The 60,948-nt window shown below is 49.7% G+C and overlaps 1 protein-coding gene across 1 annotated transcript; it reads right to left on the bottom strand.

Moving 5' to 3' along the window:
- Positions 1-504: 504 nt before the first annotated feature.
- On the bottom strand, positions 505-56,642 carry C18H14orf132 (chromosome 18 C14orf132 homolog). Its single transcript, XM_042234990.2, has 3 exons — positions 56,575-56,642; positions 53,515-53,755; positions 505-8,596 (listed from the first exon to the last, which is right to left on the bottom strand). Exons 1-3 carry the CDS (start codon positions 56,640-56,642, stop codon positions 8,372-8,374), a joined length of 534 nt encoding a protein of 177 aa, XP_042090924.1. The 3' UTR covers positions 505-8,371.
- Between the last annotated feature and the right edge of the window lie 4,306 nt (positions 56,643-60,948).

Raw genomic sequence — 60,948 nt, 5'->3', positions numbered from 1 at the left:
TCCTCTGTCGTCCCCTTCTCCTGCCCTCAATCTTTCCCAACATGGCACAGTGGAAATGAGCAAAAAGGCAGTGGCCTGGGCCAAAATCTTGAGTCATATGGTTTCAGCGTAATGTCACCTTTTACTTACACTTTTGATTTTAGTTTCTGCAGAGAAGCCTGTCGTAGGAATCATTACCTTACTGGCCTCCTGGGCAGGAGGTGGGTCTCAGCCCACCATCGTTTTACTGTTCTGGGGGGCATGCCTCCTGCTTCTGTTGCATGGTGTTGTGGTTAAGCAAACCTGCTTTCTTGAGCGATCATTAGTTTACGGGGGTCTCCCATACTTTTTCCTTTACCTATGATCCCTTAGTGGGGTTGACTATGTAATCACCTACTTTGTCCCTTCACTCTGTCCCTATTAGAAGGAGCACCAGAAGGGAGACGATGCTGGTGGCGAACCTCTCAAAGATGAGTTGACAGCATCCTTCAGACAAAGCACAGGTTGGATTCAGACACAGAGGAGTGAGCTGTTTTCTTTTTTTAATTACCATAATAGAAAATGACAATGGTCAAAGGGACACAATTCCACATGGCCACATTTTTTACATCCATTAAGGTTATAGGTTTTGAATCAAAAGAGCACATTGAAACCCTACATTAAGAAAGAGCCTTTTCACTGTAGTAAAAGTTAGTGATCCCATTGTGAAGCCTGGGGGCTTCAGTAGCAAAGGACTAAAAGAATAGTTAAAATACCTTTTTATTAAGTAAACTACTTACATGTACAAGTTGAATACGAAAACATTAGTAAGACACAGAAATATTTCCGATTTTCTCGGCATGAAGAATTGGCATCTGGACGGTGGCTAGTTCCAAGAATAAGGTCTAAAACTTTAAATAGTAGAAACTTTAAACAGTAGAAAGAGTGTTGGTATGGTTTCAACTGGGGGGAAAAGGGTGAGAAAGGATCAGAAACAAGTGAGGATGTAGATTTGTCCAAGCCTGTTGGCCAGCTCCCCCATCTGCACCCCTTCTAAGATTTTCCCCAAGAAGCATCTCTCGGATAGACTGACGAGGGGTCGCGTGCCTCAGGGTCTGGAGGCTCACAGTTACTGGCTAAGGGGGGACACGGGACAAGTTCAGCCCCACTGTCACATCACTCTGCAGAGTGCTCCATCCAGGGTGCCTCCCCATGAAAGCCCAAGACGATGGAAAGTGAGACGACGTGGATTTTCAAACAACTCGCTAGATTCCAATTCGCTGCCTTCCAACTGGATTTTTTTTTTTTTTAAATTTGACGCAGCAACCCTGATCACTTCTGTAGCTCAGAAGACCTTTGATTTATTCAGTGACTCAAATTCGGGGAAAGAGGCGCTTTGGAAGATCCCCACAGCTGGGAACTAGAGACGGCATGGTCCAGTGCTGGGCTTCCCAACCTCAGCATGATTGGCACTTGGGGGTTGGACACTTCCTTGTCCCAGGGGCTGGTCAGCGGCATCCCTGGCTTCCACCCACTAGGTGCTATCAGAGCACACCACCCCCCGCCCCCGCCCCACCCATGTCATGAAAATCAAACTGTCTCCAGACATTGCCAACGGTCCTTTGGGAGATGAAACTGCTCCCAGATGTGAAACACAATCCTAGTGGTTGAGAAACTTCATAGATAGAAGACTTGGGCTCCAGACCCCACTCTCCTGCTCACCAGGGTGGCCTGGGAATGCTCCCAAACCTCTGGGAGACTCTGTTTCCTCAAGAAAATGTGAAAGTTTAGAAGCTCCCTTCCTGCCAGCTTCCAGAGCCCGGGTCAGAACCATCTGGATTGCTAGGACAATACTTTAAACTATATTGATGTTGTTCAGTTGCTCAGTCGTGTCTTGACTCTTTGAGACACCACAGACAGTGGCATGCCAGGCTCCCCTGTCCTTCACTATCTCCTGGAGTTTACTCAAGTTCCTTTGCATTGATTCAGTGATGCTATCTAACCATCCTATCCTCTGCCGCTCTTTAAACTATACACATGGGGATTCTCTGGTTCATAATGACATTGGGCGAAACAGGGCTGATGAAACTGACACTGAGGCCACTGCTGGCCACTCACCACGTGGAGGGGGCTCAGTGGCGGGGAGGGCTCTTGATCTCCCCAGTAGTCACAAATTCCCTGTGAATGTGCCTCATACATCTGTCAAGACTTCTTCCCAAGGCGGCAGGGGTCTCAAACCTCCTCCTGGGAAGGAGGGAAGTCAGCATGCAAAAGGGCCCAGGAGTAGATGAAAGCCTTCATCAGACAGCTGGCTGGAGAGGTCTGGGCAGGCATGAGTGTGCACAGTGGCCAAAAACCAGGTGCCCGCACATCCTGGGAACTGGGCAGCCCGACCGACCTCTCCAAGGGCTTTCTCTGCCTTTATTCTCTATCTTGACAAAAAATATACGAGTTTTACCATGACTCAGAACAAGCCATGTGGACTTATATTCCGGAATTTACATAGTCAGTTTTAGGTACTCTAAACCATTCATTCCATTGTAGTCCCAGTAGCTGCTGTCTTCTCACTCTGGGAGGAACATTCCTCCCTGTAGTCACTATGGTCCGCACTGTTTTGCCCCTGCCCACCTCCATCCTCCCATTCAAAAAAAGGGCAAGAAAATGCTCAAGGTTTGATCTCCAGAAGCGACTTGCTGGGGACACCCAGCCACCGCTGAATTCTGATTTCCTGGGTTTCTTGGAGGGGATTCTTTTTCCACTTGAAGATTTCTGACTCTAGCCCCATGCGCTCCCAGTGCTCCGTCCCCTGGCTTTCTTCCACCCTCTCACTGCTGACCAAGACCAGGGCCCCATGGAGCAGGCGGGCAGGACGGGCACACACGGGACAGTCAGGCTCCCGCTGCTTTCTTGGGCCAGGGGCGCAGCTCCCAGGGCGTCTCCATCAGGACAGCCCAGCACATCCAGGACTCGCTCTGTGTGGTGTGTGAGTGTGTGTTAGCGACTCTTCAACCCCATGGACTATGCACACCAAGCTCCTCTGTCTGTGGGATCTTCCATATTTATTTTTTGGGGCAGACCCAGATACAGAATTTCCCAGTCGATGGGTACAGCTGTTTCAGAGCTTCTAGTGCTCAGGGACAGAATTCTCAGAAGGGTGACTAATTCCCCAGCCCTGCTTTACTGCCCAGGAAGATGCCACATGTTTGCACTCCAGGGATCAGAGCTTTTCCTTCCATTTGTAAAGGCTTTTGCTCCTGAGACTCGGGATGGGGGGAGGAGGGGAGTGGGGAGGTGCTGGGGTGGTGGGTTGCTCCAAGGTAGGGCCTGGCCCTGAATACGGTCCAGAAGATCAATGTCCAGGCCATCCAGATCCTTCCAGACATGTTTACAGGCTGATATGCTTTAAGTGCCAGAGCTGGCTTTGGCAGCTATTGCTATTGTTTAGACTGTAGCCCACTAGGCTCCTCTGTCCATGGGATTTCTCAGGCAAGACCACTGGAGTGGGGTGCCACTTCCTTCTCCAGGGGATCTTCCTGACCCAGGGATCAAACCCGGGTCTCTCGCATTGCAGGCAGACTCTTTATCATCTGAGCCATGATGGAAGCCCCAGAGGACAGTCAAAGGGGCAGAGGGGGCCAGATGACAGCTGGCTGAGAACACGATGGATGCCCATCCCAAGGCTGGGGGCAGGCAATCTGGGTTCCCTCAGTGATCCTGGGCGAATGCATGAGACCCCCAGCCTGGCATCCATCCAGGGGCCTGTCAGCTCTCCATTAACTTACAGCCTGGCCCCAGCTGACCTCCCAAAAGTCCTGATTAAACACTCTCTAAGGCCTCTAGCTCCTGCGAGGTTCTGAGACTGACAAATACCTGTGCACGGCTCTCTGCCCCTTTCTAGGACTTCCACTGAAATCCATGCTCTAGGACCAGCAGAGCCCAGCCTCAGAGGCCCATCTGAGGCTGCTCCATGCCAGAGGGCTCATCACAGAGGGTGCGGATCAGGGGAGACGTGAGGTAACCAGCAAGCCTACAGTCTGATCACAGCTCCTCAGCCACACAGCCTGGCCTCAGCTTCCTCTACAAAAAAAATGACAATGATCCCCGTGCACCTCTCTGCACCCTAACCCCTGCCGAGGGATGACTGGAGAAGTAAATGAGATATGGCTCACAGCACAAGGAAGGTGCTCACAGCAGGAAGAATAATCACGGTTAATGGTATCACTATTAATAAGGAGAGAAGGTCAGTTTCCTGCAGGAGGAGAGGACCATTTGTCTGGGAGGAGTCAGGCTGCAGTGCAGACAGCGGCCAAGTCTCCCCAGTCTCCAAGGACAGCTTCCAAGGGATGCTAGTGGGCTGGCGGGCGGCCAGGCCTTCCATTTAGAACAAGCTGGAAAGTGGCCTGTTGTCTTTCGAGCCCAGCAGTACCTACTAGCCAGTTCTCCCCTTAGACCCCGGGGGACTCCCTAAAGGAGAAGCGAGCTTCTTTCTCTGGGGGGTAGATGGGTAGATGAGGCCAAGGGAGCCTCATCTGCCTCTTGACCTTGGACCCATGGAAAGGGCAGTGATGACAGAGCGGGAGCCCGCAGAGTGATCGTCTCCCCCGGGGCCTACGAATCCCCTGGGGACATGCCCGGCTCCAGTGTCCTCTGGCCTGGCCGCTCCTCCAAAGCTCCAGGGACCTCAACTCCTGTCCTCCTAAAGCAAGCGTTGCTGTGCGTGGTGAGACGCAAGCACACACAGGTGGGGGATATGGGATGCTCACAGCTTGCCGAGGGGAAATGCAGGGGCACGGCGAGAGGCAAGTATAGAGAACATTCCAGAAAAGGTAGGACTCCTCCTCCGAGGAGCAACCCCTAAAGAGGCAAGCCCCTCCTTCCTCAGCATGGGCCTGTCAAGCCAGGGTGGGCTCAGGAGCCAGCCTTACCCAGGAGAAGCCAGAACGGAAGCCCCAGAATGGGGTCCAAGGGAGAAGGATCCATCCCCCTTGCTCAGGAGGGTCTTGGCGCTCAGCAGAAGGCCTGAGCCCGCTGTTGGGGCCCAACCTGCAGCGCTGACCGTCCCAGGATTGTCCTTATTGATTCTGGCTGTGTGAGCCCCTCCTCGTGTGGGCCTCCCTGTTGGGCTCTGAGTCAGGGCCCTTCTGCGTGGGTCCTGAGAACGCTGGTCTCTGGGCGCTTCTCTGGCCAAGGAAAGAGACTTGAGTTTAACTTAAAGAGGCGGGCAGGCAACAGGGACCGCCTTCCCAAGGAGGCTGAGCATGTCCCAGCCCAGGACGGTCAGACACTTCCACCTGCAGAGGTCAGAGCCGGCCGGGCCATACCACAATGTGGGGCCTCGGGAAATGGCCTCTAGAGACTCAGGGCCTGGTTTAAAGGTGCCTGGAGATGCCACGCAGCCACTAAAGGCATAATGGCGTTCCAGAAAGAGCCTGGCTTTGGGACCAGATAGTTCAGGTTCATCTTGATCGTCACTTTGCTGCTGTGACCTCAGGCAAGTTATCCCACTCCCCTGAGCTTCTGGTCCCTTATCTGTGTATCGGAACAATGATGTCTAGGGTAATGCCTACATGCTCAGTCACTCCAGTTGTGTCTGACTCTTTGCAACCCAGGGACTGTAGCCCGCCAGGCTCCTCTGTCCATGGGATTCTCCAGGCAAGAATACTGGAGTGGGTTGCCATGCCGTCTTGCAGGAGGTCTTCCTGACCCAGGAGTTGAACCCGCATCTCTTAGGTCTCCTGCATTGGCAGGCAGGTTCTTTACCACTAGCGCCACCGAAGGTAATGGTGAAGATTAGATTCAATCTGTGCCTGTTAACAGGGCACAAGGCTTGGACAGATTCAAGCAATACGGCCTTTACTTAACATCAAAGACGGATCCCCCTCTGTGGCCAGAGGGAGAAGACAGCGCACTCTGGCTGGAAATTAACTGGCATGTCAATCCCCGATGTTATCTGAGTGAAGTTGGAAAAAAATAAACAAAATCATAGGAGATGGAGCGGGCTGACCCTGGGTGAGACACTGCGATCTGTATGGATGTCAAGTATGGACAAGAAGGTCCCTGAAACTCCTGATCATCTCTGGCCCTGACATTAAGAAGAGAGAAAGACTTGAAAGTTGTATTTAACTAACATTCTCGTCTAGGGAAAGAAAACCTTCATAGGGGAGACTCCCGTGCCCAGAAACACCCAGTGAACATGGGGCCCCCCAGGGCTGCCCTGGAAGGTTGGGGGCCTCCTTAGAGCTAAAAGTCAACCCTTCCTCTCTTCCCCTCTCCTCCCCGTGTTACCAAACATAGAACCTTCTCTCCCAGGGTCATCCCCACAGGCCATTTGAGTACAGGGAGCCACTACCTGCCTCAGACAGGGCTTCAGGCTTCCAGGGGACTTGGGTTCAGAAGGCAAAGAATGGGGGTGTTTGGATGGGAGTGAGCCCCATGAAGACAGCTTGTCTCCCCAACCCTGGCTCTGGACTTCACTCCTTGGGTTTGCTCATGAAGACACGTGTCTATCTAAGGAAGACCTTGCTCATGGGGCAGGCAGGGCCCAGGCCTTGACAGAGAGAAGGTTACTGGAGAAGCAGCTGAGATGCTGTACTCGAAACTGCCACCACTGAGCCCTGCCTCCAAGCTGGTCCTGCCTACAGATGGCGAGGCCCGCTCCCCTCAGCGGTTCCAGAAAGAGTCCAGGGAGGCGGTGCCACATCCCTTCTCCCAATGCCCAAAGGCCACGCTAATGCTCAGCGATCATGACTGCCACTTGAGCTGAAGGTCAACTGAAGGTCAAAGACATCTGGAGGTCAGGCTGGTAACCCCATTCATGCAGCAGCTCGGGGCCAGCCTCCCAGAGACAAGCGGCCGCCTTCAGACATTTAAGATGTCCCTTCGCCTGTCATCAAGAATATTCCTTTTCTCCTGACACCGCAACAACAAATTCAGCCTTCTCTTTTTATTTTTACAATTGTCCCCAAATACACATGAGGGCTTCCTTACCAGTCTTTGAAGTTTCTCAGCCACTGAGAGGGAGTTTATGCCATCTATTTCCTTTTGTACAACTGTAGGGAGGAAGCAAGGAAAAAGCCACTCTGGCCTTGCGGGCAAGCCAGCCTGTGTCCTAGCTCCCCCTACTCTTGGGGGGACAGGGAGGGCTCTCTTGGGGAGGGGGACGCTTTGCCATGAACTTTCGTAAGGATGGAAGAAAAGCGAGTCCTTTGCTGTGTGAATCTCTCCCGGCACGTGGGTGCACTCAAAGGCCAACAAGCCTGTGGTCTTAATGAGAGGGCTCCCAGACTAGTCAGGATTCCCCAGCCACTGATTTTTAAGCATATCAAGAAACTGACTCAGGCAGATCACAATTACACCTGCAAGAGTGCACAGCAGCCTAGCGGAGTTTAAAGTGTGGGTGTCTTAACGCCCCTCCCACCCTGCACACAGCTTCAGAACCATCTGGATAGTCCCTCCCCACCCAGGGCAGCTGAGAAGGCAGGAATGTACTCAAGGAAGGGCTGAGGTGGGGCAGAGACAGCCTTGAAATCACAGTCAGGAAATGTCTCTCCCGCTCTGACCCCTGCTGTTCTGTACTCTGGGACCACAGGCAAGTCACGCCCCTCTCTCTCCCACCCACCAATTCACGAGATGCACAGACCTCATCTCTAGAGTCCCGTGACTTCTCAGAGAAGAAGGAGCCTCTTGGGCGGGTAGCCAGAAGAGTTATCCACCTGGCAGGTCTAACTTTTAAAGGCGCCTTCTCTGCTCTTTACAAAGACGAGAAAGTCCATCCGGCAGGTAAAAATCACCACCACTTCCACCCCTGAGAGCCACGCCACCAGGAAGTCCCCCATCCTTGGGTTTCAAAGGGGTCAGGCGACGGGCATCAAAGTCGCCATTTCCAAGTCAAAGGAGAAATGTTCTATGACATTTCCAGGGACCACCACCGATATCCCGAGGGGCCTAGTGAGAAATCAGATTGGGCTGGAAACACCTGGGTCTTGAAGGCTGCCCTTGCCCCAGCACCCCACACCCCAGGTGTGATATTAATACGTTTGATGATTTAGTGCCAGCAAGGGATCATCCAATCATGTCTGTATTTTAAACCAAACTTGGCTGCTCCCTCCGATCTCATGTTCGTGGAATGCGGTTTCAAGAATTTTCCAACCTGTTCCTCGAAGGTTTTGCCTCGTCGTGCCTCCAGGCGCCGGATGTCCAGGCTTCCACATTTTCTGGATCAGCAGAACCACAGCAGGGGTTTTTTGAAATCGGGGCTGCTTGGGGGAAATTCCGGATGCATGGTGGCTCTGCTTGAGAGGCTGTGCCCCCGGTCAGAACTCGTGGTTCTAGAACATGGGTGCGGTCAGAGGCCAGCAGGCACAGCGCCCCCGGCGAGCGCAGCATAGACAAGCTGGCCCGGAGCCCCCAGGGCTCAGAAGGTGAAGGCGTACACCACCCCCACCACCACGATGTTCCCCAGTGTCGCTATGATGGCGATCCAGAGCAGCACCGCGTCGTTGGAGGACCTGGGCGGCTCCTCCGGCAGCCCTTGGCCGTTGGAGGCCGCGTGGACGTTGGTGGAGGAGTTAAAGAGGGAGTACTCGGTGCTGAAGTCCTCGTTGGGCGAGTCCATGAAGGCGCCTCCCATCATGGGGAGCTGGGAAGAAGGAGAGAGAGAGAATTAACCAGGGCCGGGGGCTGGAGGGCCGCCCGCTGAAGGGAGGGTGGCTGGCCGGGCAGCCCCGCGTGAAGATACAGCACTAAACCGGGCTTGTCTGGCCTTTTAAATAAATGACAGCGCGTCTTTTCAGCTAGAAAAACGAGCGCTCACAGCAACCTTTTGAGGCAGACATTCATGGTAACCTTGCAGGTGACAATCCCATGGCTAGTTGGCAATTCACTGGGACGTATAGACCCTCCCTCTCTAAACACCAGCCCCCCCTCCCCAGGACAGCACACATCCGCACATGTCTTTCTTCATCTCCTAACTGTAAAAATAATATGGGCTCAGCACAGAACATTAAGAAGATACAAACGGAGAGGAAAAAAGAGAATCACAATTTCACCACTTCGGGATAATCACTTAATATTGTGAAATTTTCCTTTCCAATTTTGTGTGTGTGTGTGTGTGTATGAGAGAGAAAACCTTTAAACATGTCATTTTATACTCCTGTATTAAAAAGCCTATCAAAATGCGATTTTACAGTTGTATAATATTCTATCCTAAATACAAGCCATAATTTAATCATTTCCCCAGAACTGGAGATTCAGGAATTTGGATGTTTTCCTATTATAAATATGGCAAACCTAGACAGTGTGTTAAAAAGCAAAGATACTGCTTTACCGACAAAGGTCAGGATAGTCAAGACCATGATCTTTCCAGTAGTCATGTAAGGATGTGAAAGTTGGACAATAAGGAAGGCAGAGCGCCGAGGAATTGATGCTTTTGAACTGTGGTGTTGGAGAAGACTCTCGAGTCCCTTGGATAGCAAGGAGATCTAACCAGTCAATCTTAAAGGAAATAAACCCTGAATACTCTTTGGAAGGACTGTTGAAGCTGAAGCTCTAATACTTTGGCCACCTGATCCAAACCTGATTCCTTCTCCAGGGGATATTCCTGACCCAGGGATCGAACCTGAGTCAGCCACATTGCTTACTGGAAAAGACCCTGATGCTGGGAAAGACTGAAGGCAGGAGGAGAAGGGGGTGACAGAGGGCAAGGTGGTGGGACGGCATCACTGATTCAATGGACATGAACTTGGGCAAACTCTGGGAAATGGTAAACGACAGGGAGGCCTGGTGTGCTGCAGTCCATGGGGTCACGAAGAGCTGGACATGACTTGGTGACTGAACAGCAACAACACCCTTGTTCACACACTCGGGCATCCGCACACACTTGCACGTGCATATTTAATTTTTGGAGCAGGCCCACATACAGAATTCCCCAGTCAATGGCTACGACTGCAGAGCTTCTAGTGCTCAGGGACAGAATTCTCAGAAGGGTGACTAATTCCCCAGCCCTGCTTTACTGCTCAGGAAGATGCCACACCTTTGCACTCTAGGGATCAGAGCTTCTCCTTCCGTATGCAAAGGCTTTTGCTCCTGAGACTCGGTGACGGGGTGGCGGGGGAAGGGGGGTGTTGGGGAGGTGGGTTGCTCAAGGGGAGGGCTTGGCCCTGGATATGGTCCAGAAGAGCAAAGTCCAGGCCGTCCAGACCCTTCCAGACACATTCACAGGCTGATACGCCTTAAGTCCCAGAGTTGGCTTTGGCAGCTACTGTCATCATTTAGACTGCAATCCACCAGACTCCTCTGTCCATAGGATTTCTCAGGCAAGAATACTGGAGTGGGATTCCATGGGGTTTCTTCTCCAGGGGTATTCTCGACCCAGGGATCGAACCTGAGTCAGCCACGTTGGGTGGGTTCTATACCACTGAGCCACCAGGGGAAACCCCTTGGCAACTTTCAGGCCCATAATAAACTTTTTTTAGTGGCATATGAATGAATGAGCCCTGGACAGTGAAGCCTTCCTTGGACAACATTTACCGAGCTACTTCTACTACTGCCCGTACAGAGACCCAGCTATGGTCAGGGAATGTGCTGGACATCTTAAAACACTCTCATTTAATCATTCGGTTCTCCAGCTGCAGGGTACCATGGTACCCCTATTTCACAGATAGGTAAGTAAAGGTCAAGACCACTGCACTCATCTGTGCTGGGGTCAAGTCTGAGACCAGGGTGTCTGACTGTGGGGCCAGGATGCTTCCTGTTAAGTCCACAGCCTTCCCCATTCCTGGATCAGGCTCAGTACTGGGTCCTGGCACAGTCACTGCCCCTTGGGACCACGCTCCAGCGGGGATGTATGTACTGCCCAGGGGGATGATGGGAGCAGAGCAGGGACCGCCTCACTCAGCCGCTCGTCTGACTTGTACTAGGGACTATTAATTAGGGGCCGCAGTTCTGGACTTTGCAGTGGTGAGCCAGATGGGGGAGGCCCCTGCTTCTGGGGGTCCCCACTCCAGCTGGGGATGAGAGCAGGAAAGGAGAAGGAGCAAAAAAGGGGGGCAGGAGGAAGGGATGGAATAAAAGAGAGTATCTGAAGGGAACCCGAACCACTCGAGAGTTCACACAGAGAGGCTACTTGCAGGCAGTTCCATGTGCAGCCTGCTCTGAATCTCAGTGGCCTCTTTTTAAAGGATGCCCTGTGACTGGGGCAATGGATGTTTTTGAGCATCTGTGTGGGCTGCAAAGAGCAGCCTTTGACTGGCTCATGCTCAGAGGAGCTTGGCATTTCATCCACAGCACAGCTCGGTCCTTTACTTAGGTGGGGACCAGACAGGTGTCAAACTGGGAGCTGTCGTGACAAACAGAAGCCACCAGGGGGCAACCAGGAGAGGCTGCCTGCTGATCCTTGGGGGCGGGGGGGGGCGGGGGCGGCTGTGTTGGTGGGGGGTGCTGCAAATCACAGGGATGAGTTCACTTTGTGAGAATTTATCTGGGGCGGCATTTATATACGGGTCTTCCTTTCTTAGACCTTGCAGTTCTATTTCTAGAACTTTATCCTAGGGAAACAATTATACCAGAGATACACAAAAGACGTCTAAATATTGCACAAAAAAGTTCAGTGGAGGGAATTAAATAAATTCTGGTGTATCTATCCAGCAGATTACACAGTCTTAATGATACAGACCTATACATAAGTCAAGTAAATACAGATACCACAATAACATTATAAATGGTATTAACAGCAGGATATTTTTGTAAAAATATTTATACACATATGTGTCTGTGTGTTAGTTGCTCAGTCATGTCCGACTTTTTGCAGCACCATAGACTGTAGCCCACCAGGCTCCTCTGTCCATGGGGATTCTCTAGGCAAGAACACTGGAGTGGGTTGCCATTCCCTTCTCCAGGGGATGTTCCCGACCCAGGGATTGAACCCAGGTCTCCCACATTGCAGGCAGATTCTCTACCATATGAGACACCAGGGACATTTGCATCAAGAAAAACCTGGAAAGACACTAGATGTGAACCGGTTAACTCAACAGTGGGATTAACTGATATGATCTTTTAACTTATATGTATATTTCTTTCTGGGCTTCCCTGGTGACTTGGGGGTGTAGAACCCGCCTGCCAATGCAGGCGTTCAATCCCTGGGTTGGGAAGATCCCCTGGAGAAGGAAATGGCAATCCACTCCAGTATTCTTGTCTGGGAAATTCCATGGACAGAGAAGCCTGGTGGGCTACAGTCCATGGGGTTGCAAAGAGCCAGACACGACATAGTAATTAAACAATAACCTCCTTACATGTGTCTATTATAACAGTGCATTAAATTATTAAATTAGTGTATGTTATACTTGGTATATTTTAATAGATAGGATGACAAACACAAATGAGAATAATAATTAACATATCTTCTATTAAAAATACAATCAAAAGTTTAAATAAAAGAGCTGTGACCTTGTTTTGCCCCTCAGCTGGTAATATAGATGAGACAGGTTACAGATGAATCGGGCGCATTCATTCTAGGGGGTCAGCAGAGGCAGTGATTGACTGTCCTGCAGGGAGGGGCCCAGACTTTCCCATGAAACCTACTCACCCTTTGGATCTTAGCTAATGGTCCTGTCCACTATAGCCTTCCATCCTGTGTACCCCCAAGACCACAACCTCTCCTTGGGGGCTCCTGTCTCAAGATGCAGTTCTTATTTCGACGCCCCCCCCCCCCCCCCCCCCCCCCCCCCGCCCCCTGCCGAGGTCTGGAAGCTCTTAGCAAGGAGCAGACAAGTTACTTCTCATTGTGGAATTTCTAAAGCCTTGCCTAGATCATCAGCACAGTGGTGCCTGATAAATCCTGCTGATTGACAGATGAGTGACAACCACCCTCAACCTAGACCAATAGCACTGTTGACCGATTCTACCCCTCCAGCATCTCCCCACTGATCCCACCCTGACCTGGGGGAGTACCCTCTCCTCCAGCAGCCCTGACATGGCACCACCCTTCTCCAGGGTCTTCATCTGACTCGCCCACCCTTACATCAGGTGAAGCCGAAGACACTATTAGCTGGTGGCCTCTTAGAAGGTGGGGCTCAGGCCAGGCCGGAAGCTGAATTTCTCCCTCCCGAGCAAGCCTGGACTTTGAGGTTGGTTCAGCCCCATTCCCTGACACCTCTGCTGCACGCCCCTCCCTGGAATTAATCACACACCCATTGTCCTCTGCCCAGCGACCATCTCACCCTCTCCTTCCCCCTACCCCCCAAGGCCCTGGGTTCTTAGACAGACCACTCCCTGCCCCCTGACTCCACTTCTGTTGAGATCTCTGAATGTTAGCTTGATGCCCCTCTCCTCTCTTCAGCGCATACGGAGGTACAGTGGGTATTTTCATCCAAATCACTGGGGGAAAAGGCGGGGCACTGGCCAGAGCCTTTGGTGGGGGGAGGAGAGAGCAGCACCCCCGGCTGACACAGCCTTGCCACCTACTTGCAAAGGGGCTGCTAACTTCTCCCCCAGAGGCCTCACCTGTGCCCCTGTCCAGTTCTGTGGGTAGTTAATGTCATTTCAATTTCCTATTGCCACAAACTCAGTGGCTTAAAGCGACACGCATTTGACTTTCCTGGTGCTCTAGTGGGGCATGGGTTCAATCCCTGCTCTCCCTTCCCCTCCTAGTCAGGGAAGTTCCACGGGGCACTCAGTGTGGCAAAAATAAAAAGTTAAAATCACACACATGTATTATCTTACAGTTCTGGAGGTCAGAAGTCTGACTGCAGTCGTTACACTGGGCTCCCTCGGGCCATCTCCCATCTCAAGAGCCTTAGCCTTCCTCACGACCGCAAGGACTCTGCCACGTAAGGTGCCCACCACAGGCCTGGCTAACTAGAGGTGGATCTCCCACCACACGGGGAACTCTTGAAGGCAAGGCCACGGCCCACTCATCTCAGCCCCCTCACCCCCATCCATACCGCAGAGAAGGCAACAAGGACGACCGTGTGGAATTGCTGAACTTGAAATCAGCAGATGGCCGATTTCCTACCCCTGATCCAGAGCTCCCGGGCGATGGGACAGCTCGTGCTTCATGGCGAGCCCCTCTCTGCCCTAAACCTCAGGGTCTCAGCCAGTGCCTGATTCTGCCACCTCGGGGTGTGTGTGGGGGGGCTCTGGTGTTAGAAAGACTGGGGGGTAAACCCTGCTTTGTTACAGAGAGTATAGCCGAGCGAATCATTTACCCAACTCGCCCCCGTTTCCCTCCCTGTAAGTGACGGAGATAATACGGTGGAACCGCTGGATTCTCCCAAGGAGGGAATCAGGTCATCCAGGATAAATAAACTGTGGCACCGGCCACTCAGTCATTCCGAATATTCTTCTCTTCTCCTGTTGTGTAGTAATTCAAAACCGAGAGTATTCTCGGTTATTCAGCTGCTTCAGCTAAAGAGAGGGAGTTGAGAACCCGGCCTTTCCGGGTGTGAGTTTTCCTGCGATCAGTTAATCAGATGCTTCTTTGTGACTGTACAGACCACCCTCCACACCCTCACAGGTTTTGTCGAGACTGCCTGCCAAGAGAGGCTCGGAGTCCAGTCGGCACTGTCGCTCAAGCCATCTCCTCAGGTTTGTTGGTTTTGATGGTTTTTTTTCCCTTTGTGAAACAGAGTCTACTTCAAAGTGCCGGGTAAGACATGAAAATAACTATAGACAGCAAAATCCCATGAATAGAAAACCAGAAAAGGTTGGCCTCAATTCCACCATCTGGGAGTTGGGAAGATCTGACTAGAAACTGACTCCTGGTAAGAACGGGGGAAATGGCTAAAGTCACTTCAGAGTCAGGTGACCCCAGAAGCCTCTGGAAGGTCTTTCTGAAAGCCCCTCCAGCCAGCCAGGTCTAATTTTAAGCTGCTTTCAGAACTGACCTCTGGATGTCACACCCTTATGGAGATGAGTAACTGTGCCTTCTCATACCCATACGTCACTGGATCCCTGAGGAGGGGATGAGTGGTCTGGGTGAGTTCAGGGCTCAGATCTGGGGGTGATGATTCCTAACTTCAAACACCAGGAGGTCCATCATGCAGAAATGAGCATGGCTTGAGGAGAAAGAACAAGAGAAGAAGTCTTCTCTTGCTCATTTAGTTGCTAAGTCATGTTCAGCCCTCTTGCGACCCCGTGGACTGGAGCCCGCCAAACTCCGTCTATGGGATTTCCCAGGCAAGAATACTGAAGCGGCTTGCCATTTCCTTCTCCAGGGGATCTTCCCAACCCAGGGATCGAACCCACGTCTCCTGCTTGGCAGGCGGATTCTTTACCACTGAGCCACCCGGGAAGCCCCTTGCTCAGTTAGATGCTAGCAATCAGAAGGACACGGCATGGGGTGAGGATGGGGGTGGGAGCAGGGAACTCATTTCCTTATCAGAGACGACCTTGCCAAGATTGGAAAAAGTCTTGTTGGCTTATTGAAGTGGGGACGGCAGAACAGAGTGTTGAAGGTCAGTGTTACCTGCACAGATTTCCTGACCATAACTGCCAGGACGGTGGGGGCCTTCCCTCCTTCCCCCAGTGTCTTGGAGCCTAGAACAGGGCAGACACTCCAAACTGTAACACTTGGTGAGTGAATGAATTCCAGGACCATCGGCCAAGAATCCCACAGGTATGCTGAGATTCAGTCCTGGAGCCAACATTTCCCTTTTTGTGTGCTCAAGACCCATTTCTTAATCTGAGGTTCAGATTTTTCATTTAAAACTGGGGAGGGGCTTCTCTGGTGGCCCCATGGTTAAGAATCTGCCTATATTTCAGGGAACATGGGTTCAAGAAGATTCCACGTGCCTCAGAGCAACTAGGCCCATGCACCCGACTACTAAGCCTGTGCTCTGGGGCCGGAGAGTCACAGCTACTGAAGCCCGTGCTCCTCAACGAGATAAGCCACAAGCCACAAGTAGAGGAAGCCCACACACAGCAATGAAGACCCAGCATGGCCAAAAATATATAAATTACTTAAAAAAAATTAAAACGCGGCGAAAAAAGTGTAGACAGCCTCATAGAAGAAGGGAGATGCCGGGAGGGCCTTACACTATGTGAAAAACACTTTTCGGGAGGAAAAAGCGAGTCTCGAGATAAACTTAGTTATCATCCCTGAAATTAAAAACATGCCTTAAAAATAATCCTATATTTTATGCATGGATCCACACATATGTAAATGTACAGACAAGGATGGTAAACATATCGGCCAGATTTACAACAGCAGCAGCAGCAGTAATTTATCTGAGAAAGGAGGAGATGGGGGGAAGGAGACTGATTCTGTTTGTAACATGTTATTCTAAGAAAAGAAAGATGAGGAAGCATGATTAAATATTAAAAGGGGTCTGTTCTGCTCGGTGGGCATATGGATGCCTGTCGCCTTCTGGTGGTTTAAACATCAGTTCAATGCTCTCAACGAGAGCACCACACACGAGATGGTTAGGACCAGACCCCTCGGAAGCCAGGATGGTGCCTCCACCGTGGGGTGCCCGTCCTTCCGTGTTGGGGTCACTGTATGGCATGTGTGGCCCATCATGGCGTGGAAGGGCTCCAGGAGGGCATGGCTGTCATGGAGGACTGGGGCCCCGTCCTCCAGGGTCCATGCAGTGCCCACCCCACCCCCTACAGCAGCGCTGCTCCATGGAGGCAAGGCCTCCAGGTCCCATCTGGAGGAGTCAGAAGTGACATAAATCTCCCCTAAGCTGGGCCCCTCCAGGGGAAGGAGCAGAAGATGCTTTCAAAAGAAAATCTTCAAAGAGCGGTCACCAGAGCCCAGCCAGACACTTTCCTGAAAAACGAGCACCTGGCAGAGGAGGGGACGTTTGTTGACGGCGGCTGATGAAGGGAGCCTGCTGGCTATGCCCTCGGGTCCACCGAACTCTGCCCCCCTCGAAGGCCCTCCTCAGGACCCTGGCACTGCAGGGTCCTGGCCCAGGCACACGTAGATTCAACTAGACTCTGGAGGACGGGGCCCAGTGTCCACGGCAGCCACGGCCCCCTGGAGCCAGTCCACACCACGCTAGGCCACGCGTGCCGCACGGTGACCCCAACACTGCAGATGGAAAAGTTAAATTTGTACTAGAGTAAAAACATTCCCGGTAGCTCAGAGGGTAAAGAATCTGCCTGCAATGAAGGAGACCAGGGTTCGATCCCTGGGTCAGGAAGATCCCGTGGAGAAGAAAATGACAACCCACTACATACGCTTGCCGGGAGAATCACATGGACAGAGGAGCCTGGCGGGCTACAGTCTATGGGGTCGCAAAGAGTCGGACACGACTGAGCAACTAACACACAGAAACATTCCTATTGTCCTCCATCCCTTTGGGGCCAGGAGGCTTGGCCGCTGCAGCCCTGCCCCTCTTTCCGAGCCTCACTCACCAGGGAGGAAGCTCAGATGAGCCATCGCCAAGGTTCAAGCCCAGTGCTCAGAAGGCTGGCAGACACTAAGAAGCCCAGAGTCAGTAATAAATGGCTGTAAAGTGAGACCTGAGTGGTGAGATCGTCAGATAATCACTTAGATAAAGTCCTCAGAACTAATAAGGACCTCCTGCACAGCATAGGCACTTGACAATATACTCTGTAATAGCCTACATGGGAGAAGAATCTAAAAAAAGAGCAGATATATGTATATATGTATAACTGATTCACTTTGCTGTCCTCCTAAAATGAACACAACATTGTAAATCAACTAGACGTCAATAAAAATTTTTTAATATTCCTCAGACAAAATACAGGACACCCAGTTAAATGTGAATTTCAGATAAACAAAAAAATAAATTTTTTGTATAATAGTAGTAAAATACTCTGGGAGTTGGTGATGGACAAGGAGGCCTGGTGTGCTGCAGTCCATGGGGTCGCAAAGAATCAGACACGACTGAGCGACTGAACTGAACTGAGTAAAATAATTTTGTGTATGTGTCTGTGTGTGTGTGTGAAGTCGCTTCAGTACTGTCTGATTCTGTGACCCTGTGGACTGTAGCCCACCAGGCTCCTCTGTCCATGGGATTCTGCAGGCAAGGATACTGGAGTGGGCTGCCATGCCCTCCTCCAGGGGATTTTCCGGACCCAGGGATCAAACCTCTTCTGTATCTCTTCTGTCTCCCGCACTGGCAGGCAGAGTCTTTACCACTAGCGCCACCTGCTGCTGCTGCTGCTGCTGCTGCTGCTGCTAAGTTGCTTCAGTTGTGTCCGACTCTGTGCGACCCCCATAGATGGCAGCCCACCAGGCTCCGCCATCTCTGGGATTCTCCAAGCAAGAGTACTGGAGTGGGTTGCCATTTCCTTCTCCAATGCATGAAAGTGAAAAGTGAAAGTGAGGTCTCTTAGTCGTGTCCGACTTTTCATGACCCCATCAACTGTAGCCCACCAGGCCCCTCTGCCCATGGGATTTTCCAGGCAAGAGTACTGGAGTGGGTTGACGGCCTCTAGGAAGCCCTAAATAATTTTGGTATATCTCAAATGTCATATTAGACATATTTTGAGCAAAAAAATTATATGTGTAGTAAAAAATTATCTGACATTCAAATTTAACTGGGCTAACAACCACGGCTGTGTTCTGCCCACCTTCTCCACCAGCCGTGCCAACCAGCAGATGCCCCATGTGACCCCAGACACGTGCTTGTTCTGATGCAGGCAGAAACTAAGAGCTCCAAACAGACCTGCTTTGGGCTGCCTGGAAAGTGGGAAATCCTTTTCTCCTCCCCCTGAGGCTATCAGCAGGAGGGCTCTGCCTCCTTCCACAGAAGTTCAGGGTCAGGATCAGTGCCAGGGCTAGTCTGCAGTGACCGCCTCCAGCCCCAGGCTTTGGGCATCTTGTCTAAAACCACTAATGGCATCACACACCTGGCAGTGGCATCCAGGCCTCCGGACCATGAAGCCCGTGGGCCGTTTCATGAAGTCACGTGCACCTGGCGATGCTATCGGCAGAGACCTGGCCTCCACACTTGGCTCTTTTGTTCAGAGAGCACAAGGCAAAAGAGCAATCCTGCCCTTCCATCAAACCTGAGAGTGCACAGGCAGCTACCCACCTCCCTATGTGTTTCTTCCATGGAGGCTGAAGTTAATGGCAATATTCGCCACTCCTGTTGGCTAGTGTTTACACACTAAAGAGTTTTTAATTAAAGACAAAGTGGAGGAAATAAAAACAGTAGCTACCATTTATCGAGAGCATGCTCTATGCCAGGTATGTCCTGGGCATCTTATGGGCATGGATGCATTTTATCATGAACAACGAACCCCCTGGGTTGGGTACCACCATCATGTATGTGAGGGGTGAAGCGTCGCCCCACAGCCAACTCCACAGCCACTGTACGTGATGCTGACGCTGTGCAGGACCAAGAGGAGAGATGCTTTACTCCCTCAAAGAGAGAGGGGAGCCGTGCGGCACCCCCAAATGTGACCAGGCAGAATGCCATCCGGGCCAGTGCTGAGTGCACACAGAGAGCAATTTTTTTTTACGTTTTTCTTTTTTTAATGCCAGCGATGTTTAAAGTCTTCATTGCTTTGTTATAGTATTTCTTCTGCTTTATGTTTTGGCTTTTCGGTTTCGAGGCACGGGGGATCTTAGCTCGCTAACCAGGGATCGAACCTGCGCCTCCTGCCCTGGAAGGTGAAAACGTAACCGCTGGACCACCAGGGAAGCTCCGACACACCGAGAACTTTTAGAGCAACCTCTGTGTTTATTTGGTGCCTCCCTCGCAGCATGGGACCACTGTGACATTAGTCTTGTGCAACGGCGACTCTCAAAAAGTTTCCTGACCAGGGATGGTGATGGGTCAGATCCCATCAACTGCAGGGGCCACACTGTCCTTACTTACCCCTGAGCTCTATGTTCAGGCATTTTCACGAAGCCACCTCACAGCTCAGGCTGCTCACCTGCTTACCCATCCTCCACCTGGGCTCATGTCCTCTCCTGAGGCTCTCCTGAGCACCCAGGGGCCCAGCAGGGATGAGCAGGAAGTCCCAACGAAGAGCTATTTCACCCTCACACCAGCCCAGCACCAGGGGGCTGGCTGGGAGCTCAGAGGGCCAGTCACTTCCCTGAGCTTGCACAGCTCTAAGTAACTGATCAGGAACCAACAACATCTGCCAGCTCCTAACCCCTATTGTCACTCTAGGCTGTATGGCTTTCTCCACTGGGGCCCCACACTAATTCATTCCCACAACTGATGAAATATTTATCATGTTACATTTATTACACTATATTTTATTTATTGTATCATGTTGCATTACATTATATTATAGTTAGCTATGTAGTGACATTACAGGAGGGCTTCCCAGGTGGCACTAGCAGTAAAGAACCTGTGGGCCAGTGCAGGAGACGTAAGAGACGTGGGCTCGATCCCTGGGTTGGGAAGATACTGTGAAGGAGTATGGCAACCCGCTCCAGTATTCCTGCCTGGAGAATTCCCATGGACAGAAGAGCCTGGAAGGCTACAGTTCATGGGGTCGAAAGAGTTAGACACGACTGAAATGACTTAGCATACAAGACTTAGCACACTATATCATGTTATGTTACATTACATTACATTATATTATAGTTAGCTCTGAACTTGGGTTACATTATAGTACATAATGTTAAGTTCACTATACTATCAATACACTATATTATGGCTAGCTGCGTGCTTGTACATCTTTCTTAAGGGCTGAGCTTTTTAAGGACACAAGCTGAATTTAATTTCTCTTTGAATCCCCGGTGCCAAGCACATCAATTCACACAGACTGGATGCTAAAACTGATTTTTTATTAAGAAAACATTTTCTCAATTACTTGCTGCACCTTGCACTCCTTGATACAATAGCTACATGGAGGGGAAGGTGGTTCTACTTGCTGTGGCTGAATATTTCTAGATCCACAGAAGGCCCAGGAAAATAAGGATATTTTTGGAAAGCCTGAAAGCATCACAGAATTAAGAGGAAGAATCAAATTCACCATCTTTGAAACCGTTGCCATAGAAACTCAGCACAACGCAGCAGGAGAAAACACTGTCTCGTCAGAACCCATCATCTTTGATTACAAGGAATAAAGAGAAAGCTTGCCTTGGAGACAGAAAAGCCAGACAGCAGTGTGGGGGTCCAGACTTCCAGGACCCTGTCCACAGTGAGAACTCAGAGGCCATCACTTGTTTTTAGAGGAGGCTGGCTAAGAACCTTGAGGAGAAACAGCCAAGACCAGTTCAAGCTGATACTTTACTGACTATTTGCAGTTGAGCAAACACAAAAAGATGGGGACTTTTGAAATTCTCCCTGAGGGAACAGCAGGAAAGGTTGTCATAAATTAGTACCTATTTGCCCCAGTGAATTCAATAGCATCTTCTGAGCAATTTCATAGCATCTCAACAACCAACTAAGCGTCCCCTGTGGCGGCCCACACCCTCTCCTGAAGGGGCCCTCATTGTATCAAATTCTCTTTTATCCAGTAGAATAAAATCTCAGGGCCTGAGGGTGATGGAGAGAAATTTATGCTACTGTTCATTCATTCATTCATTGGCTAAACAAGCATCTACTATTCGCCAGGGGGCAGGGGTGAAAGCCTGAGGTGCAAAGAGAAAAAACACATGATCCCCATTTTGCAGGAAGGGAGAAGAAGAAAGGGAAAGAGAGAGAAGCTGGGAGAAAGAGAGGGAGGGAGAGCGGCGGGGACAGAATTAACTAATGAAATAAAATTTCAAGAGTGTGTTCTACATTGGTGAGCGTGTGCATACCAGAGAGAAGGTAAGATGGGGAGACCGCACACCAGCATCTTTAGCCCCTAAGTGGGTCCTTTTGGATGATTTTTAAAACCTCCCCTCCTCTATGTGACAAAATGACAAAAATCATTTTCAGCATACTCACAGCAAGAAGCAAATAACAACCTTGGCAGGAGAGACTGGCATCTCCATGGGATGTTTTCAATGTTTTAAGACACCAGAGTCTCCTTCAACCTATAAAGGTCCCGGTGAATCACCACACCCCTCCTCCCCAGGGACACCTGTGTGTGCAGGAAAAAGGGGCAGACACAGCATAAGACAAGGCATGACCAATGTCCTGGGAAGCTTCCAGAAGGTTTTCACGAGGAGTTGTCCCTTGATACGGTCCTGATAGATGGACAGGGAGGAGTCTGTCAGGCAGAGAGAAGGGGTTGATCCATCCAAATTCTTCTGATACTATGAGATAGGACCTAGTTCATAGCAATCTCACCCCATCCTTCATTGGCTGTGTTGGGTACCATCCTGGAAAGAAGCCGCGATGACAAGTGTTCTTGTCTGAAGACAAAGACTCTTCTCATCCATTGAGAAGCCATGCCAAAGCCCCCTGCCTGGGGACAGGAGAGAAGGAAAGTCCAGTGTGTTGAGAAGAAAACAGGGCGGAGAAGATAGAAGAAAGTGAATGTGAAGTCGCTCCGTCGTATCCGACTCTTTGTGACCCCATGGACTGTAGCCCACCAGGCTCCTCCATCCATGGGATTTTCCAGGCAAGAATACTGGAGTGGGTTGCCATTTCCTTCTCCAGGGGATCTTCCCGACCCAGGGATCGAACCTGTATCTCCTGCAGCCCCTGCATTGGCGGGTGGATTCTTGACCACTGAGCCACTTGGGAAACCTCAAGATTCACATGGGTGACTGTAATCTCCATGTCAGCTTTTGTGACATGCAGGCAAGAAAGAAAGGCAGATAAGTGAAAGGGTGAGTAAGACAAAGAACCACTGGTCCTTTTGGCGTTCTGTCCTGATGAATTGGGAGCAAAGACCGTGACACTCATCACATAAGTGAAGTGGGAAGAAGGGCTGGGGTTCCAGCTAAGGTGCAAATTCAGGCTCTGTCTCCCATGGAGGGTGTGGCCACAGGCATACTACCTCACCTCAAGCCCATTTCCTTCACCTGACATGTGTGTGGGGCAACCGCTGGACTGCCAGACCATGGGGAAGTTCAGAGGTGATGTGCACACACCAGGCACTCAATAAAGGAAGCAACTTGTTGGAGAGAAGCAGTAAGCAGATAAGAAAGCTGCCTGCGAGGGCTTTTGACTTCAAAAGATGCCAGAGGCCCAAGGCAGATGGAGAGAGGATTTATCATCAGGAATTTTCCCTGATAGCTCAGTTGTTAAAGAATCTGCTTGCAATGCAGGAGACCCCGGTTCGATTCCTGGGTTGGGAAGATGCCCTGGAGAATGGAAAGACTACCCACTCCAGTATTCTAGCCTTGAGAATTCCATGGACTGTATAGTCAATGGGGTCGCAAAGAGTTGGACACAACTGAGCGACTTTCATTTTCACTTTTCTCATTAAGGAGATGTGTTGTTACCGGGATAGATGGCGCAGTGGTGAAGGAATTACCTTTGAGAATGAGTGAGAAAGCTGGGGAATTGTGCGAGGTGTTTATTTCCTTAAATCTTGCTCACCCGCAGGCATCATCTGTTATACACTGGTTATACTGTGGCTAACAAGTTCTACTTAAAAGAAAACACAGTAAATTAAACACACACCCACAAGCATCACATTTGCTACTGCACATTGGATATTCCTCACACCCACCCAGCCCGAGCGATCGCTCTCGGCTGTCCTGGTGGCCCCGTTTGCTGTTTGTCACTTAACCAAGAGCAGGCAGCTCTTTGAGTGAACTCATTGACTTAAACCTGGGGCGATAACACAGACGCCCAGTGGCAACAGATTATACCAAACCCCAGCTACCCCAACAGAGAGAAAGGGCAGGACGAGGGGTCGGGCCGTCCGGATGTCAACACCCGACTTGGCTACCGCAGAGAAGAGTCCCTTTGTCACTTGGTGACCGGAGAAGAGTCCCTCACCCTCTCTGAGCCCTATGTTTCTCTGCTGTAAGATGGGACCAGTGAGAGCACTTCCCTCCTTGGGATGCTGTGAGGACTTCATGAGCTCTGAGATGTAAAGACCTGAGCTCAATGCTTGGCCCGGGGTGTTGAGCACAGGGCCTGGCACCACATGGTTACTAATTTAATAAGCAACCGACTTTCTAGCCATGACCGTTACCACTGCTGTTATTAGCAGTAGTAGTTGATGGTTCTTGCCACTTTAGTTTTACTACTTTAAGATGGTGCATCCCTGAAAAGAACTTTTTCACACTCTGGAATTAGGAGCTCAGTATTTTCCTTCCAACTCTAGAATCTGTAGCAAACAAGCAATGAGCTGGGGAAATGGGCTGCAGGGGTGTGCTGGGGCTTCCGGGAGCCCTCGGCTCACTCCCTCCCCCAGACAGCATCTTGGACCCTCTGATGTTTTAGGGGTAGACGGGATGGGGGGCTTATTCCTCTTTGGACAGATGTGTGTTGATGGGCTGGTGGTGGGCAGATTCCCTGGGGCTGGCGGTGAGGGGGAAGGAAGCGATGCCTGGCCCAGGAGGAAAGTAAGTGTGTGGGTGAGGCAGGAGGAGGGGAAGAAAGACAGAGGGCAAACCAAGCCCCGAATCCCCAGCTCACAGCAAGAGAGAATGTGGGGGATGCAAACCAGCTGCTGGAATTAACTCAACCTACGGAGAAACATCAATAACCTCAGATATGCAGAAGACACCACTCTTATGGCAGAAAGTGAAGAATAATTAAAGAGCCTCTTGATGAAAGTGAAAGAGGAGAGTGAAAAAGTTGGCTTAAAACTCAACATTCAGAAAATGAAGATCATGGCATCCAGTCCCATCATTTCATGGCAAATAGAAAGGGAAACAGTGGAAACAGTGAGAGACTTTATTTTCTTGGGCTCCAAAATCACTGCAGATGGTGACTGCAGCCATGAAATTAAAATACGCTTGCTTCTTGGAAGAAAAGCCATGGCCAGCTTAGACAGCATATTAAAAAGCAGAGACATTACTTCGCCAACAAAGGTCCATCTAGTCAAAGCTATGGTTTTTGCAGTAGTCATGTATGAATGTGAGAGTTGGACTATAAAGAAAGCTGAGCGCCAAAGAACTGATGCTTTTCAACTGTGGTGTTGGAGAAGACTCTTGAGAGTCCCTTGGGCTGCAAGGAGATCCAACCAGTCCATCCTAAAGGAAATCAGTCCTGAATATTCATTGTAAGGACTGATGCTGAAGCTAAAACTCCAATACTTTGGCCGCCTGATGCAAAGAACCGACTCACTGGAAAAGACCCTGATGCTGGGGAAGACTGAAGGCGGGAGGAGAAGGGGACGACAGAGGATGAGATGGTTGGATGGCATCACCAACGCGATGGACGTGAGTTTGAGTAGGCTCTGGGAGTTGGCGAAGGACAGGGAAGCCTGGCGTGCTACAGTCTATGGGGTCGCAAAGAGTCAGACACGACTGAGCGACTGAACTTACTGTTTATCCATGAGACCAATAAACGTGCACAACACTGGAAGCTTCTACACCTTGCAAAGCGCATCTCCACTGGCTCTGCTCGTTCAGGGCTCGCGGTGTAACACAGCGCCACTCTCCATCGGTACCGGCCAAGAGACTGCGGCTCTGGGGCACGAGGACTTGCCTGAGGGCCCCAGTGAGCCTGGTGGTGGTGGGAGGGGCGCAGCTCAGAACCAGATCCGCTACTTTTGCCTTCATGCCATCCCCATGCCCCGCCCTCAGGATAGGCTGGGAAGAATGACACAGTCTGGGCCACGGGGGCTGCCCCTGACGTCTGCCTGCACCGATGCCAGCCCAGCGATGGGAAGGAGCAGTGCTGAGAGGCTGGAACAGAAGAGCACTGCCTTGGCCCCCGGGGTTCAGGGTACCTGGCTTCCTGGAGACGGGGTTTGAACCTGGCCTTGAAGCAGGGAGAATTCTGGGGAAAGCACAAAGGATGTGGGCAGCATCTGGTTGAAGCAGGGACCAGAAAGATGCGTGTGAGGCCCCAGGTGAGACAGGCGGCCTGAGTCTGCTCTTAGGGAGGGAGGGTCAGCCCAAGTATTGGGATGTTATCTCAAGTGCCAGCATTTCCAACATCACATGGAAATCTCTGCAGCGTGCTTGAGTGCTGGGCTGTGTGGGAAAAACTAAAAGTTAACTTCGATTAAAACCTGTTCTGACAAATCCTGCTTTGCTTTAAAGTGTTCTCGGAGCAAGTGAAGTATTAGAGCCTTTTAGGAAGTCTCAAGTAAGGAGACAGACATTTAAAACCCCTGGCAGCATTTTAATAAGTTGCATCGTTTTCAATAAACCAATGTTCACGAGCTTTTAAAAGTCAGAAGGGAGAGTTAAGGGTTGGGGGTCAGGGGAGAGGCAGGCAGCGACGATGTCATTAAGGAACCTTCTTCCAGTGGATAAAGCATTCCTGGAACAGAGCATAGTGATTTCCAGGAGACAAAAGATGTGAGTAAGCTGTGTGCAAACAAAGGGGGGGCTGACTCTTCCGTGTGAATCAGAGATAGAGTGGAGTGGTCGAGTGAGAAGGGTGTACCCCAAGAGCTACTGGCAGAGACTGGGGGACAGAGAGAGTAGTGGGTAACAAGGACCAAGTCCTTGGGGGGCCCTAGCTGGGAGAGGACATAAGGAAAAGTCCCACTTCTTGATCTGGGGGGCAGTTATGGGGGTAACTGTATGTATGTTGCGACCCCCAAGAGCACCCTGCATTTGTATGTTGGGTTCCCGAAGAGCAACTCACATTCATGATTCTCTGGGAGGAGGCATGGTCCCCACTTACTAGAGCACAGGACACAATGCCAAAGGGGAAAGGGCACGTAGAGTGAAGATGTCACGGGAAAGCAGGCACAAGCTTTGAAGCCTCCCTCCCAGTGGAGTCACACAGAACGATCCTAATTCCCCAGCAACAGGTTGTGATGAAACATCTAGAACGTAGCCAACTCAAGTTAGCGTCCAGGGTTTTAACTGGGGGCTGGCCGGTAGGCACCCTCTGCCAGTATGTACCCAATCCCAGGCTCCCAGGAGGAAAGCGGGTATTCCATACAAACTGTATTATTTGCAAAAACAGCTCAGGCACAGAGAACCATTCTTCTCAGTCAGAATCTTGGGAATCCTGGCCAAGGACCAACTTGGTAAGCAAAGCTTTTCCAGGATGGCAATCAGGCTTGCTATGTAAATTATCTGCACGATATGTAGAAACATTGGGCTGGACACTTGAGTCGTGTTCTATATTGCCTGTAAGCTATTCTTCAATTAAAAATAATAATAAAATAGAATCCGCAGCTATGTCTGCATGCAATTTGGGAGACACTGGGTTTCTAATCATGGTTTAAACAGATAAAGGATTATCTAATATTTACATAAGTTACCGTAACATTTAAGTTAAAACTGTAGCGATCTTGTATCTTGTCCTCAAAAGGTCAAGCTTCTATTTACCAAGAAAAGCTGCCAGCTTTGCTGGTATAATGACCCTTTTGCTTTCACAGTTCTAAGGACTGCTGACTTATAACCATGAGTCTATGGATATGAGTTATCATTTGTTAGAATATTTGTTGTAGAAAACTCTGAGCACCTAAGTTTATGAACTATTTGCTTCAGAAGGATTTTTTTGCACCAACCCCGCTATGTGGCTGCTGATGGCTAATTTCCTAAACTGGTAAGAATGAGCTCAGTGAGGATGGTGCAGCTTGAATTAAAATCAGGACCACAGCTAACAGCTTTTGCTGCCTGGCACACAATTATTTTGCAAGTAAAGCAGTGTGGCTGATGGATGAGCTTTCAAATGCAATGTTGATTCTCACCCTTCCACCCAGCACCACCTGTGACCTCCAGAAGGAGCTGAAAAATGGAAACTGATCATGGTATTTAAGATGATGTTCTGAGAGGAGGGGCTGGCCTGAGTAGGGGGCAGCTGGGGTCAGGTTGGTCAGAGGGAGCACAGGGCAGTCAGCAGGTCCAAGCGTGGGTGACGGGTGAGCCCAGTGCTACGGGTTTGTGTCCCTGAAACAGTGATGGCTCACCGCCCTTCCCATCCCTGGGCTTTCCTTCCTTTGTGTTCCAGTTGCTGAAGTCTTGTCTGACTCTTCATGACCCCATGGACTGTAGCACACCAGGTTTCCCTGTCCTTCACTCTCTCCTTTAGAGTTTGCTCAAACTCATGTCCATTGATTGAGTCAATGATGCCACCTCATCCTCTGTCGCCCCCTCCTAGATAACTCTCACCCGCAGGTCTATGCCAGGAGCTGGACCCTTGATCTTCCTCGTCCGCACTCAACCCTTCCAGACCAAAGTCATTTGCTCAGTTGTGCAGGCAAGGAAACAGGTGTGGAGCCTGAGGCGGCTCAAGGCACGTGCCAGCCTGGATGGTGGAACCAGAGTTTGAAGGCCGGCACGTCTTCCTCCAAAGGCAGAAGCCTAGCTGGGGCAGGGAACGCAGGGGATCAACGTGTTCCCCCAAATCGGAGGCTTTTCAGGGGACTGTGAGCATGGGACCATTGTTAAGGTTGACGACAGAAGGTAGAGGAGGGGCAGGGGGCCTAAGGAGGCACTTCTTCTGGAGGCCAGTTCCCACCCAGGGTGCACACCCTGCCCTGGGCTCGTCCCTGCAACCCCAAAGCTGTCACCTGCAGGACTCGCGTTGGCTCTGCAGACGCAGGCCCCAGGCCAAGCCGCACCTGGGGTGGCAGATGCATGCAAGTGTGGGATGCACGACCCGAGCCCCCGTCTCCCTCTCCCTCTTCGCAGCTCCTGCCTGAGTGGAGAACCAGCGCTCCCAGGTGGCAAATACCCCGGAGCAGACACCCAGAGTCTCAGGCAGCAGTGCAGGCCGAGTCCAGAGTGAACTTGGCGGACACGGCCCCCCCGGGCTCAGAGCTGGCCTCTGACAGTGGGCCTGGTGCATTACAGAGGGGGACGGCGAGGGGGACAAAGGAAGTGGTTCTGAGCCTCATCAGGTGGGAGGAGAAGATGGGAAAGACAACCCAGACTTCACCTCTGTCCCGGCCTCCCCTCCTTCCTTCCTTCCTTCCTTGCTGAGGAGCTCTCACTGCCCCAGTGTCAAATTTTGGGTGCTCCAAACCACACTGAACCTGAACCAGCTGGAATCCAGAAATTACAGAACTCAGGGACCGGGCAGCCGGTTCCCTCCAGAGCCTGTGACCACGTCAGGGCTGTCGCCACCTACGAGGAGGGCTCAAGTGTGCAGAAGCAGAGCCGCAGGAGAGGAAGCCCCATAACGGCAGGCTTGAGATGCCACCTCCTCCAGGAAGCCCTCCTAGAGGCTGTTTGCGGTGCCCCTGCTCTGTGGCCCAGCCCACCCTTCTCTCTGAGTACTGTCAGCTCTCTTGGCTCCTCCACTATCCCTCCGAATGGTTGGCCTTGGTGGCAAAGACTGTCCTCATCACCTCTTCTCTCAATTCCCAGCAGGGAGCCAGCCAAGCCGGTGGGGGTGGGGGGGAGGGATGACCTTTGAATGAGTTAAGTGGATTAAGGAATGAAAATAAGGCTTGGCAAGAAGCCCTGAGTGGCATCTTCTGCTTATTCTGTGGTCTGAGTGCCTTTGCTCTGCAGGCCTGGGGACTCATCCGAAGGACCCACACGTGTCCTACCTTGGTCCTTGGAGCTGCTCTCGTCTGCCAGCCCCCTTCCTTCTCTGCACGCAGACAGCACCCTTCAGATGCGGCTCAGGAACCTTCCCAGGGCACTCGCCAGATGTTTCCTCAGCTCCCACAGAGCGGTTCCCTGCGTGTCCCACCCGCTTCCATTATTTTCCCTGTCTACACCCTTCAGCACGGCCGGGATCCAGCCTGGCCTGGAGATTGCATGTGTGTCTAGAGGGGGCCCAATTCTCCCCTCCGCACCGTGGTTTCTGCTTTGAAAACAAAGGTGGTAACCCCTGCTCCCCTCTCTCTGGACCCCAAGCTCTATGTTGCAAATCACGGTGGAAATGTGAGATCACCTATTACTGCCACGCTCTGATTCTCTGCAGACGCTGAGCTCGGATCAAAAAACCAAGCAGGCCAACTGCAGAGCTGCTGAGCCCAGTGAGGAAGCCGAGAGAAAGAGTCCGCGGCTGCCTGGTGGCCAGTTCAGATCCCAGTCTGCCACTTACTTCACCTCCCTAAGCCTCAGTTGCTTCATCTGAAAAATGGGCAGAACTGGAATTTCCACTTGAGACTTTGATGGTGAGGCCTGGCTGTGCTGATCCAGGTAAGGCTCTCAGCAAGAACCTGGCACCTGGCAAACAGCAGGTGTTATCATGGTCAGGACAGTCACAGCGACCCAAAGGACTACCAGATCCTGGATGGTCCATTCCTCCAGCCCAGGTCACGTGACTCGAGAGACAGAAAGAGCCTCCTCTGCGATGGATCCAGGATACGGAGGCCACGTGCTCCCCCTCCCCCCAGAATATCCACTTAATTTTCCCGACCGGAGGTATGAAAAATGGACTTCACTCCCCACAGGCCCAGTAAACGTCATTTGTCAAGAGTTGAGCAGATTTTGCTTTTGCAGAAATGCTGCTTGTTCCTGTCTGCCCATGGGACGGTCCATCTTGCTTGCCACCGGGGTGCCATGAGCTACAGGGTCCAGCAGCCTGAGCTACTCTGGTGGCTCCGAGAACATCCCAAGGACTAATCCCTGGGTCAGGGACAGAACAGGCAGTTCCGTTCATCAGGACTCGCCTGCAGCCCACTTTAACAACCCTGCGTGCTCCTGTGGCCCATCCAAATCCGGGGTGTGTTATGTCTTTACTCGCTACACCTTGCATGCGTGGGGCGCTCTCTGAAGCCAGCAGCCTTGCTGACTGACAAGCTGGGAGCTGGGAGGGCACTTGAACACCAACCAGCGTCCTGGGTCAGGCATGTGTTGAGTGTTTTCACCGAACATGGTGGAGAGAGGTGTGACGGGTTGGTATCACCCGTGGTGCAGCTCAGAGAAGTAAAGGGACTCGTCCAGGTCACACACAGTCAGGAAGGCTAAAGAGAATTTGGACCAGGATCCCTTGACCATGATTCCAGAGTCTTCCATCCCTCCATCTAGTAAGAGATTCTGTGGTCCTCCCCTCCCACGCCATTTTCCTAGACCGAGAAACAGAAAATAACGCAATGTCATAAAAGGCACCATCTCCTGGCCAGGCTCCACATGGCCTTGTCTGATCCTCCCAAGGCTCAGACTCCTCAAAGCAGGAAAGGCCATCGTCATCCCACTTTAGAGATGAGGAAACTGAGGCTCAGGAAACTATATGACATGCTGGAATCCTCCAGCTGGTTTCAGGCTCAGGATTCAAACCCAGGTCTGCCTGACTCTGCATCTCAAACCCTTCACCATCAAGCTACACTGAGTTCCTCGATGGAGCCCAGAGAGGCGGTGTTAATCACCCCGCCCCAGGGTCACACAGTAGGTGAACAGCCATCACCAAGGCCAGAGAGCAGGTCTCCACAGTTTCAGGCTCTTCAACTCTGGACCCACAGAAGGATGCCTTGGGGAGTTAGTTCTGTACTCCCTGTGCGAGGCAGAGCACAGAGGGTCCTGCCCCCGCGAATGCCCATAAACGACTACTGAGCGCTGCCAGCCGGCATGCTGAGCGATCTGCAAGGAGCCTGCAAAATAAGCTCACACCCCGCGGCCTTCTTTGTTTTGCTTTTCCTAATCAGCTCCCTCCAAGGAGCAGCTGGAAGGACCACTTTGCTCACCAGGCAGCAAGTTCCTGTCTTCAGCCCCACAGCACGCTCGGCAGCCTCAGGCTACTGAAACGAACAGGCATCCTAATGGCTCCACGGAGTGCTTGACACGTGTTCCACACACTGTTTATCATCTCCTTTTGTTCTTCCTTCAGTCCTGCAAGGCGGGTTCTGTGTTACAGATGAGGAAGCTGAGGCTAGGACTCTAACCCATTCGGGTCCCGGAGCCCTGATATGATCCAGGCTCTGCTCTCTCTGCCTCAGACCCCCAAACCCAGCTTCTCAGGTCCTCGCCACTGGCCAGTGGGCTCAGGGCCAGGACAGCGTACTCTATCCCATCTGTCAGGAGCCCCGAGGACTAAGATGGTAGAGGTGGAGCAGGAAGGAGGACCTCCAGATAGTGGTGACTGCAGATTCAGTGACTTCTCTCTGTGGTCTGCTCGATACCAGGCACAGCAAGGGTGCTCTGAGGATACTACTACAAAGAATTCCTTAGACCACTCTGGGAAAGTAGGAATTGCGCCTTTTTCTGGCTATGGAAACTGAAGATCAGAGAGGCTAGGAGTTCGCCCGAGGTGGTTTAGCAGCTCTGGAATGGCCAAGGGAGATGCAAGCCCAGATCTGTGCAGTTTCTATGGATGAGTATAAACACATTGCTGGGAGACAGTTCTTGAGTCTTCTTGTTCTGCCTGCTTTCTCAGTAAAAGCATGCCAGCTCTTGTTCCAGACTATCTTTTCAATGTCTGTACAGCAATGATGTTTGGACAGCAAGCTTAATTTTCTAAGAAAGAGACAACAACAGCATCCTCTTGGGGGCAGAGAGAACATTTGTTACCCGACCAGGATGATTATTCCCCTCTGAGACAATAACATCTCCCTCTGAGACAAAGGACAAAGGTTAAGCAGGTTCGCTAGCGGCTCCCTTTGAAAAAGCAGGGTTTTCTAAGCATGGGGTTGCTCACTGTTACACAAACCCTCCGCACAGAATCCACCAGGGCTCTGTCCAGCCCCTGTGGGCCTTGTGGGGCACCGATGTGAACGTGAAGGTCATGCTGCTGACTGTGCTGTGAGCAGTTAAACCCCCTGTCTGGAAGGCTCACATCTTGGGTCAGCATCTTTTATGTCGTGGCAGGCTAGCTTGCAAACAAGGTAAAATTTCAGACCCTTCACAGCTCTTGACATATCTGTGCTGAAGTTCAAAAAAAAAAATCAGTTGCACAAATTCTGGAAGGGAGAGCTGCTGAAGAGCGGCACTCAGGAAAGATGGACCTGTCATTAGAATGAGGTAAAGATACAGCATTATTCAGTGCCCAGTGGCCATATTAATGGGTATATCAGAGCTAGATCCAAGGAGGTGAGAGAACTCTTCTAGAGCATCATGTCTTGTTCTGAGAAGAAGACAGACTAGACTCTGACCTTGTGAAGATTCCAGAGAGATAAGTCATTTGGAAAAACAGTTGAAGGAAATGGCCACATTTAATAAAAAAAAAAAAAAAAAAAAGGAAGATGCAGGAGGAGGATTACAGGATGATGGTTCAAACATAACAATTATTATCGGGACTTAAGTAACCCTGTACACTTTTGCATCCATCGTCTCATTTCATTCTTCTGCCTATGCAGGATACTATACCCATTTAACAGACAGAAAAACCGAGGCTCTAAGAAGTTAAGCATCTCGCTGCAAGTCATGAGGGGTGGAGTCAGGCCTGGAACTTGGGCATTCGGCCTCCCCATCTCAGATGCTCTCTGTGGCCATAGACAGTCACAGAACAGGCTACCACGTGCAGATAGGATCAGACTCTCTTTCGAGGACCAATGGGCAGAATTAAAGGGAAGATGATTTTTGACTCAAGAGAGGAAGTTCATAATGAGGAACGCCCATTTACTGACCCCTTACCCGGTGCCACATTACCATAGTGAAGTCTCAAAATTCTGACTGATCATAACTTAACACAATGACCGTCATCCCACTGCACAGCTGAGAATGCTGGGGCTTTGGAGAAATGGAGTGATTTGCCCAGATGCACAGTGGCAGTTGGAGCCCGAGGCTGCCTGCCTCCCATGGAAGTCACTTCCTTGCAAGGTGGTGTGAGCTCCCCGTGATGAAGATACACAGAGGGTGACTCAACCTTCCCAGGAATGCTGGGGAGGGAGGCTGGCGTTTCATGGCAGATCTGCCCAGGTTACCTGGCCAGGGTTCTAGAGCGATGCAAACACATGAGTGAGAGCTCACATGCCCTTGGCTGAGGCAGGAGGTGCCCTGGGGTGGAAGAAGAAGGAGGCGGAGGTACTTGAAGATAAACCTGAGCCTGTGCTGAGGGTGCTCAATGCTGCACAAGCCCTCTGTGAGGGCCCCTCACACACGCATTTCAGAGAGGGAAGCGAGGCTCAGAGAGCCCGAGGGTCTGGCCCAAAGTCACCCAGGCAGGAAGGGCTAAGACAGGCTATCTTGAGCTGAATGCAAAACCCTAGTCCTGGGCCCCACAGGTGGCAGACACTCTGCAGGGGCCAAGGGAGGGCACTGGGGCCTGGGAGTTTGAAGGACGAGGTGCAGGGTGCAGTGGCAAGACTGGCTGTTGTCAGTAACCGGCAACTTCAGGGAAGGTGTGAGGCAGCCAAGAAGCAAGGGCCCGGAGGCTGACGCAGCACATGGTTTTTTACCCAGCTCAGGCTTGTATTGATTCCTTGCTCTCTTTTGATATTTATTATTTATTAACCAGCTCTAGCGCTGGGACGAGGCAGCAGCAACCCTGGCATAAATGAGACACAACGTTTGTCTTCAGGGAACCTCATACACAGGGACGCTCTGATGGAGACCAGGATGGAGTCTCAGGGGCTCAGAGGAGGAAAGAGGGCTGATCCCTTCCAGAGGGAGCAAGCCTCCCCTCCCCTAGCCCTTTTCAGGCTCTTTCAGCCTCCTGTGGGCTCTGCCTTCGCCTCTGGTGCCAGCCTGTCTGAGCTCTGGAAGAGTTTGCTTCAGCCACAATCCACTCTGCCCACACAGGCCCCAGGGAGGAAGACCCAGGCTAATAGAGGGCTGGGCTGTGGAGGTTTGTGACACAGAATCACACCTGCTTGGGGCTCGGGTCCCTCTCCACTTTCCCCTTCAACACTCTGCAATCCATCAGCTGCCACTCAGCACTGGCACCCGCGCCCTGGGCTCAGATCCAGCTGGTCTTAGTCTTTTCTCCTAGTGACTTTGGGCCAGACCCTCGGGCTCTCTGAAATGGGTGTGCGACAGCCCTGCTCTCATAGGGGCATCACACAGCACAGATCCTGGCCCTCAGCAGGCGCTCAAGTTCACCAACACTGCCTGCCCCTTCTTCTTCCACCCGAGGGTGGATCCTGCCTCACCTGTGAGCTTGAGACTGAACGTGAAAGGCCTGTGAAAGCGAAAGTGTTAGTCATTCAGTCGTGTCCATCTCCTTGCCACCCCGTGGACTGCAGTCCATCAGGCTCCTCTGTCGGTGGGATTCTCCAGGCAAGAATACTGCAGTGGGTTGCCATGTCCTCCTCCAAAGGATCTTCCCTATCCAGGGATTGAACCCGGATTCTCCTGCATTGCAGGCAGATTCTTTGCCATCTGGGCCACCAGGGAAGCCCCTGTATTGAACTCACGCTCACGTGATGTTGGTGAGGGCGACAGAGATGACAGAGGCTGGTGATAGCTTCTTTTTGGCTCCTTGACATCCCCCAACATAAGACGGGAGATGTTCCAGGCGTGCTGCCTGCATCCCACCCGCCCCCTCTACCTGACTGACGTGGTTGCTGGGATACGCAGTGGGGCCCAGGTGGAATCTCTGGTGGGAGTGAAGAAGGGTTGGCAGGATGTCAGGGAGCGGGCAGGAGATGCAGGCGGCAGAGTCTCAGCTCAGGGCAGAGAGGCGGGGGTGCAGGGGGCTGGGGAATGCATTAGTCACCTCCCTGAGGTCCCCCTCAAAGCTGCTAGAAGCCAAGCCTTAGTGCATTTCTAATCACCTCCCAGAGCTCCGTGTTGAGATGGATAAGGAGCTGTAATGGGGTCTGGAGAAGACTAACAGTTCCGGCTGCTGGCTGCCACCCTGGGTGGGCCTGGAGCTGGAGCAACCTGCTCCCCACCCCCTCACTTTCATCCTCCCGGGGTAGGAGGCTCCTCTGAGTCTAGGTCCCTGGGATGGAGGCGAGAGGGAACCGGCCCTGCTCATCAGGCTACCCAACTCCCGGCTGCAAGACTCAAGCCCTGGATGACAACCTGGCTCTCTCAACGTCCCGTGGAGTATTCTGTCACAGGACTCCCTGAAGGAACACAAGCGGCAGTGCCGTGCAGAAAGGAACCGGGGCAGTCCAGGCGCGTTCTGGCGAAGTCTGGTATCAGAGACTTACCTGTGAGGTTCCATTTTATAGCATTCACAAGAAAGAAGTGCAGATCAGGTTCCACAGCGGGGACCAGATTCAGACTTAGCACTATACGACGTTTCCCCCAGCGGGAGGAAGGAGTAGGGGTGAAACATACTTGTTAAAAACACAGGTTAAGAAAATTCTGCGTCCAGCTAAGATGGAGTAACAGGGGCTACACTTACCCTCCAAAGGGAAACAACAAAAAAGAACAAAACGCAGGGAAATGTTTTTCAAGACATTGGATATCAGGCAGTGAGGGACAGTGACCTTGAGAGATGGGAAGCAAGGCAAGAAAGCCCTGTCGCTGACTGTGTTTCCTGCCTGGGAAGTTTCCAGGCAGCGGAGCAGGAAAGGGGAATCCAGGCGGAGCCTGGTGGACTCCGGCATTGAAGAGATGGGACTGAGCGTCTGGGGAGCTTGGGGGCAGCTGGAGAACCAGGAGGCAGAGGGTGGAGAGGAGAGAGCTGGACAGAGATCTGTAAAAAGACCACTCATATATTTAGCAGAGGACTGGTGAGCACAAGTGTGTGACGAAAACACCCAAGGCAGCAAAAAGAATCACCAGAAAAGATGACAGGAAATAATGCCTGGCATTCATACAGGTCAGAAATAGTATCTGTTTCCACCAGCCATTTTGAAAACTCTCATAATTCACAGGGTATTGAGAAGAACACTCAGAGCAGCCTCACCTCGGTAATGGGAAAATATTACTCTTGGACTAAAAATGGCTCTGATCCTGCCTAACACATCTTAAAAGCAAGACCCAAAAGGATCAAACTGTTTCCAAGTAATATAAGTGCATCTCAGAACAAAGCTTGAGAATATTTACAGGAATACGAAAACATCCAGCACCCAGCAAGGTAAAATTCATGATGTTTGGCATCCAATCAACAATTATCAGGCATGAAAAGCAGCAGGAAAATGCAATTCATAAGAAGGAAGAGCTATCAGTCAAAACCAGCCCAGAGCTGAAGCGGGTTTAGAACCAGTATATGAGGACACTTGAACATTGTTATAATGGTATCCCATATGTTCAAAGAGCTGTGGGAAAAACTGAACATTTTCAGAAGAGGATGAAAATATTTTTAAAAAGACCCAAGTTAAACCTCTAGACATGAAAACTACAATGTCTGAGGTAAAAAATACTCTGAATGGGATTAGCAAAGACTAGATATTTAAAACAAAATGTTGGTGAACTTTAAAGATATATCAGTAACAATTATCCAAAATGAAACACAAACAGAAAAAAAGATTCTAAAAAATGAACCATTATCAGGGAATTGTGAGGCTATATTAGTTAGCCTAATAAATGGTATGGACCTAACAGAAGCAGAAGATATTAAGAAGTGGCAAGAATACACAGAAGAACTATACAAAAAAGATCTTCATGACCCAGATAATCACAATGGTATGATCACTCACCTAGAGCCAGACATCCTGGAATGAGAAGTCAAGTGGGCCTTAGGAAGCATCACTATGAACAAAGCTAGTGGAGGTGATAGAATTCCAGTGGAGCTATTTCAAATCCTAAAAGATGATGCTGTGGAAGTGCTGCACTCGATATGCCAGCAAATTTGGAAAACTCAGCAGTGGCCACAGGACTGGAAAAGGTCAGTTTTCATTCCAATTCCAAAGAAAGGCAATGCCAAAGAATGCTCAAACTACCGCACAATTGCAGTCATCTCACACGCTAGTAAAGTAATACTCAAAATTCAAGCCAGGCTTCAGCAATACGTGAACCGTGAACTAGCAGATGTTCAAGCTGGTTTTAGAAAAGGCAGAGGAACCAGAGATCAAATTGCCCACATCCGCTGGATCATGGAAAAGCAAGAGAATTCCAGAAAAACATCTATTTCTGCTTTATTGACTATGTCAAAGCCTTTGGCTGTGTGGATCACAACAAACTGGAAAATTCTTTAAGAGATGGGAATACCAGACCACCTGACCTGCCTCTTGAGAAATCCGTATGCAGGTCTGGAAGCAACAGTTGGAATTGAACATGGAACAACAGACTGGTTCCAAATAGGAAAAGGAGTACGTCAAGGCTGTATATTGTCACCCTGCTTATTTAACTTAGATGCAGAGTACATCATGAGAAATGCTGGGCTGGATGAAGCACAAGCTGGAATCAAGGTTGTTGGAAGAAATATCAATAACCCATAGGCAGATGACACCACCCTTATCGCAGAAAGTGAAGAAGAACTAAAGAGCCTCTTGATGAAAGTGAAAGAGGAGAGTGGAAAAGTTGGCTTAAAGCTCAACATTCAGAAAATGAAATCATGGCATCTGGTCCCATCACTTCATGGCAAATAGACGGGGAAACAGTGGAAACAGTGGCGTACTTTATTTTTTGGGGCTCCAAAATCACTGCAGATGGTGATTGCAGCCATGAAATTAAAAGACGCTTGCTCCTTGGAAGAAAAGCTATGACCAACCTAGACAGCATATCAAAAACCAGAGACAGTACTTTGCCAACAAAGGTCCATCTAGTCAAAGCTATGGTTTTCTTAGTAGTCATGTATGGATTTGCGAGTTGGACTATAAAGAAAGCTGAGTGACGAAGAATTGACACTTTTGAACTGTGATGTTAGAGAAGACTTTTCAGAGTCCGTTGGACAGCAAGAAGATCCAACTGGTCCATCCTAAAGGAGATCAGTCCTGGGTGTTCGCTGGAAGGACTGATGTTGAAGCTGAAACTCTAATACTTTGGCCACCTGATGCCAAGAGCTGATTCATCTGAAAAGACCCTGATGCTGGGAGGGTTGGGGGCAGGAGGAGAAGGGAACGACAAGAGGATGAGATGGTTGGATGGCATCACCGACTCAGTGGGGATGAGTTTGGGTGAACTCTGGGGGTTGGTGATGGACAAGGAAGCCTAGCGTGCTGCAGTCCATGGGGTCGCAAAGAGGAGGACACGACTGAACGACTGAACTGAACTGAATATACATATAAGTAGAGCCACCAAAGGAGAAAAGAAAGAGGGAGGGACAGAAAAAGGTGTAAAGAAATAACAGAAAACTCAGAACGCAGTAGTAAAAGAATAATAATCTAATTAACAGCGAGCCGATGACCCGAATAGGCATTTCTCCAAAGAAGATATTCAAATGGCTAACAGGTACATGAAAAGGTGTTCAACATCACAGACCATCAGGGAAATGAAAATCAGACCACAGTGAGACATCACCTCGTGCCTATTAGAATGACTAGTATCAAAAACAGAAATAACAAGTGTTGGTGAGGATGTGGAGAAAATAGGCCACTTGTGCACCTCTAACGGGAATATAAATTGGTTCAGCCACTACGGGAAACAGCATAGGGATTCAAAAATTAAATTTAAAAATTAATTTAATTAATAAAATTAAGCTGCATATGATCCAGCAATTCTACTTCCGGGTGTATACCTGAAGGAAATGGAATCACTATCCTGAAAAGATATCCACACTCGCATGTTCACAGCAGCATGATTTACAATAATAGCCAGGACACTGAAAACCTGTCCCTATTGACAGGTGAACAGGTAAGGAAATATCATATATATTAATATGTGTGCATAAGACATCAAGCCAGTCAACCGTAAAGGAAATCAACCCTGAATATGCTAAAGCTGAAGTTCCAATGCTTTGGTCACCTGATGCAAAAGGATGACTCACCTGATGCTGAGAAAGACTGAGGGCAGGAGAAGGGAGCGACGGAGCATCAGGTGCTGTATAACATCACCGACTCAGCGGACATGAGTTTGAGCAAACTGCAGGATACACTGAAGGACAGGGAAGCCGGCGTGCTGCAGTCCACGGGGTCACAAAGCGTCGGGGACCCGACTTAGTGACTGAACAACAGCAAATGTGTGTGTCTATGTGCTGAGTTGCTCAGTCGTGTCCAGCTCTTTGCAGTCCCAGGCTCCTCTGTCCATGAAATTTTCCAGGCAAGAATACTGGAGTGGGTTGCCACTTCCTACTCCAGGGGATCTTCCCAACCCATGGATCAAACCCACATATCCTGCATCTCCTGCATTGGCAGGCCAATTCTTTACCACTAGCACCATCTGGGAGGCCCCGTGTGTGTGTGTATATATTATCAGTAATATATAATATATATATATAATTCAGACATTAAAAAAGAAGGAAATCTTGTCATTTGAGACACATTGGAAGGACTTTGAGGGCATCATACTAAGTGAAACAAACCAAATAGAGAAAGACAAATACTGTATTATCTCTCTTATACATAGAATCTTGGGGAAAAATAAAACACTTCATATAAACAGACAAGACTGGTGCTTTCCAAAGGCAGGTCGTTGGGGAATTGGATGAAGTTAGTTAAAAAGTACAGACTTTCAGTTATAAGATAAATAAGTTCTGGAGATACAATGTAAAGGACAGTGACTATAGTTAGCAATACTGCATTGTATATACAAAAGTTGCTAAGACAGCAGATCTTAAAAGTTCTCATCCCAAGAAAAAAAGAACTGTAAATAAGTGAATTGACAGATGTTAACTCAACTGAGAGTGGTAATCTTTTTTGCAATATATATGTGTATGAAATCATCGTGTTGTACCCCCTAAAATTATGTAATGTCATATGCCAACTATATCTCAATAAAGCTGGGAGGAGGGGAGAGAAAGAATGGCAGAGAACTTTCTAAATTGTGATGAAAAGTATCTACTCACAGATACAAGAAGCTCCCAAACCCTAAAAATGAGCAGCATGAAGAAAACTACACTAAGGTACATTCTAATGAAAGCGCCCAAAATCAATAAGGAGAAAACTGTGAACAGACAAAGGGGCGAACAAAGACACATTATGTTGGAAGAAATAGAATAAGGATGGCAGCAGATTTCTCAGGAAGATGGTGGAACAATATTTTTAAAACACTGAAAAACAGTCAACTTAGAATTCTATGCTCAGTAAAAAATAAGTATTCAAATATGAAAGGCAGGGGACGTCCCTGGTGGTCCAGCAGCTAAGACACTGCACTTTCAATGCAGGGAGCCCTGGTTCAATCCCTGTCAGGGAATGAGATGCCGTATGATGCAACTCAAGAGTTTACAAGCTGCAACTAAAGATCCTGCATGAGGCAACAGACATCGAAGACCCCACACTGCAACTGACACCTGGCTCAGCCAAATAAATAAATGAATTCAAACAAATATGAAAGCCAAAAAAAAAAAAAAGACATTTTTCCCCAGACATACAAAAGCCAAAAGTATCCATCACCAGTGTTTTGCACTACTAGAAATGCTAAAGTCTTTTAGGCAGAAAGAAAATGATAACGCACAGAAATATGGATCTACACAAAGCAATAAAGAGCACTGGAAATAGTACCCATATGGGAAAATATTTAAAGTTTTTTCCTTACTATTTAAATCTCTTTAAAAGGTAACTGACTTAAAAAAATAATAACAATATAACATGAGGTTTAAAACACATGTAGAAATGAAATGCGCAACAGTTAATTTAATACCACAAAAGCTGAGAGGGGAGAAATAGAAGTGTATTGTTATACGGTTCTTACATGTTAAGTGGCATAATACCACTTGTAGATGGACTGTGATAAGCTAAAGATAAATCCTATAAAAGCAACCATCAAAATAACAAAATAGTTACAGCTAATAATAAGCCAAGAGAGGAGATAATATGGGAGAATTAAAAATTCTCATTGAATCCAAAGAAGGAAGAAAGAGAGGGAAAGGAAAACCAAGAACAGATGGGACCAATACGAAACAGTGAGATAAATAGGAAATTTAAACCCAACTATAAAGACAATTGGGCTTCCCTGGTGGCTCAGATGGTAAAGAATATGCCTACAGTGCAGGAGACCTGGGTTCAATCTCTGGGTCCAGAAGATCCCCTGGAGACGGGAATGGCTACCCACTACAGTATCCTTGCCCAGAGAATTCCACGGACAGAGGAGCCTGGTGGGCTACAGTCCATGGGGTCACAAAGAGTCAGACATGACCGAGTGACTAACACTTTCACTTTTCATATAGACGATTACATTAAATATAAGTGGTTTACACACACTCCAGTCAGAAGGCAGAGATTATGAGACTGGATTTAAAAAAATAAGCTGAAGAGGCACAGAGATCTGAGTTTGCATTCTTCCAGTGGGCCCTGGGCATGTGACTTTGCCTCACTAAGCCTCAGTTTTTTCACCTATAAAATGGATCTTAAAATTGCCTATTCCTTGGGGCTGTCATAGGATTAGGAAGTAAGATTCTACATATTATTCAACCCAGGGTCTGCCTGGTACTTCCTGACCATCTGATAAAGGGCAGCAATGTAAAGCAACTGAGCGCAAGCTGGGAAGGTACTGTGACATCTTGAGAGAAGAGAATGAGGGTGGAGTAAACAGAGATGGGTTTCCATCATCTCAGAGTAGAAAGAGCTGGGTTCAGACCCCCCACAGCTGGGCAGAGCAGACAGCAGGTGCTCCACAAACACTCAAGTGTTCAGTTGGAAATGTGCAATCCATCTCCAAACGTCCTGGTTCTGTTAGCTCCGCTGCAGCTGCTGCTGCTAAGTCGCTTCAGCCATGTCTGACTCTGTGCGACCCCATAGACGGAAGCCCACCAGGCTCCCCCATCCCTGGGTTGCCATTTTCTTCTCCAATGCATGAAAGTGAAAAGTGAAAGTGAAGTTGTTCAGTCATGTCCGACTCTTCGAGACCCCATGGACTGCAGCCTACCAGGCTCCTCCATCCATGGGATTCTCCAGGCAAGAGTACGGGAGTGGGGTGCCATCGCCTCTGGGAGGTGCAATTGTTTCAAGTCAGATGGAATACCCTGACTCAACACACTATCTAGAAATTTGGTCTACAAAACTTATTACAGATTTTTACATCTTCCTTAACTTCTCATTACACAGCTGCAAAACTGTAGCACTACATGCTCTCCCGAGGCAAGTCTAATTAAAGTGATAAAATATTTAAATCTTTTAAATGACAATTCAAAGCACACGAAGAGAAGCCCTTTGGTTAAAACCATCTCCCCAGAAAGTTCCCTTGTGTCCCCAACCAGTTAATCCCCACTCACCAACCCCCTTACCCACCTCGGAGGACACCACTATTTTGATTTCTGTCTCCATAGCTGAGTTTGCCTGCTCATAAATTTCACATAAATGCAGTCACTGAGTTCACACTCTGATGTCTGTCTGCTTTCACTAGCTGTGCTTTTGAGTGACATCCATGTTATTATAGCTATTGCTCCTTGTAGTCTGAGTAGTGTTCCATCGGATTGCTCTACTGCACTTTTAAAATCCATTTTCCTTTTGATGGTTATTTTCCTTTTGATGGTTATTTTCCTTCCAGTTTTGGCTACTCTCAGTAAAGCATCTTTGGCATTTTTGTAGAAGTCTTTTTTTTTTTTTTTTTAAGGATATCTGATTTTATTTGTTTATATCCTGATAGGAATGTGCATTAAACATGTGGGCATTTGTCAAAACTCATTGAACATGCGTACTTAAGATCTGAGAATTTAATTGAAAATTGTAATTCAATAAAAGCAAATTTTTAAACAAAACAAAACAAAAAACATCTGAGTTAATAGACAATTTGTATTTTAATGATAATTCTTGCTTAAAGAAAAAGGAGCAGTCACTGGCAGGGGAAAACATTTTTTAAGCAGCAAACTTCCAGACTCCCTAGAATTCTCTGGGCAGCGTGGTGCCTCCTCGGGGGAGGGGAAACTTCTGCTGGCTTCCTGCAGATCTTTCAGAATGCTCCCGCAGGCCTTTGAGTGCAGCTACGAATGGCAACCCACTCCAGTACTCTTGCCTGGAAAATCCCATGGACCGAGGAGCCTGGTAGGCTGCAGTCCATGGGGTCGTGAAGAGTCGGGCACGACTGCAGCAACAGCCATTTCAAGAGACTCATCTCTTCAGCTTGACCAGAAGCCTTTTGTGTTTTTTTTTTTTTCCCTTCTGTGAAGAATGATTGAAATACAAACTAACTGTGAGCATCTCCAGGTCCCGGCGTGGCATGATGGGAGAAGAGGGGATGGCAGTGGGTGTATCAGCATCTCAGCTATGATTAGACCATGCGTCTGTCTTCTAGAAAGACTCACCCAAGGGAAGATCCATCCAGATGTGACTGGGTCTTCCCACCAGCAAGGCCAAGCTTCTAAGAGCTGGGCTACAGAGGGAGATAGCAGTGGGGAGGCTCATGCTCCTCAAACCCAGGAAGCCCCCTCAAGTCTCCCCAGCAGGCAGCGACCCTCCTTTCCTGGGTTTCACAGCCCTTTTCCCTCCATAAAGCACAAAACTGACTGTCACTTGCAGCAACAGGGATGGGCCTAGAGGTTGTCACACCGAGTGAAATAAGTCAGACAGAGAAGGAAAAACATTGGACGAGGTCCCTTACACGTGGAACCCCCCAAAAAAAAAAAAAAAGTGATACACACGAACTTACAAAACAGAAAGAGACTCACAGACTTAGAGAACAAACTTATGGTTGACTGGGGGAAGGACGGGGGAAGGTGTTGTTAGGGAGTCTGGGAAGGTCATGTACACACTGCTATGTTTTAAATGCATAACCAACAAGGACCTACTGTGTAGCACATGGAACTCTGCCCACTGTTATGTGGCAGCCTGGATGGGAGGGGGTTTAGGGGAGAACGGACGCCTGTACACGTAGGGCTGAGATCTTTTATCGTTCACCCGAAACAGAGCACTGTTAGTTGCTAGACCCCAATGCAAAATAAAAAGTTAAACCATTAATTTTAAAAAATAAAATAAATATATAAAATAAACAGCATATAATTAATATCAAAACAAACCAAAAGAACTTACTGTCTTTCTAGTTAGTACCTAATAAGCTGAATGATAAGAAATTGTCACTTTGTAAGTCAAAATGGTCAAATATCAGTAACTTCATATGGTTCAGCCTGATAAAGTTTTGGTCTAGCTCCTTAGTAATAATCTACTTCTCTCCTGGGCTTGGAAATGTACAAGGTGTTGCCAAGCTCTACATACATCTGTCTAGTCTAGAGATCCTTACTGCACTGGCAGTCCCAGGGTGAATCCAGCGCACAGACCTATTCTGTTTGGTCCAGGTGTAGCCTGCCTCCAAAGACGTCTGCCATCCATCCTTCCCTCCCCGGGTGTGTGTGCTGCTTTCTGCATGAAAGGTGGACTCTGATGCCCCTGTCCTTCAGTCTGGTCTGCGTTCAGGATTTTCTTGACCAAATGAATGTGCGTTTGTGACATTCTGGGACTTCCAAATCGGGAACACAAGAAACTTCGTAGGGTCCCTCTGGGAATGCTGATTGGCGAAGGAAGGCAGTACCAGGCAATGACCCCGAGACCACCATGTGGGGAGAGGAGGGGGGAGCCCTACTTGCCTAAATAAACATTTGCAAGATGAAAGTCCAAGTGGAGAGAAAGGTCAGGCTGCACAAAGGTGTTAGACACACAAGGAAAGCTGTGATGCACGTCTAGACTTCAGCCCCGCGGCCCCAGCTGACACCATCGGAGCACAAACTGCCCAGCCCACTTCTTCCCAAATTCTGGTCCCACGAACAAAATGATTGTTTTAAGCCACTAACTAGCTGAAATTATATTGAAGTGAAAGTCGCTCAGTCATGTCCGACTCTTTGCGACCCCATGGACTATACAGTCTATGGAATTCTCTAGGCCAGAATACTGGAGTGGGTGGTCTTTCTCTTCACCAGGTGATCTTCCCAACCCAGGTCTCCTGCATTGCAGGTGGATTCTTTACGAGCTGAGCCACCAGGGAAAGCAATAAGTAATTAAAACAGATCACTTCATGGTTGATCGGTTGAATTGGGGGATTAGGCCCGACATAAGCAAGAGTACTGAAGTGGGTTGCCATTTCCTTCTCCAGGGGATCTTCCTGACCCAGGGATCGAACCCAGGTCTCCTGTATTGCAGGCAGACACTTTACCCTCTGAGCCACCAGGGACTACCATGTGTAAAATAGACAGCGAGTGGGAACCTGCTGCCTAGCAAGTAGTACCAGTCCACAGCCTGTTAGGAATCAGGCTGTATAGCAGGAGGTGGGGTGAGCAAGCAAACCTTCACACCTTCATCCGCTGCTCCCCACTGCCAGCAGCCTCCCCCACTCCCACCTCATCCATGGAAACACGGTCTTCCACAAAGCCAGTCCCTGGTGCTGCTGTGTAAGCACAGGGAGTTCAGCTCGGGGCTCTGTGGCGATCTAGAGGGGCGGGGCGGGGAGGGACAGGAGGGGATATATGTGCATCTGTAGCTGATTCACTCCTGTGTACAGCAGAAACGAACACAATGTTGTAAAGCAATTATATTCCAATTCAGAAAAATAAAGATTTTAATTAGCTGTCAACATTGGAAAATCCAGACTGCTTGGAAGCATCAGACTTTTCCGTTTTCTTAAAACAGCCACAAGCACCTGCAGCCCCCCAGCCTGTGTGTCTGCACGGCACAAGCACACTCCTGGAGCTCAGGGCCGCTACCTGTGTGCCCTCCAGGCCGGGCCCCTGTGCCCCGGGTCACTGCAGTCCCCCACCCCATCTTGCTCCACTCCGTGAGTCCACCTACCTGGCCCCAGTTCCCACCTCCCTGCCCGCTGGCTTCATCTCCACTACCCCCCGACCTGCTGCTCGGCCCAAACAAAAAACTGCTTGCGCCCCTCATTCCCAACAAGAGACACCGTTCAAGTCCCATCCGTGCCATGTCATTGCCCCAGCCTGGAGGGTCCTCACTCCTTTGTCTACATAACCCGCTATGCATCCTTCAAACTCAGCTCAATTCGGACCTCCGGAAGCCTCCCTGAACCCCTAAGCTGGGGGAAATGCCTCTTCTGGGGTACAGGGCAACTGCGTTTACTCCAGCCTGTCACATTATCACATGGCAGGGCCTGTGACCCTCTGCCCCTCAGCGCTCCAGAGGGAGGGCCTGGCACGTGGGAGATGTTTGCTGAATGACTAGATGAACAGTTCCACGAGGAAGGCCATTTTGTCCCCATTTCACAGGGGAGGAAACTGAGGTTTAGAGAAGTGATCTCTCCACTGCCTCTCAAAGACCAGTGGTCACTAACAGGAACCAAGATCTCACTCTTTAGGGATCTTAAGACCCTATGTGAGGGCTTCCCTGGTGGCACAGAGGATACAAATCCTCCTGCCAATGCAGGGGACACGGACTCGATCCCTGGTCCAGGAAGATCCCACATGCCGGGGAGCAACTCAGACCATGGGCCACAACTACTGAGCCTGCGCTCCAGAGCCTGCAGGCCACAACCACTGAAGCCCATGCGCCTGGAGACTTCTCAACAAGAGGAGCCCCCACAACGAGAAGCCTGAGCCCGACAAGGAAGAGCAGCTCCGCTCGCTGCATCTAGAGAAAGCCTGTGCAGCAACGAAGACCCAGTGCAACCAAACAATAATAAAATAAATAAAATTTTAAAAAATATGCTATTATAGGTTAAATTATGCCTCCCCCAGAGATATAGACAAGTCCTAACTCCCAGGACCTGTGAATTTGAACTTACTTGAAACCTAGACAGCATATTAAAAAGCAGAGACATTATTTTGCCAACAAAGGTCCATCCAATCAAGGCTCTGGTTTTTCCAGCAGTCGTGTATGGATGTGAGAGTTGGACTATAAAGAAGGCTGAGTGCTGAAGAATTGATGCTTTTGAGCTGTGGTGTTGGAGAAGACTCTTGAGAGTTCCTCGATCTGCAAGGAGATCCAACCAGTCCATCCTAAAGGAGATCAGTCCTAGGTGTTCATTGGAAGGACTGATGTTGAAGCTGAAACTCGAATACTTTGGCCAACTGATGCCAAGAGCTGACTCATTTGAAAAGACCCTGATCCTGGGAAAGATTGAAGGCTGGAGGAGAAGGGGGTGACAGAGGATAAGAGGTTGGATAGCATCACCGACTCAATGGACATGAGTTTAGGTAAACTTCAGCAGTTGGCGATGGACAGGGAGGCCTGGCGTGCTAGTCCATGGGATTGCAAAGAGTTGGACATGACTGAGCGACTGAACTGAACTGAACTGAAAATAAGATCTATGCAGATGCTCTCAAGTGAAGGTGACATTAGTAGGGTGGGCCCTAGTCCAGTATGACTAGTGTGCTGAGAAGAGGAAGAGAAGAGACGCAGGGACGTGGGCAGAGGGCCAGGTAACCACGGAGGTAGAGACCAGAGTGTGGCTGCCAGCCACGGACACAGTGGTTGCAGACCACACCGTGAAGCTGACAGACAGGCTTGGGATTGTCCTCCCAGGAGCCCTCGAAGAGACCACAGCCCTCTCGACACCTTGACTTTGGACTTGGAGCCTCCGGAACTGGGAGAGATTACATTTCTGTTGTTTTAAGTCACCCGGATTGTGGTCATTTGTTATGGCAGCCCTAGGAAACGAATACAGATTTAAGAACTTGTTTCAAAATGTACCTGATCATGATACTTCATGTTCCTTGGAGGCTTGATGATTCCCTGAAGCTGATCCATGGAGGCTCTTGGGTCCCCCCTGTCCCCTAGCCTCTGAACTGCTCTGCGAGGGGAAGGACAGGCCTGTGGTCGGCAGACAAGGCTCCCCTCCTGGCTCCCCTGCCTGCCAGCCGGACCACTCTGTCTCTCCATCTCCTCCCTGTCTGTACCCTGAGAATAATAAAGGCACCCCCTCCAGCTCCAGGTTTCCCACCTGCGGCAGGGATGGTCTGGAAGAAGGGAGAATCTCAATTTTCTTTTTTCTTCTTTTAAATTTTATTTACAATACTGTGTTAGTTTCTGCTATACAGCAAAATGATTGACATATAGATACACAGATAGATAGACAGAGAGATATCCTTTTTCATATTCTTTTCCATTAAGGTTTATAACAGCGTATTGAGTGTACTTCCCTGTGTTATAACAGTAGGACCTCATTGTTAACCCATTCTCTGCATAATAGTTTGCATTTGCTAATCCCAAATGAGGATCTCTGTTCTGGAGCAAATTCCCATTATTCTGGGCCTCAACATTTGAATTTGCTGAGTTGATACTGGAGTGACTTCCAGGGACAACATGGCTTTTTATGACCTAACAGGGACCAGAAAGCCAAAGATTTGCTCCATCCAGAGAGAGGAGGGGGACAGCCCTACAGTGTGGGTTTCGGGTCTGGGTCTCAACCTTGATTGCACACTGGGATCAACGAGGGGATGAAAATAAAATATTGATGCTGGCTCCTGGCTCCAGACTTGGATGGGAGTGTCTAGGGAGGGACCTGGGCAGCAGGACTCTTAGAAGTTTCCAGGTGATTCTAATGGTGGCAACATTTGGGAACTCCGGGGTTTAGACTCATCACTGTAGGGACAATGGAAGACAAAAATAAGAGTGAGTTCTTATGCCCTAGGCCTGAGTTTTCTACAGCGGGTCACAACCTAGAAACACGCGAACAGGGCTCCTTGTACCTCTAGTTCATTCCACGTGTTGGCCCAGCACACAGTAGGCCCCTTAAATGCTCCTTCCCTTTCCTCAGTCTGGCTGTCTCAGGATCTCCACATTTCATGCATGACGGAAGCTCACAGACTTACCCCAGAGCAAGCTCTCCAAGAGTCCCAGGTAGAAGCTGCAGGTTTCTTACAAGCTCTTCTCAGAATGCCACTCACACTACTTGTCTTGGTCAGAAAAGTCACTAAGCCGGGCTCAGATCAAGGGGCGGGGAATCAGATCTCCCAGCCCCTAATGGGGAGCCAGCAGGCGCCTCCAGGAGGTAGGGAAGGAATGGTTGGGGCCATTTTTGGAGACAGGCTACCCCACTGCCAACACAGGGCTTTGAGGATCGGTCTTCAATATCTGCACTTCTCCCGTCCTCTGGGTTCCCAGGGGTCTGGGTAGCCTTCCTCTACTGGCCCTCTCTGGCCATAGGAAAACATATACTCCTGTTCACCACTCACCCTTCTGGAATCTCCAGGGACCCAGGGACGGTGTAGAGAGGGGCTGGGGTGTTTTCGGGGTTGGGGAAAAGGACAGCAGAGTGCCTCCAAGGCTCAGGAGCGAGCTGAGTCTTTATATCTCCAGCACCCACAGCATCTTCTAAACCCAGACCCACAGCCCCGTGTACAAGCATGAGGGAGGGTGCATCAGCATAAGAGGATCTGCTGGATAACAGATGTCCACTTTTGTACATCCAAGAACAGTGTCTTTTTGATGCTTAACTTTTGAGAAGGGTGTCTATCTAAAATGGCATATATCCTCCAGAATTTTTTTTAAGCCACAAAGAGAAATCATATTTCACAACTTGGTGAAGGGAGAGAGACTTGGGGTTTGGAGTCACAAGGATGTGGTTTCTTCTACTCCATCAGTGAATCAAACAGGTGTGTGCTTTCTACTCCATCCACCCCTCCAGCTCTGGGCTCTGCTGAGGCTGAGGCCTTCCCAGGGCGCGGCTTCAGTTAGAGACCGTTCGCGCTCAGTCACCTACATGGCTCCCCCTGTCTCCTGCTTCAGTGTGAGCTTCTCATCCCAGGCCGTGAGTACCTTCTGCCACCAGGTCCTGGCCTCTCTCTCCCAATTCTACGACGCCCCCTGCCCTCCAGCTTCCTGGAGGATTCTGTGGATACATTCTGGGCTTTCCTACCTCCATGCCTCTCTGCTTTTTTGGTCGCACCGCACGGCTTTCAGGATCTTAGCTCCCTGACCAGGGATTAAACCCCGGCCCATGGCAGTGAAAGTGCCAGCTCCTAACCACTGGACCACCAGGGAAGTTCCGTGCCTCTCTGTTTAGAATACCTCTATTCCCAGGCCCACCAGGGGGAATGTGCCTCTAGTTCTCATCCATCAGAACCCCCAGGCTCAAGAACTGATAAGCAGGTGTTCAGGGGCGGGGGCATGTGGCATCTCCAATTCACTGTCTTTTCCTGTGATTGTCCTTTCGAGTACATACATCTTCTCTTACCCTCTTCCAATCATCTCACAGATGCTCATGGAGGGTCTACTATATGCCAGGCATTTTAGTCGCCCTTTCTGGGAATGGCCTGGTCTGGCATTCTCCACTGCTCTCCAAGGTTCCAGAAAGAAAATGTATATCCTATTCAACTGTCCTGTCCCCCAGCATCCCTGTCCCAGTGCCTGACTCGGAGCTTGGCATCAGGCCAGCACTCAGCATTAGCTGAACAAGTGGATGGAGGTGTTCACGTGTCTCTGTCCAACTGCCCCCTGCCGACGTGTGGGGACAGCAGCTTGGTCACATATACTCCCACCTGGTGGTCACTGCACACCCCCAGCTTGTGCTGAGCACGCACTGTGGCCAAGCATAAGTGCTGCAGCTGTTGCTGTTTAGTCGCTAAGTCACGTCCAACTCTTTTGAGACCCCATGGACTATAGCTTGCCAGGCTTCCTCTGTCCATGGGATTTTCCAGGCAAGAATACTGGAGCGGGTGGTCATGCCCTCCTCGAGGGGATCTTCCCGACCCAAGGATTGAACCCATGTCTCTTAGGCTTCCTGCATTGGCAGGCAAGTTCTTTACCACTGAGTTACCTGGGAAGCTTGGAGAACAGATGAGCCATCTTTAAATATGTCCGCCTGGTCCCTTATTTTGTGTCTTTCTCGGGGGAAGCAATAAGCTGGAAAATCTAGCAGCTTTACAAATCCTCAGAGCCAGGTTTGAAACCCATGTTCCTCCTTGCTAATGATGTGTCCTGGGTTACTGCTAACCCAATGAAATTGTTTTTTAAATGAAATTGCTTCATTTCACTTAAGTGTGGTATCCTGATCGGTAAAATGGGGATAATAATACCAACGTCATAGATTTGTCAGACGTGTTAGAATTTACTGTAAGCAAGTATGCAAGTGTCCGTGTCTGGCACAGAGCAGGTGCTCAGTAAATGTCTTTCCGCATTTGATGGCACTTCATGTTTCTGTCCTTGCAGCTAGCCAAGGGCTGAGCATGTAATCAATGCCCAAACATCTGTCCACAGAAATAAACTGACCACATTAGACATGAGTTGAAAGCAAAAAAGACAAAAAGAGCTCAACCTCTGAGCAGGCTCTGCCTATAGCTGTTGAAAAGCCCTAGTTTATTTTGTCAAGTTACCATAGCAACTCCTGAAGCTTCAGCCAGTCCTAGGGTTAGCGGTAATCAACTTATCCTGTAACCATGGCAACGGCAGCTGTTTGGTGGGCTCTAGAGGGGATCAGTTGGTAAAGAATCTGCCTGCAGAGCAGGGGACTGGGGTTCAATCCCAGAGTTTGATTCTGAGGTTGGGAAAATCCCCTAGAGGAGGAAATGGCAACCCACTCCAGTATTCTTGCCTGGAAAATCCCATGGACAGAGGAGCCTGGCGGGCTACAGTCCATGAGGTCACAAGAGTCGAACACCACTTAGCAACTAAACCACCAGAGGCAGACGGCAGAGGTAGACATTGTGTGAGCCCCTCTCCCTGTAGAAATAAATTTGGTGAAGTCTCATCAGTCTCCACACAGCTACCATCACCACTGCCTAAAATGATGTCCATGAGACAATATTTCTAAACATGCATTTAGAAACAAGAGACAGAAAATTAGGCAAAAAAAGACCAGCAAGGCTCATGAAAGCAACTGGCATTACAGAAAACCTGTAAAGAGGCTGCCAAGAGCTGGAATCTGGGTTCCCTTTAGCCAGCTTGGGGAATTCTGCACCCATTATCACCTGCACTGGAGGCTCACTGTCCCCATGGCCTAGGTTGCGCTTTTACTTTTTAAAGAGGCCTCCACCAGGGTGAAGTTTGGGGGGAAAGGGAGAGATCCTCTGAAACGCCATTCCCTGGAAAAGTAAACAGCAGCCAGCGAGGCTCCTGCCACATACCCAGGGGACAGAGGGAACCTGGGGGTCCTTCTTGCCACTGGACTCTCAACATAACCAACCTGGCAGAAGGTGCAAGGTCTGAACTCGGTACATGGGGACTTACTCCCCCAACCCAAATGCGGTGAACCTTCCCGAGAACCGGACTGCAACTCCGAAAGGCCAGAGACAGCTCTGGAAAGCAGGCGTTTGCCTTTGTTCTAGCTTCAGAGTTAAGGCACCAAACGACAAGATCACTCCACGATCAAGGCACCGGGGGATTCTCCTGGAGCAAAACCAAGCGATGAGAGGTCATCTGTTTTGTCTGCCACTGGGAACCTGTTCTGTGCCGAGGAAAGAACAACAATCGCGCCCGGCACTGAAGGCTACAGACTCAGCATGAAGCAAAGCAAGGATAGCGCCGCTGCTGCGCTCTGAGCTTTGGCTCTTGGCGGGTCACACAGCGGGTCTCGCCGCCTTCCTCGGGCTACAGTCTGTGGTCTCCATCAAAGGCGAGAAAAGTGAGGTGGGAGGCGCCGGAGGTCAGAGCAAGCGGCAGGTTACCCGGAGCCTCGGGAAGAAACAATGGGGAAGAGCCAGGTTGTCTGCCCAACCCGGGCTCGCACGGATCTGGGGCTGCCTCGCCTTGAAGGGCTCTGGGGCAACGGAAGGGGGACCCCGCAGGTGGGGGATGGGCCGGGAGAGGACCACTGCCCAGGCTCCGAGCTCAGGTCGACTCGGGGAGCTCAGGCCGGCCCCACCCCCGGGAGCCGCGCTCGCCGCCCCAGACGCGCGCACCAGGTGGCTATGCTAGCTCCGGACAAAGGACTGGGACTCGGATCGCCGCCGGGCGCCACCTCCTGGCCTGACCCCTCCCGGCGCGCCCAGCCCCGGAGGGGAGGGCGAGACCGTGGCCCTGAACCTGCTCAAACTTGGAGGCTCGAGGCGCGAGTGGAAGGCGCCCCCTTACCTGTGCGGCCATAAAGGACAGATCCATGGTGTCGCGGCTGCCGCCCGCGCTCGAGTCCTCGCTGTCGCTGCCGCTGCTGTCCAGCCGCCCGCACAGCTGGCCAGAGAAGGCCACGCAGCGAGCAGGGGTTCTTGCAACCGCGCGGCACCCTCGGCAGCTGGGTGGTGGCGGCCGGTCCCGAGCCCGCGCGGTGCTCTGCTCCGGCTCTGCGCTCTCGGCTGGTGGAGGGCGGGGCGGGGGGCTTGGAGCCTGGGGGCGGGGCGGGGCCCGGGCTGGGCGGGGGAACTGGACGCCCCTCCACGTGACCGCTCCCAGCCCCGCCCCCCGAGGGCGGGGCCCGGCGGAACCCCTGGAGCGCTCCCACTTGCTTCCCTGCCGGGAGGGGTGCGGAGTAGTGGGCACAGGGGCCTGCTGAGGCCCGAGGTCTCGTATCTGGTCCTTGCAAGAGCCAGCCCTGAATCCGAGTCCAGCGCCCTGGGCGCCCTGCCCCGAGCTGTGGCGCCCAGGCCCCGGGGGCGGCCAACAGGGCTTTTATGGGGCTCACCTGCCAGGGTCAGGGTTAACAGATTTTTGTGCCAACCCTGTGCCCAGAGTCCGGTGTCCTGGGGACCCTGAAGCTGGGCAGAGGAGGTTTAAATCCTAGCTCTGCTTTTGCTGTTTGGGCAAGGGAGTGGCTCTCTGAGCCTGGGTTTCATCGTCTGTAAAAGGAAGAAAACAAGCAGAGAATTTAATGAAATCATGCATCTGGGACATAGTGTCTTCAATAAATGTGAGCTTCAGTGTGGCTAATAGCAGAACGGAGACTCAGCTGTGAACGATGCCTTCTAGAATTTCACAGTGTGCAACTTGCACAGCTGATACCTTATGGCTCTGTTTCTATCTTTCCTTGCCTTCAGCAGTATCCCAAACTGAGCAGATGCCATAGCTCAGATGAGGATGGTAGCAGAGATGCCAGAAGGGGCTTATCCCTTGTGTGTGCATGTCTGTGTGATACCCTGACCTGGTGGCTGGACCACAGAGGAGCAGGTGGGAGTTTTGTCCTTCTCCAAGGGCTCCCTGGCAGGAGACAGGCTGTGTGTTGCCTGTGCTGAGTCCTGGCTGCTGCTGCTGCTTCCGGTCCAGCTGCCTGCACAGCTGTCTGGGAGAAGGTCATGCAAGGAACAAGCCTCCTCCACTCAACACACACACACACACACACCCTGCCATCCCCACCCGCCAACCTCATGACAGCAGCACAAACCACAGTTTAGCAAGGGAATGGGACCAGTGCCTTACTGACAATGTTCTGTGCCACCAAAATTCACCCTAATCCCCAATCTGATAGTATTTGGAAGTGAGGGAGAAGCAATTAGGTCACTTGGTCATGAGGGTAGAGCTCTCATAGTGGGATTAGTGCCCTTATAAGAGGAGACATCAAAACAGTTCTTCATTTTAATTGAGTTTATTAATATTTGACTTTAGAGTTGACCTTGTGGAAGAAATGCCTTCCCAACTTGAAATCATAGAGATACTCTAGTTTTTAACTTTAATTTTGTGTTTTCATATTTCAGCCCTTTTCTTACTGATTATTTTTTGGTCTGGGTTAAGGCAGATGGTGACTGCAGCCATGAAATTAAAAGACGCTTACTCCTTGGAAGAAAAGTTATGACCAACCTAGATAGCATATTCAAAAGCAGAGACATTACTTTGCTGACTAAGGTCCGTCTAGTCAAGGCTATGGTTTTCCAGTGGTCATGTGTGGATGTGAGAGTTGGACTGTGAAGAAGGCTGAGCGCCAAAGAATTGATGCTTTTGAACTGTGGTGTTGGAGAAGACTCTTGAGAGTCCTTTGGACTGCAAGGAGATCCAACCAGTCCATTCTGAAGGAGATCAGCCCTGGGATTTCTTTGGAAGGAATGATGCTAAAGCTGAAACTCCAGTACTTTGGCCACCTCATGTGAAGAGTTGACTCATTGGAAAAGACTCTGATGCTGGGAGGGATTGGGGACAGGAGAAGGGGATGACAAAGGATGAGATGGCTGGATGGCATCACAGACTCAATGGACGTGAGTCTGAGTGAACTCCGGGAGTTGGTGATGGACAGGGAGGCCTGGCGTGCTGCGATTCATGGGGTCGCAAAGAGTTGAACACAACTGAGCGACTGAACTGAACTGAACTGAACTGAAGGCAGCAATTTCACCTTTCCCATGTTAATAATCTATTATCCCATCCCTTTTATGAACAAGCCCAGCCTTTTTTGATTGGCGATGATCAGTGACACCAAGTTTGTCAAGTTTCAGCCCAGGTGTGGGCTTGCTTATGGGTTGTCTGTATTAGTTCTTTTGTTGCTGTTCAGTCTGACTCTTTGCAACCCCATGGACTGTAGCATGCCGGGCTTCCCTGTCTATCCCTACAGTAACGCTATTCTGACCACAGTTGTCAACTTCACTGGGCCATAGGATGCTCAGATAGCTGATTAAACACTATTCTGTATCAGATTTTGGGGAAATTACACCTTTAGTATGTTAGGTTTCCAGTCCATGAAGACAGTATGTTTCTCCATTTATTTAGACCTTCTTTGATTTTTTTCATCAGTGTTCTATAGTTTACAGTATACAAAGATTGGATGTGTTTGCCAAATGCACACCTCAACATTTCTTCCTTTTCTTTCCGTTTTTTAGTGATTATAAATTTTTATGTATTGTACTTTTCATTTTATTGTTCATGTGTTCGTTGCTAATATATAAAGATATCATTGTTTTTTTTATGTTTGTCTGGTATCCTAGAACCTAGAACTTATTAGTTCTTGGAATTTTTTGGTGTATAAATTTCTTGGGATGTTCTGTCATCTGCAAATAGGAACCATTTTACTTATTCCTTTCTGATCTGTTTGTTCTTTATTTCCTTGCTTTGTGCCTCATAGCCCTGACCAGACATCTAGGTTCAGTAAGACTGCTGGGAGCAGACATCCAGGTTTCCATGTTCTCATGAGGACCCCAGGAGGCGAGCAAAGCGATGATGAAGGTGGGGAGAGCCACAGGAGGTGGTGCTGGCTGCAGAGCGGGGTTCACACCCCTGCACCGTTGCTGCTCCGTGACCACGGTGTACTCTTGAAGCACAACAGTGCCCTGTGGTCCTTGGCCTTCCATACCGTATCCTCTGCCTGCCTTTTGTCTATGGAAAACTGTGGTCAAAGAATAAATTCTATCAAGACAAGTGAGAAACGGGAAAACAAAGGAAAACATTCAAAGGAGAGTAATAATAACGTACTCATTAAGCACAGTCAAGGACCTTTAGTTTTTTCTCAAGAGCTATAGGTAATATTTTGAGCCATATCCTGTGAGCTGTCTTACAGACACTAAAACTCCAGGTGGAGACGTTAAATACATGATGACCAGGCTGTACTCAGGACATGAGCTGCCACAGTTCTCAGAATTGGCCTCAGAGAAATAGGGAAAAAATAGAACCTGGAACTGATGATTAACTGCACCTAAAACAACCAAGATGACGCTGGTCAGACGACCAGGGACCAATTTGAAGATGACTGTCAGAGATGACTGTGCTGTTTCTGCATATAGCCCGCCCCCCACACTCTGTCTGTAAGAGCTCTTACCCTGCTGGTTGCCTGGTGGAGGGGAGACAGCCTTTGGACAGATGTCTGCCACCCTCCCCTTCCTCCAGCTGCCCGCATTTGAAATAAAACAAACTTTCCTTTCCACCAGCCTGGCCTGTGTGATTGGCTTTTGAGCAGTGAGCAGCCAGATCCACACACTCTTTAAGTAACGCTGGACTGGCGGCTTATCTGGAAGCCGCTCTACAGACGAAAGGTTTGTGCAGTTCCCTGGAAGCGTGGCCTTGCTCAGGGGAACACAGACCTCTCCCAGGACTCGGCTCTGAAGAAAGAGAGAGATGGGACACCCTGTAGTCCCTACCTACGTCAAGGGTGTCTTCTTGGATGAGTCTTTCTCTGGGCCCTAGTTCCTTCATTTCTAATCAAAAGAACAGGCACGGGCCCACCAATCGTAAGTCTGTTTTGATTGTATTTATCAATTATTATTTCTGGCTGTGCCTGGTCTTCGTTGCTGCGTGTGGTCTTTCTCTAGCTGCGGTGTGCAGGCTTCTCACTGTGGTGGATTCTTCTGCGGTGGAGCACGGGCTCTAGAGCACGGGGCTTCAGTAGCTGTGGAGGCAGACTCAGGAGTTGTGGTTTTAGGCTCTGGAGCACAGGCACAGCAGCTGTGGCACACGGGCTCAGCTGCCTCAAGGCATGTGGGATCCTCCCAGACCCGGGGTCGAATCCAGGTCCCCAGCATCGCAGGTGGATTCTTAACCAGTGGACCACCAAGGAAGCCCCTCTTGCGTCCATGTTTAACACCCACCATGCCCTGGAGGTGAACAGAACTATTTAATCACCATGTCCTTTGACAAAAGAAAACATTCTTCTGTTACCACACTCATAGTGACAAGAATGACCAGAGGATGGGTTGTCAGCAAAAGCCCGAACTTTTAAGTCAGGCTTTTCAAAGTGTTTTTAAGACACTCTATTGATGCGTAACTTACATAAATGTACCTGATTTATATACACAGGTTGATGAATCTTGATACACACCCGTGTAACCAGAACTATGATCAAGATATAGAACATTCCACTCTGCCCCCAAAATTCCCTCCTGTCTTTTTGCAGTCAACCCCTAGTCCCCAACTCCAGCCTCAGGCAAACACTGATCATGTTTCCACAATTGCAGGTCAGATTTGTCTTTTCCAGATTTTTCTACAGATGGTATCCTACATATTGTACTCTTTGTTGGACTTCCTTCGTTGAGAGTAATGTTTCTGAGACTCATCCATAGTGTTGCATGCTTTGGTAGTTCCATTTCTTTTCTGAAAAGTGTCTTATGCGTGGATGTACCCCAGCTTGTTTATCCATTCTTCTTGGCTGAGCTGTGAGCTGTTATGAATAAAGCACCTGGGAACTTCTGTGCACAAGTCACTGTACAAGCCTTTTCTTTTCATTTTCTTGGGTAGCAACCTGAGAATGGGACTGATTAGTTGTATGTTTGTGATTAGCTGCCAAACCGTTTTCCCAAGCATTTCACACATTTTTATGCTCCCACCAATAGTGTATGAGAATCCCAGTTGCTCCATATTGTCAGCATCACTTGGTATTTTCTTTTCTAAAGAAATATTTATTTTCATTTCCTCATTTATTTGGCAGCACTGGGTCTTAGTTGGGACACATAGGGTCTTCGATCTTGGTTGTGGCACGCAGGATCTTTAGCTGTGGCCTAGGAACACTTAGGTGTGGTATGTGGGATCTAGTTCCCTGACCAGGGATCGAACCTTGGGCCCCCTGCATTGGGAGTCTTAGCCATTGGACCACCACGGAAGTCACGATACTTGATATTTTCATCATTTTTAACTTAAACTGTTCTATCAGATATAAGGTGGTACTTTATTACAGTCTAAATTTGAATTTCCTCAATAATGTTGAACTTCTCTTTTTCTTGCTAGTTATTGGCCATTTGTATATTTTCTTTGATGAAGGGTCTATTCTAATCTCTGTTTAAAACAATTGAATCAGTTGTCTTTTTACTGTTGTCATTGTTCAGTCGCTGAGTCGTGTCTGACCCTTTGCGACCCCATGGACTGCAGTGCGCCAGGCTTCCCTGTCCTTCACTGTCTCCGGGAGTTTGCTCACACTCATGTCCACTGAGTCTTTTTACTACTGAATTGTAAGAGTCCCTTGTGTGTTTCAGGTACAAGTCCTATGCCAGATATATGTACTACACATGGTTTCTCCCAGCCTGTGATTTGTTAAATTTTCTTAATGATGTTTTTCAAAGAAAAGTTCTGAGTTTTGATGAAATCCACCTGGTCTTTTTTTTTTTTTCTCCCTTAATTATGGTTCATGCTTTCTGTGTCCTATTTAAGAAATCTTTGCTTATCTCAAGGCCATGAAGATTTTCCCCATTCCCCTCCACCCCTCCCCTCAAAGGTTTTTTTTTTTTTTTAAATTTTTATTTATTTATTTGGCTGCTCTGGGTCTTAGTTGTAGCATGTGGGATCTAGCTTCCTGACCAGGGATCGAACCTGGGCCCCCTGCACTGAGAGCTCAGAGTCTTAGCCACTGGACCACCAGGGAATTCCCATCCCCTCAAAGGTTTTATAGTTAAAGCTTTTGTGTTTAGGTCTATGATCTATTTTTTTGTTGTTGTTTTTACGTGTGGTGTGAAATAAAGGTTGAGGTTCTTTTTTATTTCGTTCCCAAATGAATTTTCATTTGTGCCAGCACCACCAACTATCCTTTCTTTGTTGAATTACGCCAGACCAGGATTAGATGAAAGAAGACACAAAATTTAAGGTGGCATGTACTCTCAGGTGCCAGCTTTGTACTTGTGGCACCTTGAGTGGATCTCCTTAAATTTTAATTCCTAGGCAGCTTGCTGGCCTCACCCACTGATTAAGCATCTCACAGGTAGGTCTGCACATTAGAAATATCACTCTATAGCTCTCCCTGGGTGACTGCATCCAGGCATGTAATGATCCAGTGAGGACTCCCAGACTTCTGTCCTGAGCTCCAGATGGGCCCATCCAACTGGCTATTCAGCAGCCTCTGAAAGTTGAAAGTTAGTCACACATCGTGTCCAACTCTGCAGTCCCGTGGACTGTAGCCTGCCCAGTCCTCTATCCATGGAATTCTCCAAGCCAGAATGCTGGAGTGGGTAGCCTCTTCCTTCTCCAGGGGATCTTCCCAACCCAGGGATTGAACCCCAGTCTCCCACATTGCAGGTGAATTCTTTACCAGCTAAGCTGCAAGGGAAGCCCAAGAATACTGGAGTGGGTAGCCTATCCCTTCTCCAGCAGATCTTCCTGACTCAGGAATTGAGCCAGGGTCTCCTGCATTGCAGGCAGATTCTTTACCAACTGAGCCATCAGGGAAGCCCCTGGATGGCTAATGGCATCTCAGATTTAACCTGGCCAGCACTGAGCTCTGATTTCCACTGGGCTCCATCACAAGCAGGTACTGGCTCTACCCACGTCTTCCATGTACTGTTCCGCATGTTGCACACTGCACAAGAGTGCAAGCAGAGAGGCAGGTGGGGTTAAAACCCAGCCATGTTCCTCTTGTGGAATCCTGTGCTTGGGTTAGAGGCCGCATCTGTCCCAAGGAAGGAGTGCCTTTGCTAATTCCCCCAAAGGCCTCCTGGTACATGCAGGAGTTGTCCTTCAGTCCTCTCTTGCCTGCATTTCACTCTCAACCCACCAACCCTCTTTTCCACTGTGCTCTGGCCACACAGGCCTTTTATTATTGTTATTATTATTTCTGCCTCAGCAACAAACCAAGCATGTTTCCCAGAGGGGCATAGTCTTTGCTATTCCTTCTGCTTGGAACTCTTTTTCTCCAAATCTTTCTTTTGATGGTTCAGGTTTCATTTCAAGAATCACCTCCTCTGG

Source organism: Ovis aries, chromosome 18, assembly GCF_016772045.2.
Source record: "Ovis aries strain OAR_USU_Benz2616 breed Rambouillet chromosome 18, ARS-UI_Ramb_v3.0, whole genome shotgun sequence".
NCBI lineage: Eukaryota > Metazoa > Chordata > Mammalia > Artiodactyla > Bovidae > Ovis > Ovis aries.
The sequence above is the reverse complement of the archived record's forward strand: the minus strand, read 5'-3'. Positions and strand labels throughout refer to the sequence as shown.

Bases quoted from the DNA above. Each gene is read 5' to 3' on its own strand.
- C18H14orf132 (XM_042234990.2), bottom strand. From the start codon at position 56,642: ATGGAAGGCCAAGGACCACAGGGCACTGTTGTGCTTCAAGAGTACACC. The intron at 53,756-56,574 runs GTGCAGGGGTGT...CCAGGCTCCAAG, and splicing joins GTGGTCACGGAGCAGCAACG to CCCCCCGCCCCGCCCTCCAC. The intron at 8,597-53,514 runs GTAAGGGGGCGC...CCTTCTTCCCAG, and splicing joins TGTCCTTTATGGCCGCACAG to CTCCCCATGATGGGAGGCGC.